Source organism: Mytilus galloprovincialis, chromosome 9, assembly GCF_965363235.1.
Source record: "Mytilus galloprovincialis chromosome 9, xbMytGall1.hap1.1, whole genome shotgun sequence".
Classification (NCBI taxonomy): domain Eukaryota; kingdom Metazoa; phylum Mollusca; class Bivalvia; order Mytilida; family Mytilidae; genus Mytilus; species Mytilus galloprovincialis.
In genome coordinates, this window is record NC_134846.1 from 48,592,338 (window position 1) to 48,664,426 (window position 72,089).

General features: G+C 34.5%; 3 protein-coding genes and 1 long non-coding RNA gene across 7 annotated transcripts in view; 2 read left to right on the plus strand and 2 right to left on the minus strand.

The window, feature by feature from the left end:
• The first annotated feature begins 9,402 nt into the window (after window positions 1–9,402).
• LOC143045182 (uncharacterized) lies at window positions 9,403–20,787 on the plus strand. The gene is made up of 10 exons (XM_076217524.1): window positions 9,403–9,471; window positions 13,020–13,052; window positions 15,945–15,989; window positions 16,348–16,430; window positions 17,110–17,181; window positions 17,605–17,725; window positions 18,116–18,207; window positions 18,588–18,656; window positions 19,177–19,321; window positions 20,677–20,787. The coding sequence occupies exons 2-10, from the start codon at window positions 13,025–13,027 to the stop codon at window positions 20,709–20,711; spliced, it is 690 nt and encodes a 229-aa protein (XP_076073639.1). The 5' UTR covers window positions 9,403–9,471; window positions 13,020–13,024; the 3' UTR covers window positions 20,712–20,787.
• On the minus strand, window positions 13,247–26,934 carry LOC143045183 (uncharacterized). Of its 2 annotated transcripts, XR_012968901.1 has the most exons (6): window positions 26,806–26,934; window positions 21,007–21,092; window positions 17,400–17,475; window positions 15,999–16,043; window positions 14,248–14,345; window positions 13,247–13,691 (listed from the first exon to the last, which is right to left on the minus strand). It is a non-coding gene; the product is annotated as an uncharacterized LOC143045183 (long non-coding RNA). The 2 variants fall into 2 exon arrangements; XR_012968902.1 differs by lacking the exon at window positions 14,248–14,345.
• Window positions 26,935–28,014: 1,080 nt separating this feature from the next.
• Window positions 28,015–45,956, plus strand: LOC143045181 (uncharacterized). Of its 2 annotated transcripts, none has more exons than XM_076217523.1 (10): window positions 28,015–28,077; window positions 28,673–28,705; window positions 29,918–29,962; window positions 30,809–30,891; window positions 31,585–31,656; window positions 32,918–33,041; window positions 34,146–34,237; window positions 37,024–37,092; window positions 43,973–44,120; window positions 45,850–45,956. In XM_076217523.1, exons 2-10 carry the CDS (start codon window positions 28,678–28,680, stop codon window positions 45,882–45,884), a joined length of 696 nt encoding a protein of 231 aa, XP_076073638.1. In that variant the 5' UTR covers window positions 28,015–28,077; window positions 28,673–28,677; the 3' UTR covers window positions 45,885–45,956. The 2 variants fall into 2 exon arrangements, with proteins under 2 accessions (XP_076073638.1, XP_076073636.1); XM_076217521.1 differs by having other exon boundaries at window positions 28,021–28,096.
• A 25,582-nt stretch (window positions 45,957–71,538) lies between these two features.
• Window positions 71,539–72,089, minus strand: part of LOC143045184 (uncharacterized) — a 4,973-nt gene continuing 4,422 nt past the window's right edge. For both annotated transcript variants that reach the window (XM_076217526.1, XM_076217525.1), the window contains exon 2: window positions 71,539–72,089. This exon is cut by the window's right edge and continues 83 nt beyond it. In XM_076217526.1, coding sequence (XP_076073641.1) covers window positions 71,570–72,089 — 520 coding nt within the window. In that variant the 3' untranslated portion in view covers window positions 71,539–71,569.

A 72,089-nucleotide genomic window follows, 5' to 3' on the forward strand; every position in this document is an offset into this window, starting at 1 on the left:
TTTTTGTGGAATATGTAACCCTACTTTTAAAGATATTCCGGATAATTGGAACAGTTTACAGGCATAATAGGAGTGAATACGGAAAACATCGTTTGTTTGTGTTTGAACTTGTGCTCACGTAGAACCAAATTGTTAATTGACAAATAGAGTGATACTCAGTACTTTCTGTTACCTTTTATGATAAAATTGCAAATGAACAATATCCAAAGTTCCTTACATGTATATAAGTAGTACATTTAATTTTTTTTCTGTGTTTATTCATATAAGATCTTGAAATATTTTTTAACTAGATTATTAAAGGATTGTGTACGAAATTCGTGTACCTGCCCTACATTGGCTCCTTTTTAAGGGCATGTAAAAGTAGTTGATGGAACCCCTTATTTTTTTTACAAAACACCACTATCACAAATATTGAAAGTGTATGTTTGATTTTTTCGAAGAGATTCCAATTAGTTTTTTTTTAAATGAAGCATGGTCTTATTAATAAGATCGGGATCACATAATATTTTTTGATATATCTGCAGATTCGGATACGTCAACGTATACGATACGGTTGATACGTTTGTAAATGACCGACCTCTACCACACACTAAAATAAATGTATGGCATACTATACTAAAAGATGTAAGTATACTTTAAAAATAATATGTATTTAAAAGTATATAGGGAATGTTGAGATTATGGTTTTGAAATTGGGTTTATTTATTGTTTACAAGTTGATTTTAACTCTGGTCTGAATGAGAAAAAATGAAAGTTATAATTTTAATTTCGATTTCATTTAAACAAGATTATATTTAGTGTTATTTTTAAGTTGTATGCTCTTATACAATGAAGTTTGTCCTTGCAAATAGTTGATCATTTTAAATTGATTCTTGACATGCTTGAGTGGTTTCAATATTTTGGATTTTTTTAACTTGCTTCTAATTCAAATCTCTGTTTTTACTTGTTGTCCATTTTAATGACAGACTGTCAAATTTCAACATTGATGTTATCAGACCATGCAGGAACAAAACATCTTGGTTTGAAGATAACGTCATCACATTATGTCATTATCAACAAGATCCAATAACAAATCTGAATGCCACATGCCTTGACGAGACAGTTGGGCAATATGTTCGCATACAGCTCATCAATCGGGATATTTTATTACTATGTGAAGTTGAAATACATGGCAAATTCGTCGGATATTTAAATTCAAGTAAAGTTTTAATGCCCCACCTAAGATAGTAGAGGGGCATTGTGTTTTCTGGTATGTGCGTCCGTTCGTCCGTCCGTCCGTCCGTCTGTCCCGCTTCATGATGCAGTTTTTGGTCGAGATAGTTTTTTTTTACTTAGATGCACATTTTAAGAATTGTTTGAAAATGTACAGCATCATATTTTCTATTTTTATCCCTTTCACAAACTTCATACACGATTTGAAACAAAGTACAATATTTGAAATTTGTTACAAAAAGTTCTGATGGAAAGCATGAATTATTTTCCCATAAAATAAGGATTGTTTCCTCTTCAAACGTTTAAAACAATCTCAATCTTAAAATGTTGAGACTACAGTATGTTATTACTTCATAAATCTCAAACTATTATGCTATAATGATACCATTTCTGATTTGATATAGATAAAAAAAAAAGTGATATGCTTATAGCACTTATGGTATGAAAAACTGTTATATACAAATATATATATATATATAAAACACTGCCAATGTTACACATTTATCGATCGTTATCCCCGGCTTAGTTTATTTATAGGAGTTTGATGGTTAGCTCACTTCGTTACAAAACCCATAGCACCGAGTGTTACTAACTCATATACAAGGCTGTAGCTTCGCAACATACAGGGGAACTGCACTCGCTTTTTCTTTTTTTCCATGATTGTGCATTGTGAAATAACGAATTCTGGGCTGTAGATTATCTATGATGTCTGTATTTAAATATTTGTAGCACTAGCGATTTTATCCATTTATGCTGACCATTTTAGTAAATACATCACTTGGTTGCAACATTATCAATGAATGAGAATACTGCAAATGACCCACGTTGACGTAACACCGTCTATGACGGTGACCACCAGAATTTGTCCATTAAAGTCTGTCTGAATCTAGATTTTAAACGTCATATATTTGATTACCTGCAGTGATCTACCAACGATAATACCCTACTTCCCGTTAGAAATATGCAAAATTCCTAAATTTATATAACAAAAATTAGATAAAGAAAAAAACGTTGCTTTCACTTTACACATTGTGGTTTAATTTCTCTAACAATCGACAGATTTGTACTCATGTCGAGGATAAATTCGTTTTTTGCGTTCAAAGCCGTATAGATGAATATCTAAACACCCTTCAGTACCCTGAAAATTATTCGGCTTCGCCGCAGGGTGTACCTGTATACTTCAGGGTAGTGAATATCCATATCTATGAATTTGAACGTAGGTAACTTGTAATATCTCATAGACACCGTCATATATAACGTATAAGCATTATTGTTGTTATACATTGCTATAATTTTAACAAATACATATATTTCGTTTTACTGTTTGCTAAAAAAAGCACTCAACTAATACCCAAAGTATGTTCAGGAGGTTTTATTCACAAACATATATTTATATAGAAAAAAAACCAGCAATAAATTATTAGCTTTTTTGTTTTTCAAACAAATACCTTTCCCTACATTAATTTTGCGGATTTCCAGGTCACAGTTACGGCGACCATGATGTAAGTCTTGGTAGTGTCCTGGTCTACAGTGACATTCAGTGTACCTACATCTGTGCTTTCAGAAACGATTGCCACGCAGCTGACTTCAACAAAAAGACTTAAACATGTTCCTTGGTGAATACAACATCTAGATCTAATGTTCTTATGATTAATCCAGACCATGGTGCTTTCTCGTCAACTAAACTTTACTTGTTTATGTTCGTAAATAAACAACATTCCATAAGTCATGTGCGTCTAAAGCTGTTTTTTTAATACTTTCATGGCAAACTCTCAAACAAACAAAAATAAAAAAAATATCTGGTCGTTTACAATGATTTAGACGTCGTTCGGAAAGCACAAAAGTATAAAACAAACACTTGTGTAATTTAAAATTGTTATTTCTAGATATATATTCCGTTTGAATAAACGAAAATTGATTAATTTTGCAGTTCGTTTTGTATAGTTGTTTTTAGGGTCAAACGATTACTTTTAAAGAAATGTGTTTTAACCTTTAATATTTCATCTGTATTAATTCGTCATAAATATTAAACAAACATTTATTTTTATATATTTTATTTTTGGAAGCTACAAAAATAAAACCAAGACAAATTGTATGCATAGTATGTATAGCCTGTAGTACAAGTTTTCAAAAATCCTTATATAACCCTAAATAAGGATATAATCTGGATTTGTATACCTAACCTATTTATGAGGCCTGAAAAACTTATGCTACATGTCACGTGTTAATTAAATTCAAAATCAAATACTTTTTAAGGTCCACATGCAAACGTCAAATTGTAAAAAACAGTGTTTTTTTTTTCTCGATAAAAAAAAAAAAAAAAAAAATGATACTTATTTATTTATTCCGAAGGTCAGTTTTTTTCTCATATATATAAAATTGAGAAGGGAAATGGGGAATGTGTCAAAGCGACAACCATATGTGTGTTCTACTGATATTCTTACAGTCATTATAATTTCAATCGATTGATTCGTCCTTAAGGGTGCGGATTTTGGATTCTAGATATACCAAACTTTCGTTATTATTTAATCTTATTATTTCTCTGCATATTGCGTCTCTGTGAACATGATATTTGTTGTTTTGTTTATAAATGAAACCACTGTTTAAAAATGTATGAATGCCACTTTGTTCTTCACCGATACGCTGAACCTGTTTTTGTACGTGCTATCACACAAGGTTACACTCTGCATGAACTCGTATCACCTTTCCAAGAAAAAAATCTGATTCTAAGCCAAACAGTCTTAGATCTTTCTTCTTAATGGCGTGTGGGTAACGACGTAACAGACAATATCAATGTTAAATTTTTTGTTTTGGAATAATTTTGCCAATATATGATATTTATATATGATAAGATTGTTACTGAAATGTCTTTTCGCCAAATACTATGATAAAATGGTGCATTATGGTGCAATGACGACTTTTTAATGACGTTATCACCACATCATTACAAACACTAATGATATTATTCAACAGTGAATAACTTTTCTATGTTCGTATACAATTTTCACAAAAAAGATGAAAAATACAGAATTCATGCAGTTTTTTTATCGTCATTTTCTTCATGGAAGCATCGTGCGCAGCCAAGAAAACATAAAAAAAACATAAGATAAGCTTAATTATATCTATTGACATAATTTCATCAAGTATAAAGTTGTTTTTTAGTGCGCACATTCTTTTCCAATCTAAATTGAAATACAAGTTTGTCGACAAACAATGAAAATTAAGAAAGATTACAAAATCTGATGCGGACCTTTTACCTTCAAACATCAACGTCTGAATTTCATTACTTGTTGAGTAAAGGAACATAATTGATTAAACCACTCACGTGTGTTCAATTGCAATGTTTGGAACATCGTTGACCGAGTGGTATAAAAGGTCCATCTACTTTATCAACATGATCAATGAGGTTATGAGTTCGAATTCTGCACTTTGCAAGTGCGTTCGACTCCAATTTTATTTGATTGAGATTGTCAATTTTTCCAGCCGAAGGTCGCTGTACTCGTTTTTTTAACAGACGTTTCGCATTTGCATTTGAACCATATTTTCACTTACTTTATCCGAATTCTGTATTTATTGGACTCTATTTCGTTAATTAGGACCTCCTGAAAATCTGTAAATTCCATCTGCATATGACAGCAATGTCAAGGTTTTTCATCAAAATATATAAGAAGATGAAGTTCTCAAAATATATATGATTATTTTTCTGTATTAGTTTCACTCAAACGGTGTGAATCTTGAATTTAATGAAACCAACATTGTTAAAAGAATATACTTATATTACCTAAACTATCTTGGACAATTTAACGCCTTCTGTTGAGATAATCCTTTTCCTTGATCATTTTTTGTTGTTGTTTTGATTGGTATATTCGTATTGGATTTTTTTTGGATTTTAGAATGAGAAAACTGTCTAGCTTCTGCAACCATTGTTTTATTTCTGCATAAATGTGTACCGTTTAATGGTAGTCCTCCAGAATTATACGAGCTCAACCTTAACAACATGCTGAATAGAAAAATCGGTTCCAATATTCTAGATGAAAATTTAACTAGGACCAGAGGATGACATAGGCGTAAAATAAATCTTGAAAATAACCGTTGTTCAGTTTTCAGAATTATCTATGTATTTTAAAATCCTCAGTAAAGGTTTTCTATTACTGCTATTGTATTATTTCAAATAAAAACGAAAATGGTTTAGAAATACGATTTCATGATAGCATAATTTCTATTGATTTCAGATAACATAATTCGTTTTGCTATGTCAACCATGTTTATTTGATGCACGAAGTGCACTAGAGATAGTAGCATTACGCTATCGCCCAATAGCAAATTTTTCGTTGACAAGGACACAGCCTATCTGGAATACGAATTTATTAAATGACAGGTACTTGTTCATATAATAAAGATGTTTTGATATACATGGTCACTAGGATCATACACTTACTGCTTTGGGTTGCTTCTTTGTGGGCTTATCTTTTCTTATTGTTGAGGGCCAAATACAAATCGACAACATGATTAATCAACGTTTCTACATTAGGAATAACAAAGCTGATATCCATTATTTTGATGTGTTTGAGCGTTTGATTTCGGCATTTGATTTTGGACATCCATTTGAATTTTCGTATTGGTTTTTTGTTATTTAACTTTTTTCGAATGCTTATGATCACGACAGCAATACATATTTCTTTCACAAACTTTGAGCAGCTTGACATTTTCTTGTTTTTATGAAAAATCAGGATCATATAAATTAATCATTGTTTTTTGCTGTTGCTCTTCACTAGGCAAACTAAAACAAAAAAGTATTCAACCATCAAGTATATAAAAATAAAAAAAAGTAATTCAGTACAGAATTTATAAAGGATACTGGTATTACATGCGGACAGTTAAAATGAACAAATGCATTAGCAGATACTCTGTTTCACGGTAGGTTTTAACCAGGCTTTTTATTGGAAATATAATAAGTTGTAGGTGTTGAGTTATTCCTCTTTCGAAAGTTATGAAATGATGTAACAAGTTGTTACAGTGTAATTATTTGTGCTTTCTTCAAGAACAAGACATGACGTAATATTTACATAAGCCAATAGCTTGTTTATCTTGCCACAAAGTTTGTTGAGTGTATTTTCGTGATCACTTATTATAAAACTTTAAATACTTTACAATGCATTAGTTTTAATAAGGTTACGCACTGAGATATATTAGGTAAGATCGTGCTAGTTCCCGAATGTCATGTATGTGTCTGTCTTATCAACACCGACCTTTGTATTATGAAACCAGATACATGTCTACGACGGTTCGAAAATCAGGTTATTTTGTTATCGTAGAATTATATAAACATCCAAATATTCATGTTGTTGTACATGAAGTTCCTTTACTTTTTGAAACATACATTTCAATCCAGATACTTTTTTATCTTTAAATAATTGACATATTTGTACGGTGCTTCAAAGTAATTGATTTTTTTCTGTACACTGATAAAAACTACTGATTCTGAAGCTTGGTATATGATAAACTATTTAACAGATTATATCACGTATCTAAGATTAATTTCCGTTAGATAGTTTGAAATTCATAACAAAAATGATAACAACAGAGTGTTGTTTCGAATTAAGACTTCTTACCTTTATTTGGGACATTTTTACCTATTGTGTCTGTTTGTTTTGTTCACGCATCATTATCATTATTGTAAAATTTGATGCGACTGTTGTACAAGTGAGAGGTGTAGCGCTATAAAACCAGGTTCAATCCACCATTTTCTACATTTGAAAATGCCTGTACCAACATGACCAAGTCAGGAATATGACAGTTCTTGTCCATTCGTTTTTGATGTGTTTTGTCATTTGACTGTGCCATGTGATTATGGACTTTCCGCTGAGCTCAGTATTTTTGTGATTTTACTTTTTTCTATAATTGCTTACAAGAAATTTATGTATACGTAAAGGCATGCCGTTTTACAAATCATTTAGGGTTCATATTAAGGTCAAGTAACAGTAAAATTTTGTACAAACATTTGGCTAGTCGAACTGTATCTAAAAATCGAAATAAATAAGACTTTATCTCTTCCCCCCCCCCCCACCCTTGAATATTACTGTTTGAATTTTTTTCAAAAATGTGCCCATTTGTATAGAAAGCACATAAAATCGGCGAAAACAATCTCAAGTTTGTCTTTAAATAATCAAATTTCCTATATTACTCCAAAGATTTTTCTTAAAAACTATATGCTGTTGATATACAAATTTCCGTTTTTCCGTGAATAATGAGTTTAGTGGTCTCTTCTGCTGTATTGACATGATTCTTATATGTTTTAAATTTTTAGATTATAAATTGTGAAATTTTATGATCCTAAGATTTCAACTCCATCAATCCAGATTGACTTTAGATGGATTTGGTTATAACTTATCTATAGTTTTTGTTATCCCTTTCAACTACACACCTTTTAAAAGAGTGGCGAAATATATCAAAGGCACATTCAAACTCTTTAATCGAAAATAAACTGACAACGCAATTACCTAAAAAATGATAAATACAAAGAGACAATCAAAACTACACAGAACACAAAATAGAAAAATAAAGACTAAGAAACACGAACCACACTAAACATTTGACGTCTTAATGCATTCCTGACTCTTAAACTATTATACTGATAGTACGTATGGCACATTATAACAACTGTGAATTAAGCAAGTTCAATATCAAACAGCATTTTATAAACTTTTTCTGTCCTCTACAGCCAGTTAAAAATGGAGGAAAGGAGTAGTCATTTGATTTATAATATAACATATAAACATACAACAAACGACATAGATGGTCTGTTATATTAAGTTAATTATTGCAAAAATGTAAAAAGTAATAAGCGAAGCTCATAAATTAAAAATCGATTTAGAATAACCGCTATATTTTTGTCAAGTAATATTTGACGGAAACAAAAACTCTAATTAATCTCTTGCTTTAAAAGTACTTTTCTCGATGGTTCTTCTTTGGAACAGCCAAATATATATGTGAACAAATTGAGAGTCAGGGCTATATAAAAACTGGTTATCAAACGGTACTTCATGGCAATTGATAAATGATAGTCAAACTCATCTAAGGTCAAGTTGGACCAGTTTTTAGTGTTAGTGGGGTTCGTGTTGTTTATTCAGTTTTCTGTGTTGTGTCATATGTACTATTGTTTGTCTGTTTTTCTTTTTCAATTTTAGCCATGGCGTTGTCAGTTCATTGCATCGTTGACAATGTAATGGAATTCGATGCGACTGTCATACAAGTGAGAGGTTTAGCTAGCTATAAAACCAGGTTCAATCCACCATTTTCTACATTAGAAAATGCCTGTACCAAGTCAGGAATATGACAGTTGTTATCCATTCGTTTGATGTGTTTGGACTTTTGATTTTGCCTTTTGATTTTTGATTTTCCTTTTTGAATTTTCCTCGGAGTTCAGTATTTTTGTGTTTTTACTTTTTTCCATATATGAGTTTGACTGTCCCTCTGGTATCTTTCGCCCCTCTTTTGGAAAAGTAGTTCTTATTTTTTTCACTTTATCGTTTAGAACTCTTACGGTATTGTACGATTGTCATTTTTAATAGAAAGACATTTTTTCTGAATTCAAAATATTTAGTACTCTTTTGTAATTGAGCTTTAGTTCCTGTCTGCAGTGCTCGAAGTGTTATATTTTACAATATGAATGTTTTGATTATCTTTTTTTGTCTTTCTGTGTTAACTTTTCGCTTTTTTGTCGTTGCTTTGTGTTGCTTTTGTTTTTGTTTTGTTGCTTTGTGTTGCTTTTGTTTTGTTTTTGTATGTGTGGAAAACAGTAGCATATGTAAAATATTTGCAGGTTGTGTCTTACAATGGGCCACTTACGGACGCATCAGAGAGGAAGTCTTAACGTGAGCGCATTACCTACACAAAATATTGGATTTGAAGTTCTCAATCTGACCTAGAATGGCTGCATATTTATACATACCGCACAGAGAAACGAACGCCTTACTTCAAAAGCGTCTTACTGATTGTCGGGAGAAGTCAAAGGAGAGTATACTTCCATACACCAATCAACCCTTACTGTTTACTAACATATTTCACAGGTCAATTGATGTATGTACTTAATAACCTTATGCACTTCAACCTCAGCCTTACATAGTTTGATTGTTTATTTTTCATATTGCTGACGCATTTAACAATCATCGATAAGCAATAGTACATAGAAAAGCAGTAGCAGTGCTCACTTCAATTTATTCATTCATATCAAGATCAAAAGATTGATTCAGCTGGGAAGTACGTATTCATTTCTTTTTGTAGATATATTACACACTTCAGTGTTCTGTTGTTTGGTAATTTTCTCCTTATAGTTGGTGTGGTTCCCTCGGTTTTAGTTTGTAACTCAGATTTGTTTTCTCTCAATTGATTTATGACTGTTGAACACCGGTATAATATTTTTGCCACTATAAACTAGTTTTATTGTTCGTATCAAACTTTATGTCGCAACTTATTCTAATTTTAAAAATCTTATAACCTTTTGGTAACTTTATATGACGTTTTTCTGAAAAAAATTACCGAAGATTTGCTTCATTTGTCACACAAGACACAATCAAGAAGACACATTTACCTCATCATAAGTAGGTAGGATAGACAAGATCATGATAGTCAAAAGAAAAATTAACAAACATTGCGAAATTAGCACCTAAAAAAACCCCCACAAATTTCAGTGGTCCTGAAGGGTATGCGTAGATATCCGGGTAGAGGCAATGCTATACGTTCTACCCTTAAATACCATACTCGTGTTACCGTTTTTGCTATCAGGATATTCTTAAATCAGAGCAACAGAATACAAGTAAATGTTTATCTGGTAATTGAAAGTACCGTTGGAAAATGCATGTCAGCGGATACGAAGCTGATCCGTTTGGATATAGAAATATAAAGCTACCGAAATAAAACGCGAATATCAAATGGGGTGTCTGTACAAATGAATAACCTCGTTCTATCATTATTTGTAATAATTAACTAGCCTTTTACATGTGATTTCTTGTGTTATATTTCTTACTTTTATGTTTAAAGGGAAAAGCTGTATTCTCTGAGTGTTTTTGATGCATTCAGTTAAAACAAAACAGAAGATAACGAGAGTTTTACAAATGTTTCCAAGTAATAACCTCTCTTACTTTTTTTCTTTTTGTCTTTTCGTTGCACATGCCGATGTGTACTGAGTAAAGTTTATGTATTTTGTCAGAACATCTTTCTAAATGACTATAGCACCAGTTGCATTTATAATTTGTAAAGGAATACTTGGAATCTTAATACATAAATCTCTTTGGAAATTGTCTCCCACTGCTTTTAGACTCTATGCTTAAAACAATATTATATATGTAGGACTCAAATCTATGGAGGGTTACAAATCTATGGCAGATTCCTAATCTATGCCAAAAGTGACGTTACAAACTTACAACAAATCAAAACTATGGTAGATTTTTGTTTCTCCAAATCTATGGCAGATCTTTTTTCAGAACGTCACAATTGAAAAACGCCCCACTACATCGTCTCCGTCGCTTACGATTGCGGAACCCATAGATTTGAACACCATTCCAGATGAATTCTAATGTGTTTCTCTCGACACCAATTTGCGAGTGGTTTAAAGGAAAATATTTACGATTGGAAAGTTTAAAAATTGAAATATCAAATAACCAGATACCAATTTCATTTAAATTACAATAAATAAAAAAAGCATTAACAATGAAGTAACATTATGTGAAAGTTCAAACTGCTCAGTTTACGCTATCTTTTTTTGATTTTAAATAGTTATCAAAGGTACCAGGATTATAATTTAGTACGCCAGACCTGCGTTTCGTCTACATAAGACTCATCAGTGACGCTCATATCAAAATATTTATAAAGCCAAACAAGTACAAAGTGGAAGAGCATTGATGATCCAAATTTCCAAAAAGTTGTGCAAATACGGCTAAGGTAACCTATGCCTGGGATAAGAAAATCCTAAGTTTTTCGAAAAATTTAAAGTTTTGTAAACAGGAAATTTATAAAATGACCACATTATTGATATTCATGTCAACATCGAAATGTTGACTACTGGGCTGGTAATACCCTCGGGGACGAAACGTCCACCTCCAGGTTTGCTAAGATACCCACTTGTTGGTTTAATGAATGGGTTAATGTACTATGCATAGATTAAAATGTTTATTTTTACGGGCGCATCATTTCAATATTTAAGTTTGTATTAAGTTATATGAATTCATTATATGAAAACGAAATGTTTTTGTTGATCATTATGAAATGTTTATTCACAAATGTTTGTAGACATGCTCCTGTTGTCGTATATTTCCACTTGTTAAAGATAAGTCATTGGTCATATATGTTCTGCATTGTTTTTTTTTCCTATTTGCACAAACCTTTCCATATATTACGAAACAACAAAAATCCGCAAAGATTAGGAAATTACAAAACTTGCCACTGATTAGGATTGTTAAAAATCTGCCAAAGATTAGGCTTTTAAAAAATCTGCCATAGATTTATGATGGCATGACGTCACATTTGCCATAGATTAGGAATCTGCCATATATTTTGAACCCACCATAGATTTGAGTCCTACATATATGACTCGACTTTTTGTCATATTGTGCAGTTTGCCACCCTGAGAGTGATTTTTAAAGGACAATTTTTGTAGGAGATATCCATTTGGGCGATTGTTTGGACTGGTGAACAAAACTACACAATATAAATGTAAACCATATTCGTGTTGAAATTTAAACTGAAACACAGAAACATCTACATGTAACTTTTGATAAACGTATATTGGAACGTGTTTCTGTGTCAAGTTTCCTCCTTTTATAACAAATTTGGACGGATACATGACGCAACTGGAGTAAGATAAGGCTAATATAAGACAAAGTCTGATAAGAAGTTCACAATTCACCATTCAACCTTAAGGTTAGTAATACATATAACTTTACGCATTTGTTTTCTGTTATATGTAACGATTCAAGGGTTTGCTAATTTGTTAATAACTGGATTTGGTAAAAGATGAAATGTATCGTTATTCGTTCTTTTCATTTCTAGCTGAAATGTTCTTCCTCTTAATGTTCTTTATATTACCATACGTTTGTTTAGATAAATAAAATAAACTCGATCTAAATCTGTACCAGGATTAAAACAAAAGACTCTTCTATCCAAAATAAAAAAGGCCAAGTGAGACTATAGCATTTCGAAATGTTTTGTTAAATGTAGCTCAGGTATTCTTTTTCCTAGGGTAAACCAGTGTTAGGTTTAGTAAATTCAAAGTGTTTTAACGATTAATTTATATGTATGACTATCCGAAACACCTTTATCAATGGTATCGACTAAAAATGAATAAAAATCACCATCGAAACTAGGATCAGCTTAGAAATTTACAATAAAGTGTCCACAAATTAATTTCATCTTTTTTTAAAACTTTTTTTTAACTTGATTAGCATGAGTAAATTTTTTATTTCATGTAAGAATAAAGAACATTTTCAGTGGGGCCAAGTGCTGCATTGAAGACCCATTGGTGGCCTTCGGCGATTATCTGCTCTTTGGTCGGATTTTTGTCTCATTTTCTTTCTCTGTTTTACAATATCCAATTTATTTATTTGTTTCCCTGTATTTCAATTAGTTGCATACTAACAATTTAAGTGTTTTAAAACAAGAAGTGTTTAACCTTTTATTTCTTTTTACTAAAGTGTATATATGACTACACTTATTATTGTGTATTGAATCTGAGAGCAACTTGAAATGCAAGAATGACAATATATTTGATACAAATTCAAAAATGAGTTATGCAGAACTTCTTTTTTTTACAGTAAACATGGCCGGACGACACGCATTAGTTACTGGTAAGTTTTACACGTCATCACCATTTTCAATAAAATAAAATGCCATATGTAATTTATGATGATGCTCGTGCTAATGATGAAAGTAAACGTAATTAGAAGATTAATTTTTGAATGCTGTAGATGTTGAATTGAATATCTCAAATGACTAGGTATACTGTTACTTCTTAGTGGTATCAGAAGCTGAATAGTCAGTGTTAGGGTTCTGACATGATTTATTATTAATGTACTGATCTTAAATATCCCGTTGATACTTTCGGTTATCACGAAACAAATGTTTAAGTGTCACAGGCGTTCTTGGATCTAAGCTCTGTGTTCAAGCTCACACGATTCATAAAGTGCTATTTTTATAATCCCTTTCAAGAGTTCACATTTGTTTTTGTTTTGACTATATCATCTCTGGGATACGTTTTATAAGGTGCGCTTTTTATGAAAGAAAGAATAGAGCATATACTCCAATTCCCAGAATTACAGAAAGGATGTGTCCAGCAACACTGCGTGAAGATATGTTTTTAAATATATCGGTTGACATTTTAGGATACTCTTAATCTTAGGATTGATCACTAATTGTCCGGAAATTACTATCGAAACAAATCCAACAACTATGACCAGGGTGTTCTTTTCACTGTAATGGATTGTAGCCTATATGTAAATAGAAAAAAATAAATCAAATTGAAATTAAACAATAATATACAAATGAATAAAATAACAATACATATCATATATCTGAAATAAAAAAAATACTATCCATTGCAATGTTATAAACAACATAACATAATGACTAAGCTGAACGTTTTATATCAGATAAAGGGTAAAACATTAACAATTAAGTATTTCATTGCCAGTAAAACAAATGTCATAAATCGTCGTTGTTAATATGATGGAATCTTAAGCGACTGTCATAAATCTTAGATCTATTGCTACTTTAGAAGAAATTTATCCAATTTCTTCATAAATGTCTTTACTAAGTCAGGAATATAACAGTTGCTTTCACTTTGTTTATTGTATTTTAGCATTTGGCTTTGCAATTTGATTAGGGACTTTTCGTTTTAAATTTCCCCTGAGTTTAATTTTTTTGTTATTTTACTTGATGCATACAAGTATTTATTTTATTAATTGATTATTATATGTTAAAATAGTACCACCTAAAGGTAATCATATATGACTTATTCTTTGATGTTATCAATTTAAAACTTACTTTTTTCACCGTTTATATACTAATATACCAAACCAAGGATATATTTCCTTATACTTGAGTCAATCTAATCTGTACTGATTTCTGATAGACGCTAGAACCTAAAACAACATGTATATATTGTACACCAAAGGATAGGCATGCATTTTGAAATATATAGAAGTATGATATCAGTTATGACAAATCAAACTTTTCGGATTCTTTTTCAGATTACAATTGCTTGTTTTGACACTAAATCTGAAAATATCTCCATTCGCCAAAAAATGCCATTTTCTGACACCCTGTTGTTCAATATTTTTTTAAACAGGAAAACGTAAAATAACTCGATTTTCGTCATAACCAACACAGAAACAGTCGACAATACACGTCTCTCTTTGTCGCAAATTTTCAAACCTCCATTTTTTCAGTCTAAAAGTTGCCATATGACAACTAAATAAAGCAAATTCAAAACAATCACTTAAAGCCAACAACAATTTACAATAGGTTTTATTTGATTAACTTGTTTAAAAATTAAATAAGTTCTCAATGAGTTCCGCCTATAACCCCGTGCGGGAGAAGATCAATGTATTACCCTCATCAATTCATCATTTCGTTCATACAACAGTCTTTGCATTATCATGATTACTGTATCAACCGAATCATCTGATAAAAGAATCAAAACATTTTTTTTTTGTATCTAAAAGTTTAAAGGTTAAACAATCATTTAAGATTGTTGAATGTGACATTAAACTAAAACAGAGTAGAATTTGTTATCACTGCAGAAATCCATTATGATTAATATTATCATTATTGCAAAAAATATCATTTGGTTTTTGAGATAAGTTATCGTATTTCGATACTTGTTCTTTTCGTTTTTTCAGTTTTCATTTATTGTCTAAAAGAAAGTAACTACGAAATAACTGAATTTTGGATCATTGTTGTTGCTTTTAGATTTAATCCAATAAATTATCGCAGAATTTATTGAAAACTTATTGAATCATAATTTACTTTTGTAACTATCAATTCATACAATGATTTCAATTATTATATGTATGTTAGTTTTAAAGGACATATGATACAATTACAAAAAAGGGGGTGAGGGTGTGATGACGTTACAAACGTACAATGTTATTCTTACGATGTCAAACTGGGACATATCGGGAAAAGATAAATTTTCGAAGATATTTATCATTTAGATTGATTTTACTTGAAAACGAGTCCATGGATCCGACCCCTTTTTTGAAAAAAAATACATTTGGAATTATTGTGTATGAAACTTATTTAGGCCAATTTTTTTGAATAGATCACAGATGATTTTGTTTTAAATGAGATAATACACAGCCAAAAATGTCATTCTCTGTCTAAAATTATGAAAATGTGAAAAAATAATAATTTGCAAAGAAGTATTTTCAAAAATTGCACATTGACAAAGAGATGATATCATAGATGCTTTTTCAAACATACACATTGTCCTAAAGTATAGAAAATTCCAAGCAACCGTAATTTTCAGTGAATGTCTAAAATTTCGACCAAATTTATCTCTAAATGTATCTCATTGAGGTATTTATTTATATTACATAGCTAAAGTTACTAGTTTTCAATATCTCACCAAAAACTAACCTTGGAATCAAAAATGTAGCTGATGCGCATAAATGTGCTTTAACGCTATTCATAATGACATTCTTACGCATAAACATAACATCCAACATTCTACATTACAGGGTTAGTAGCCATTATTGGTTTATTCTATCTTACAAGTGTTAATGGTGAGTTACCTTTAATGTTATTCTAACTGTAGTGCATCTTACAGATTCATATTTCTGAAAGAAAAAAATAATGTGATATATATATATATATATATATTAATATAATGTTTTGTTCTAGCCACTGTGATGGCTACTGTTATGATAAAGACGTATTACATAACTTGGACACTTGAAGCTTTGTCTAATTACTTCAGAAACGACAAAACAAACAATACACATATGCAGCTAAACATAAGAAGTATCATATTATAAAAGTCGTATTATCTGAGCATCACTGATGAGGCTTATGTAGACGAAACGTGTATTACATTATAAGCCTGGTACCTAAAATAACGATCATTATATGTTTATTATTCAGGATTATCCTGTTTGTTTTGCGATAGAGCTGTTAATATCACCGACTGTCTAACACAAAAAGCTGCATGTAAAGACGTGGACGAGGTAATTGATTGGTCTTGGTAATTTCAGACAATACAAAAACATATACTTCATTTGTACCATCTTAACATTAACATCAAGATTTTTAGAAAAAAAGCATTTAGAGAAACACTGTTGAAAAAGAATTAAAATCATACAATACAATTAAACTTTATATTGAAATGTGTATGATTCTTCGGTTTTATTGAATGTTTTTTATGGTTCAATTATAGTATAATGTTTTAATGATTATTTGCATTCCTTTTTGTTTTATTCCACAATATCACTAGTCTGCTTAGATATACTTTTATATTTTTTGTACATGTAAAGCCAAAGACAATGAACAATTTATAGCGGTGCATTCATATTTTTTTACTTACGCAATATGACATATTAGTTTGCATACGATTTTTTAAATCCTCTTAGTTTTATCACTTAACACAATATACGCATTTCTGTACCGATCAAAAATCAGTTATCTAATCTATGACAAGTTTTTTTTTGTTTTATTTTACGATTGAAATAATTTTGAACACGAGAATGACTATACTGCTGCTATTTTCATACATCCTTCAATAATGAGTGAAACATAATTATTTGAGTTATTAAAATATTGAAGACCAGGCTCGCTACATTCTATATACATAATTTAATTACGTCTTATAAGTAACAGCACGAAGTAATACTAAATGCAATTTTTCAGCAATGTTTCCTTGACAAGACTATTCTTCCTGATCTTACATCTGTATTTTCAGCTGGATGCAGATCTAAACAGGTAGGTGCTATCCTATTGATAGTCAAACAGTTCAGCACTCGAAATCTATGACAATAATTATAATCTTTATGACGGCTATCGTAGAATAAAGACTTCAAACGCTTCACTCGTAATATAGGTGGCTCACTGCTTTCAAATAGGATTATGCATCTATTATTGAAATGATAAAGAAATACACTAAGCTCTGGTATATCTTGCATTGTAAATGAAATACTTGCCTTATATTTCCTGTATCAAACGCAATCAGTTGTCATATTTTTATTCCAAGTTGGTAACTCCTGAACATATATCAATCTGGAAAATATATATAAAGCAAACACTGCAATTTAATCTATGAGGAGACAATTGTCATTTGGCCATTGCAAAACAAATGTCTAATTGAACTTTTTTGCAATTTGATTGATTTTTTCTTATTTGTAATAGGTGTGCGCTTTGATTGCCAGTGCAGTTGGAAAGAGAGATTCAGTAGCTTGTGCTCAGTGCTGTGATGATCCAGTAAACAACACAACACTAATCCCATGCAACGGTTACCTTTGCAACCAGAGTAAATATATTTTTAAAAATACCAGCAAACAAAAAAATAATTATTTGTACATATCATGTATACTAGTAGTTGAATTTAGTTAGACTAGATTAGGAACACAGACTTGTGAAAAAGTTTTATGAAATCGAAATGTGCATTGATTGTCGACGAGGCAACTAATCATTAGAGACGAATGTACGCTAAAGATAGCAACTAATCCTCGATTTGAAACTAGCTGGACCTCCCTATCGTTTTACATGTATGAAAATAATTTTTGAAAGAAAAAAATCTTAATTTTAGTTCGTAGTTTATGACCTTTCAATAATGGTCGATTAAAATTTTTCAACGGTACACTCTAAAACAACAACATTTATATTTTAAACATCATGCATTGTTATGCAATATTTATAGATCCCCAACCAGCAGGATCAACCTGTGGAGTGTGTGACAAAGTCAGTGATCCAAAAGATTGCTCTGTTGACCAACAGTGCCAACCAACTGAGGTAGGCTATATTTATGTATTTCATCAAATACGTACATAAACAAAATGTGCTTTAATTTGTTCAAAGAAACGTTTGAATCATTCCTACTTATTTTTTTCAAAGGAGTTCTATTGATTCCTCTTAATTCCCCTTAAGAATTACAAAATAACAAATTTAAAATAAAAATTTAGTCAGTTCAATATTTCAAATTTTTAAACATAAACTACAATTAAGACATAGAATTAATACAAAAAAGGCCGTACAGTATACAGTTATATTTCGAAAGGATTATAAAAATAGTTGGAAAAATAGTGGTAAAAATAGTTTTATCATATGCACATTATTTTCAATTTTATGTTTATATTTTTGAAATTAATTTCCTGATAAATGTATTTTTGTAGGTTTGCAAGGTCAATACTATCTTTTCTGGTGGTGTCTTAAAGTATGAACTTGGATGTGAGAAAAAAACCGTAAGTGTTTGTTTATTAAGTTTGACAACAACAATGAACAAGCTGGAATTTGATTTTTAAAACGTTGAGAAATGTATCACACCGTATCATTAACAGTTATCTAGCAAATTACTCAAGAAAAAAGGTAAACTCCTCACAAAATAAGAAGATTTAAAGTTTACGAAAGTGTCGTCTCTTATTATTGTCTTATTTCAGTAAAAACATGTCAGGCAAAAAATCATATATGTATGTTTTTCTGTTTTTCAAATATCATACCTAGAATATATATGTTTGAGATAAGAAATCCAAAATATTGTTTCTGATTTTAAAAGTAAGATACTGAATTCGAAATTCAATATTCGAATGCCACCAGCAACCAATTGAAAGCAGACAAAACGTACTTTAGCCATTAGTACCGCTATTTTTATGAAATATTCGATAAAAATTACTTGTCTCAAATTATATATATTCATTGTAGTGCTGGCATGCATATACATAATGATTTCATTATTTAATTTATATTTTATTTATAATTTTTCAGGAATGTGATTTACTTTTGAAAGAATATAAAGCTACCCATAATACAGCTGCAGGTAGAAGAGCCGATCACGGAGATCTTGTTCTATGCTCTGCCTGTTGTGATACTTTAAGTTGCAACAAAGATCAATGCTCTGAAGTTATCAAAAGTAAGTTACTAGTCAATAAAAGGAAAAACAACTTTGCACTATATAAAGCAAAAACAAAAGGGCTGACCAAAATATAATAACCACAGGAGAAGCAGTAAAGGGAAAAGTTTGGTAAGACCCAAAATCTAGAGCAAGGTTTAAAGTTATCATACACAATATAATAAAGTGAAATAACTAAAATACCAAACTCCAGGGAAATTTTTTAACGGGAAGTCTCTTAACAAAATTGCAAAATTAATGGCTCAAACACATCAAACGAATGGAACACAATTATACTTGTATAACTATATAAAAAACAGAAACCAGAAACATTTATGAACCACACCAACAAACAGCAACCACTGAAAATCAGGTTCCTGACTTAGGATAGGTGCAGACAATTGCAGTGGGTTTTAATGTTTAATAGGTACCACCCTTAGTTCGTTTCTATGTATATTACATTGTCGTTTGGTTTTTGTTACACTTCACTGTCCTGTTGTTTCGTGTTTTCCTTCGGTTTTAGTTTGTAACCCGGACTTGTTTTGTCTCAATCGATTTATGACTTTTGAACAACGGTATACAACTGCTGCCTTTATTTGAAGCCTTTATTTCTTTGGTATCCTTAAAAAAATATGAAAAGATGTGCGTGCTGTTTTTGTCAGATAGTGTATTCCTCTTTTTACGATATCAAGCTATAACAGACCGGATCAACAAACGCATACAAGGTCAATAGTTGTTTTGAAAATTTCATATTATTATATCGCGTCAACTTGGCAAATGCAGATAAACCAATGTTTATTGAGGGGGTATAAAATATTCTATAATTGACCTTCTAATTTTTGTGAAGCCAAACATGATTGGTAACTGTAGGTGAAAATAGTCGAATGATGAAATGAAAAATTGTAAAATGAAAAAAAATCATAGATTGTAAGGCGTCCTGTAAAAAATGGCAACGGTAGATTCCCTTCGCTCGACGATAACATTGTTCTGAATGATAATTTTCGAAAGCCAAAATTAGAAAACATTGTTTGAAAAATTGAATTAAAAAATGTCTTATTAAAATAGCCACTACTAGTACCTCCTTTTCCTTCAACTAGTTCAACTTTACCATGTATATTATACTAAATTATATTATATTTCGAATACAATTCGAAAAAAAATATAAATATCACGTTAAATAGTTAATTACAGAAGCACTAACTAATTGGAAAAAAATGTTTCTAAAGATTTGATATACATAGTCTATTGGTTGCACATGTATGCTATGATTCCAATAGTTTCAACTCGTGTTTATGAAAAAAAATATTTCATATTAAGTTGAAATCTTTTTTGAAAGTTATTTATCTTAATCGCATTTCATGTGTTTTCTTTTATAGCTCAGACATGCCATAACTCAACCATTTGTGGATAAGAAACACAAGAAAGGATTGCTTACCCAACTATGTACTCCACTTTAACATTGTATAATAAAAGTATTTAGAACTTCATTCTTACATCTTATAGAAATATCTTAATCATTTGGAACCACAGTTTTCAAAATAAAAAGGGTGAACTATGGAAGCAATGAAATAACACAAAATGGCCGTACACCACTATGATCAAAAGAAGATACACATTTAAGGTAAACTATAATGATTAACAAAATTTTAGACTGAGGAATGTCAATTGAATACCCTGCAAATAATCCCCTAAATAATAGATCTTACGTGATTAAAGATGCTGTAAAATCTAGGACGTGCTTCTTGCTATGTGGTGCCACCTTCTCCGTCACCGATGACAAGCATAGCCATTACTGAAAATATAGAACTTTGAATTAAAAAAGTGGAATGAGTCCTTAATCATCTGTGTACAAAATATAGAACAACTGTCAATTAAGTCATAATAATAACAAAGAACCAACTACCCCGCCACATTATTTATGTATGTGCCTGTCCCAAGTCAGGAGCCTGTAATTCAGTGGTTGTCTTTTGTTTATGTGTTACATATTTGTTTTTCGTTCATTTTTTTTACATAAATAAGGCCGTTAGTTTTCTCGTTTGAATTGTTTTACATTGTCTTATCGGGGCCTATTATAGCCGACTATGCGGTATGGGCTTTGCTCATTGTTGAAGGCCGTACGGTGACGTATAGTTGTTAATGTCTGTGTCGTTTTGGTCTTTTGTGGATAGTTGTCTCATTGGCAATCATACCACATCTTCTTTTTTTTATACATGTACTAACTCTGACTCTTGTGCGTTTCTGCACGTATGTTGTCATTTTAGCGATATTTTGTTTTAACATTGTCATAAGGCGGGAGGTTTGGCTAGCTATTAAACCAGGTTCAACCCACCATTAAAATTTCAAGTACAAAGTCAGAAATCTGGCAGTTGTTATCAGATATTTCGGTTCTAAGAATGTTGGCATTTGTTTTTGTTGCACTTCAGTGTTCCTGTTGTTCGTTGGTTCGTTTCCTCTTATAGTTGATGTTCGTCCCTCGGTTTTAGTTTGTAACCCAGATTTGTTTTTTCTCAATCGATTTATGAGTTTTGAACACCGGTATACTACTATTGCCTTTTTTTCTTAATAAGAAGTTTAAATTTCTACTGTATGTCATTAAACTTAACATGTTCTTTGGTCGAATTTCTGGTTGCATATTTTGAAGAAAATAAATCAGAATGTGCAAATGTATTAACAGAATTTGAAGAAATACATTAGGAACATACATTCATCATTACCACACATTCTTTATAACACTGATTGAAAGATTTGTTTACATATCTGAAATATCATAATATCCTTTAACAAGAAAACAACTTTTAATATAAGGTCGTCTTTCTAAATTTATTTATTTGTGTGCTATTAAATTAGCCGACCAACAAAAGTTATTTGTATGTTATAAATTCATATTTTAAGCTTCTCTCTGGATATTAAATGCAAATACAGATATATCAATTGCAAACAAACAGCAAACAAATAACGTTTCTATCTAGATTTCGTCAAATGCGCGTAGACATTTTTGTCATAAATATTACCCATTCTCCGAGAGGTTTGGCCAGATTTCTATTTTCTTCTTAAATCGATATGATATTACATGTAAACAGAGTTTGAGATGAATATGTAATAAGAAATGCGATAATTTGGTTGGTCGATAACGCTATGTGCTAGGAAATAGCGCCATTGTAATTGGGTATTCGTGATGTCAATAGGGACTATTTTAAAATGTTATGACTAGCGCTTTTTTCCTCGACAAAAGAGTTGTTATTTATTCAAGAATAATCGAAATACTCACATGATTTCCGTGAAGATTTCAGTGTAGGACCATGCAGGTCTTAGTGTGGTCTTACAATTGTAATTTTATAATATCTTATTAAAATCTGTGATTATGAAATTTAGATACCTTAATCGGTGCATAGGCACAGCAAATAATTTGAGATCCTGCTTTGTGCAGGTTATATATTATTAGGGTGCCCAGTATCGAAAAAGACGTCTAGTTAACGAGTTTAAGTTAACGGATAACACACGGCTATATTTATATGCAAACTATTGGAAAATCATTATATTTTCCAATCATGAATGTCGTCGTAAGTTACCGTGGTCACGTTTTTTAAAAAAAACCTCCTCATACAGGTTATCGACAACACGAAAAATAAAATTATTGCTTTCTGTGTTATTTGTTCAAATGATACTTAGCTTAAAAATTAAATTTATCATATAACGAAAGCTGAAAAAAATTATATAATTTATGTATAAGTATTTCATAATTTTAGTAAGACTATTTTTTTAGCTAAAATTTACCACATTTTGAATGAAAGAAAATTTATTGCGTGTTACTTTCACGGGATTTTTTACTCTGATTACATTAATAAGACATGGTTCATTTGTGTGCTAAATATCTGTCGTGTAATGTTAATCGGTGAGAAGAAAATAGCAATTTGAAACACAAATTTAGTGATAATTCTGCAATGATTCAAACACGCCTTTTCCCATGCCGTTAATCGTTTTGTAACTTACACTATCAGGTCATTAACTAGGACAATTGTCACTGACTTTATTTCTCTTTTTTGCTTGTTGCATGGTCGATTTGTATGTTTTGAATACTCTAGTTAGTTTGACGATCGTTGTTTTGTTTTAGGAAATATTTTTGTTGTTGGTTTTTATTACTATAATTGTTTTTTTGAATTGGTAGTTTTGTTATAATTGTAATATACAAATCAAATCCTTCGGTCACGTTTCAGACCCGGAATGTGGCACACATTCCCAGTCCTGTTAAACTATTCCCATCAAGCCCTAAACAAAGTAGGAATAAAATACAACGGGATAAGTGTGTTATGTCAGGGTTCTTTTACTGAATGGCTTATGAAGTTCAGAACATGCGAGGAATTAGAACAAACAAAAGCTTTATAGAGGCTTTGGGAGCACGGAAAGATCATGTATATTTCAGTATATTGCATGATGCTCCAATCCTAGACAATCTTCGTACTGATGATTATAAAATATTGTACCACCATGTTTGCTATAAATCTTACACTAGCAGCCACAACTGCAGTTATTTGAAAGCTGAATCAAGTTCTTGTTCGTCTGTTTTCCAGGTCATATATAGAAGGTCGTTAAATTCCTGACTGGAAAAAGTTTCTTTGAGTAAGTGAGAACTAGCAGGCCTTAATCAGATTTCTTGGCGAATCGATTGTTCAGCATCATGGTAGATCAACAGTTACTATGATACATGAGGAAGTCATTTATCTAGCTAGCACTTCCAAAAATCTGCTAAAAAGGATTTTTCAGGTTTTAAAAATTATTTTGTACGCCCAATGAAGTAGATACCCGCATGATTTTACATGCTATTCATGTAGACAAAGAGTTCGGTGTTAAAGGCATCAAGGGTAGGATAATAATAAAGTCACAAGATATAGATGTTCTGATCTTATGGATTTATTACTTCGCCTCCATGCAGCATACGCATGAGGTATGGTTTCAAACAGGCACTTTAACTTGCACACAAAATTTCGCCACTATATACCTGTCCACAAAATATGTAAAAGTTTGTACAACGAAGATGAATGATCGACGTCTTAAGAAAATCGATTTACAAAATTAAGGTACTTTGAGAGTAACAGTTGGCATTTTCTTTTGAATGATTGATTGATTTGTAATTGCTTTACGTCCAGTGGAAACTATTTCATAATCCAGATGGGAACAAATAAACATAATAACAAAAGTTAAGTTGTGAATTATAGTTTGCTGTCTGTGGTGCTCCAAGTCAAATATTTTATAATCTTAATGTGTTGGTTTTCATGTTTTTTCTTTCGTGTTTATTTTGTTTTTTGTCTTTGTTTTCCTTTATTTTTTTGTCACACATGACAAAATTGATAGTCACATCAATATCATAGATCGGACAGACAAAACCATGATGATAAAAGAATAACGTACATACAAACATCTCCCAAAAATATGTAAAGATTGAGAAATAAGCATCCACAAAAACTCCATATGAACTATAATGGTATTGAAGGTTACGCATAGATATCCCAGTAGCGACCATATTATATATTCCTAATAGTCCAGTTATTCTATGGTTATTTATCAAACTAATTGCAACAGAAATGTTTTTTGCGGAATTCGTGAGAAATATAACGTACAAAAAAAAAATCAAGAAAAATCGAAATAAGAGAAAGTCGTCAATTTTGGCCAAACAAAAAATCTAAATTTAACGTCAAATATTATGGAAAGATATGGCGCCCGTAGATTAAAAATGGCGATATGGAACACCATTCGTAATGCTCAATATATAAAAGTTTTATACGTATTTTACATTCTTAAGAGTAAAAGCTATCACGCAAGGTATTTTGGATGTTTTTGAAAGGCGTATATACACGGGAAACGTCAAAAAGCAGTACACGGCAGAAATGAGTTTATTTCGTTTTGCCGAGGTCTCCAAAAACCAAAAACCAGTTGTAAAACAGCTCTGCATTTTATATTTGGACTACATTATATACATTAAATACATTACATAGCCCCGTAAAAAGCATACATATCTCTTATTACATATTATACTCCTCTTGCTATCTTGTTTTTATTTTTTTATATTTTTGATTCGAGCGTCACTAATGAGATTTTCGAAGACTGGTGTAAAAAGTAATATTTCAAAAATACTGAACTCCGAAGAAAGTTCAAAAAGGAAAGTCCCTTATCAAATGACAAAATCAAAAGCTCAAACACATAAAAAAACTTTAAAAACTTTGTGATATTATATATAAAATTTGAATCATAAATAAATGTTTCAAAGTCATACAAGTATGAACCGAAACAGAAAAATGTGTTAGTAGTTGGAGATTAATAAAACTAAGTTGAGACATGTGTTCAAAATGAATAAAGATGACAAATTATTGAGGTAAAATTGGAGAGGGTTACATATTGAAAAGCGGAACTTTTTTGTTGGTTTGTTCACTGTACAATTTGAAACTTAGTACAAATGTATTATATCCATCTTCCGCTGAACATATCAGTGAGGACAGAAAAGCAATTAATCTATACTAAATAAACCTTTCTTTTATAATTTGTCGAACGTCGATTCAAAAGTATATCAAACGGAACAAAACCTGAATGAGATATGGGTTAAACGCAATAAAACAGAAATCAAACGACAAACGACAAAAAATCACTAAAGCACATCTACGGTGACGCATATAGTGTTCAAAGATAGGCTGATGTCTAAAAAATATGGCAAGCTCTAATCGTTTATGTCATGAATATTGTTTTTAAAGCTTGCTCAAAGCCTATGTTGTAGTATATTCTTCTTTAATCAAATTAATTAAAGGAAACAACTTTTGATTTGATCGTCACAAATTTAATATCAAAATTTTTAACAAATTTAACAAAGAATTGCCATTTATCACAATTGCCCAAATGCTGTAACAATTAAGAAGTTAACCTGAATATCCAAAACAGTCTTCAGATTCATGACCCCTTCTGTAGCCACGTGAATTGCAAAATTTCCAAACTGCAATAGTATTAAAACAGCAAAGATGATGAATAAAAGAGATGGGTGATTTTGTATATATACCAAGGGGAAACTTCGTGTTTCATTGCATTTAGTAGATAAAGTGGATTTTGTGGCAATTAAAACCAAGATTTTTGTAGAAAATTGCACAGACTTTAAAAATGAGATTTTTTTTATTCATAGATTATTCACTTTTTTTTCAATTATACGCTAGCATTTATTGTTTACAAAAAGTCCTAAACAAACTTTTGAATTTAAAAAAAAACTCGTGCTTAGTCAAAATAGTCGAGCGCACCTATAAGTTTTACTTGAATTGTTTATTTGTTTTAACTCATATCTAAATTTATAAACTTGTTTAAAAGAAAATCATTGCTAGCACAACAGACAAAAGTTCATTATTTATCAAGCACGGATGGGCCACATATGAAAACAATAGGAAAGGCTGAAGATTTGTTTTTCTGTAAAATTTCCATATGTTTAGCATTGAATCAACAAAAGGGTCATAATCATTATTTAAAAAGTTACCAACCTTTAACTTGTTTAATGAATATGTTCCCATTTCTTTACCCTGCAAGAAAAATTTCACCGGATCCATAGATCAAATATCGTTCGAATATTTCAGGTTTAGGAAAGTTGATAGCATCAAGTGTTGAAACAGTTATCGACCAATCAAATCGGTACATATTGTCTAATCTGTACGGTCGTGATGACCCATTCACCCGAACTCCTACTTTGCTCGTGTCAAGCAGGTCTATCCAATCAGTGCAGAATAAATGGCATATACCGACTTGCTTGGTCAATAATTATATTTTACCTGATCAGGATGTCCTGATATGAGCGTGTTGGAATACAAGGAAATTATACTGAGGTGTTTCCAAATGACTGATCAACTGAAAATCAATGTCAAAAAATCAAACAAAAAAATATTGAGCTCCAAGGTAAATTCAAAAAGCGGATATGGTCGGATATCATGCATCATAAACTGAAAAAATTCAAACACTATCAAACAAAGTTAACCATGCTGATCCGTAATTGTAGTTTCGTCCTGTCATAGTTCCTAATATATAACTCTTTCTTTTTAAATATGATTTCATATGTTATGTATGGTTTTTTTCTCTATTTTTCAAAGGTGGATGCGGTTATATAAGTGTTTTCTGTCCACTTAAAATGTCCCATTGAGGTATAAAGAATGACAGAAGATGACAAAAGTCTGCAATGTAGTAAGTTGAATGGACTCATTTCTGATTTGTGAAAACTTATTTGAATAAAGTGACATTTTAATGAATTACATTTACATAAAGTATCGGGCTCTTTATGCAAGAATCTGATGCGAAAACTTTCCTTTCCCTGTTTCTTTAAGACGGTAATGCAAACAATGTTCATATGTTACATATGTTACATTTGTCTTCTTTTCATTTTTAGCCATGGCGTTGTCAGTTTATTTTTGATCTACGAGTTCGACTTTGGTGTCTCTCGTCACTCCTTTACAGGATCTTTTCCTTATGATGTTCGATTGACCATTAGTCCTCCATCAATGAAAAACCTGCCACCGATATATGATCAGGAGTGCAGGAAGCGGCTTAAAACATCAACAAAATAATCAATCATTTAGCCTATCAATTTCTTATTGAAAGAACAACAAAAACATTGAAATATCTATCTTATACTTAACTCATATACATGTACGAACGTTTTTCTTTAGTAGTGCATTCAAAACGATAAATGACGCAATTGGCGTGAGATAAGGCTAATATAAGACAAAGCATGATAAGTAGTTTAGAATTCACGATCCAACCTTAAGGTTAGAAACACTTATTCACGTAAGAATTTGTTTTCTTTTGATTTTAACTATATAATTTATTTAAATACATATAAAAAAGTATTTTTAAAATTTTATAAATTCTCTGACAGAATACAGGTAAATACTGATGTACAGATGCAATTCAGCTGATACCATTAACGAATTGCAACATTTAGTGATATATGAAATGAATTTTAATTCATTCTCTGCATTTGTAGCTGAAATCAAAATCATCTTTTGTTACTTAATTAGCCAAAAAGCATGAAAAGTAAGTTTGACTAAATATATTGACAATGATGAATATTTTGGACGCCATTTGCGCATTTTGTCTACAAAAGACGCATCAGTGACGCACGATTTTCAAAATTGAAAAAAAGTCAAATGAGGTTAGAAGTTGAAAATTGATCTCGTTGAGATGATTCACTATAATTTATAAATGTTAAAGATACCAACTAAAAATTGAAATAAAAAAGAAATGGACATAATGTAACTTGATCTCTTTTCCGTCAATGAACCCGATTGAACTATTGTTTTTTTTTTATTAGAATATAGGGACATTTCAAATAGAGTGTTATGTTTAACTTTTTGTTCACAGTTAGAATGGCCGGAAAACACGCAATAATTACTGGTAAGTGTTGTAGATTTAACACGTCATCATTCTTTTCGATAAAATGCAAAACCAAGATGACATATTTGATGATGTTGCTACTCATGATGAAAGTAACACACTTATATCTATTCAAATCTGTGAATTAACAAATAATAAATTTTGTAGAGGTTGATGAAAATATCACAAATAACTAGCTTTATATGCATACATTATATAACAGTGCTAGGCTAAATCTAGAAGGTATCATCAGCTTAGTTTTCAGTGTTACGGTTCTGACATCATTTATATCCGCGACAATATGTGTTAAAATATATCGTTCTACTACCAAGAATACTCTAAATCATATGGTTTTGTCACAATTATCGAGGAACAAGTTCCTTCATAGGTTGCATTATGATTATAATTAATCATGTTGAATTATTGTTGTTAAATGAATTAATTATAAACTATACAAAATTATACAAAATTTGATACAAGAAATATGTTTAGAACTAGCATCGAAAGGCTTAAAACCATTTTTTTCTAATTTGACATCGTTTGAAACGTTCATTTTGATTGGATTAAATTAAGTCAAAAATGTTCATGCATCAAATCACAAAACGTACTAGCAAGCGTAAACGACGTGTGACATATTTTAAATTATATTAATATAACTTTGTTTTCCATCAGTTTCATTATAATGGAGATAGCAATACTGTTTGTTAAGCTCCGACGGCATCACTTAGTGATGCATCGCCAGTAAACTTAATTTGCAACCATCCAATAACCAATTGATGCCGTCGGAGCTTCAAGTACATTTCAGTTATCTCCTTAATAATATAAACCAATTATCAATATATACAAAACATGATTTCTTATTAATCAAACATTATTAAATTTTTTTTTAACTGGTCATGTGATGATCTCAATAATGAAAAATGTGTTAGTTCTTTAATGTGCCGAAATATATGTTAGTTCGTTAATGTGCCGAAATATATGTTAGTTCGTTAATGTGCTGAAATATATCTTAGTTCTTAAATGTGCCGAAAAATAAGTTAGTGTTGAAATGTGCCGAAATATATGTTAGTTCTTATATGTGCCTTTAACCAATAATAGTTAACTTTAAGATATTTTGATTTGGATGGATAGTTGTCTAATTGGCACTCTTCCAACATCTACGTATATTCACTTTATGTCATTCATGATGATATTCGTATGCAGTAGTATAACATTCACTATTCTACATTACAGTGTTAGTAGCCATTATTGGTTTATTCTATCTTACAAGTGTTAATGGTGAGTTACCTGTAAAGTTATTATAACTGTCGCGCACCTTACAGATGCATATTTCAAAAGAGAATTGCTAAATAAATGCAGATATAAATAGTTCGTTTTAACAATTGACAAATCCTGCTTATCAAGAAAGCCATCAAATGCAAAACAATTCTTTCGAACAGACATTTTAAAGATACTAGAATTGTTTACATATTTGTTTTGCCTTTTTAAAATGAACATTCATTCTCTTCGTATCAACGTAGTTTCAAGAAAATAAAAATAACCTGGAACTAACTCATTCCTCGATATATATGATGTCATTCAATCAAATAATTTAAAGTTTGGTGACAATTTTTATGAAATTTATTACATAGAACATAAAATACAAGATAAACCAGATACAAATACTTGTAACACCCCTTACATCAAGGAATCTAGAAGAAGGAGACTACAAAAGTTTTTGCGAAAATATATTATTTAGATCTTTCAATTGCGTACCCTTCTGTATTGCTACTCGCTAGTGTCCTTTTATATATAATACTATCGCGCTGTTGGTATGATATTCCGGAGTCTACATTTTCTATCATGAATTCCTTTAAATATGGTTACAAGACGGTTCAAAACCAAGGATTCGAAATTTTAAAACTAAATGAAAATACATCATCCAAAGTTACAAAGAGGATATACAATCGTTAATGATTAACTGCCAGATAAAACAATTACTTACATACTCTGAAAAAAACCCAGTTTTCTTTAGACATTTAGATGTCGAGAAAATCAAGACGTGTTACACAACTTGTAAACTTGAAGATCTGTCTAAAGTATGCAACGTTTTATAAGAAAATCTGATTATTTTATCTTTCTCAGGATTATCGTGTTTGTTTTGTGATAGCGTGGTAAACATCACAGATTGTCTAACAACAAAAGCTTTATGCACAGACAACGACGAGGTAATTCATTAGTTTTAGCTTTTTAATTAGCTTCTTTTTTTTTTAAATGTATTTGATAAAATATGATTTAAAAAAACCAACAACCTGTAATTACGATTTTATATTCAAGTTGTGTTGGTTCTTCGGTTCAATGGCATTGTTGTCTGGTATGAGGTTGATGATACTTTTTTGAATGATGGTTTTATTTTTATTTATCTATTTTTATTTTTATATTTGAACACTGCTTAGATATACAGCAATGTACTTTAACAGAAAAACAAATCTGAATAATTTTATTTTGTTTACTTACTAAAAATGAAATACTAATTGCCATTTTTCAAATCAACTTGCTTTTTTAATAAACACGACAAAAGCAGTACTGTGTTTGATCTCTGAAAGTTGTTTTTGTGTTTACGGTAGAAATAATTTTAAGCTTGAAACGGACCTGACCAAATTGTCGCTGTTTTCACACAGCCTTAAAAAATGAGTTAAACCCTTACCACAAAGTTAGCTATAAAATACCTAAACATAACAAAATTTGAAACATTTATAAATTTGGCTTGTTTCGCACTGCATTATGCAAGAAGTCTAGTATAGTAATTTAAAATATGTAAAATATATAGTAGCATTGGAGACAAAGTTCTTTAAATTCTATATACATAATGTAGTAATTAGTTGAGGCAGTAATCATACTTAAATCGTGCATTTTTTCAGCAATGTTTCCTTGACAAGGTTATTCTACCTGATCTATCGACTGTTTTTTCAGCGGGTTGCAGATCCACACAGGTAAGTTATATCTTTTTTGTATTCAAACAGTTTAACTCTCGAAATGACTTGAAACCGTTAGGATTTCGTCGTCATTGTAAAGCACATATTGTCTTGTATTAATGTATGAATTTCTAAAAGTTTATTTCATAACTGATAAAACCATGAATGTTTTTTAGTTTAAAAACTTATTTTACAAATTAACAGAGCTAGACAACAGTAATTGTGAATGTTGGTCTTACATTGTCATTTGGAGCTTACTTACCTCCGACAAGTCTAGTCAATATGATACTAGGTTATGTGTTCTGTCAATTGTCAGAATTATCCATTGCAGTAAATTCATTACCATTCAGAAAATTTGCCTTTTCAGAATCTAAAGGACTACGGGTAATCTCATTGTTTGTACACCAAAATCAAAAATAACGTTAAGTCATTGGTTGAATTTCTATTGTTTATCACGTTTTAAAACAATCACAACGTTTTGGTGTACGATTTTCGGTATATTACCCACAATGCATTATATTCTGAAACGGCGAATTCGACGGATGCCAGTGCAGTAATGAAGAGACACTCCAAACACATGTCTCGTACTTCCGGTATATTTCGCACAACTTTTTTGAAGTTTGGATCCTAAACGCTGTTTAGTTTTGTACTTGTTTGGCTTGATAACTATTTTGATATGAGCGTGACTGATGAGTCTAAAGTAGACGAAACGCGCGTCTGGCGTACTATTATTATAATATATTATAATATGGTACCTTAGATAAATATACGCAGCTAGCTGATTTAAAATAGGATGATGAAAATGCCAATAATTATACCATGCTCTGACATATATTGCATTTTACCCGACAATATGTTTTTGTTTGCTTGTATTAAACGTAATCAGTTGGCACGTATAAAGTCGAAATTGGTTTACCTTTAAATAAGTGTTTCTTTGGAAAATATATATAAATCATCTAGTGTAGTGTTATTTTTAATTTAGTTTCGTGTGTACAATTTGGAGTTTAGTATGGCGTTCATTATCACTGAACTAGTATATATATTTTTTGAGGAGTCAGCTGAAGGACGCCTCCGGGTGCGGGAATTTCTCGCTGCATTGAAGACCTGTTGGTGACCTTCTGCTGTTGTCTGTTCTATGGCCGGGTTGTTGTCTCTTTGACACATTCCCCATTTCCTTTCTCAATTTTACTTAAATTTCAGCTATGAAGAAACTATTAATATGTTTCCATCACAAAACAAATATCCTATGAAATTGATAATAGAAAGTTTTTTTGAACAGGTTTGCAATTTAATGCTTAGTGCAGCTGGGAGAAAAAGAGCTACAGTGGCTTGTGCACAGTGCTGTAATAAACCGGTTAGAAACTCAACGCAAATCCCATGCAACGGTTACCTATGCGAACAGGGTAAATATATTTTAAAAAAGACACAAGAAAAAACCGTTCGATGTATCGTTGAATTCTCGACAAGTTAAATATAAAATTAAGAAAATAGAATTTAAGGATGTACTTAGGTGAAATTCGAAAAATCAAGAATTTAAAATTGATACTTTAAGTTTTAAGAGCATTAGTTAAACATAAAATAAATACAAATATTGAATGGCCACGGAGCTCCTTTTCAAAACATTTATTTTTTTAAATATGGCGGGAAAAGGCTGACTCAGACTTTTACCTTGTATTTACATTGGTATTATTTGGGTCTCAAATCAATAAACAGAAAATTAAGAATCTGCTTAAATTTTTGCAAATGACCTTTTTTAAGCAATTGAAAAGTCTTATTTAAAAAGACTAACGGGTGTTATGGGACAAAATATTTCCCCGGCATACAAACATACGAAATGATTCAACGAGAACCCAAACAACTTAATTTATTATTTACCAATAACATCAAATTAAGGAGGCAACCAAACGACAATATCTTATGTACAGACTCCTGTCTTCCGACAGACACATACAGGGTCTTGGGTGGAACACATGTCTGTATGCGTTCAACCCTAGCTCATTTTTCTCAGTGGTTCTTGGTATTGATAAAATCATTTCAAGTGATAAAAAGAAACAGTAATTAATGATTAATAAAATTAATTTCAAAGTGTTAAATTAAAAAAAAACTATATTCATACAAGAAAGTATAATAACACGTATTTTGAAAGATATTGCATCATGTACATAAAGTTAAGATGGTGTCAGCGGGATATTCAAACTCACTATTCGAACATCAACTGGCAACGCCATGTTAAAAAAAAAGTTTTAATTCATGTAAATTCTAAATTAATTGAAAACGAAACAGGTATGAAAAGAAACAGTGCGTCTCAGAGATTTATCTGTATGTAACTTCCAAATATGCAGACATTCGAAAAGTAATTTGGCGCTGCAGCTTAAGTCACATGATAGAATTACGTTTTAACTTAATTTTAAAAGGAAAACAAAGAAGATGAAACAAACGATATCATTTGTATACCATGAATAAATTTCCACTTTAAAACATCTAGCATTACTTTACCATATTTATAGATCCTAAACCGGCAGGATCAACCTGTGGAGTGTGTGACCAAGTAGGTGATCCAAAAGATTGTCCTGTGGACCAACAGTGCCAACCAACTGAGGTAACGTACACAATCATATGTCCTTTTTTGAAGAAACACTTTAAATCGTTTATACTATACAGTTTATCTTCAAATAAGTTGTAATTGTAAGTGTACCCCTTAAAATCAAACAACAACTAAGTTACAATAATAATTTTTCAATTTCAGCCAATTTAAGTTGGTAAGCCTTGGTACCACCAAAGTTTCCCTCTCGTTTATTCTTTGTTACATGTATATTAACAGCATTAAAAAAGGTAGAGTCTATGCATCATCTGCCGAACTCTTTGGTGAAATTTTTAATGTCTAGGGTAAATTGAATATATAAAAAAGAAGATGTGGTACAATTGCAAATGAGACAACTGTCCACAAGAGACCAAAATGACACATACATTAACAACTATAGGCCACCATACGGCCTTCAACAATGAGCAAAGCCCATACCGCATAGTCAGCTATAAAAGGCCCGATAAGACAATGTAAAACAATTCAAACGAGAAAACTAACGGCCTTATTTATATTAAAAATAAATGAACAAAAAACAAAATGTAACACATAAACAAACGACAACCACTGAATCACAGGCTTCTGACTTGGAACAGGCACATACATAAACATGTTAGAGAGATCCCAACCCTCCCCTAACCTGGGACAGTGGTATAACAGTACAACATAAGAACGAACTATAAAAATCAGTTGAAAAAGGCTTAACTCATCAGATGGACAAACATACAAGTTGACATGGCCGGGTACTTATACATCCCGACACAAAAAATCAGATCTGAAAGGACTCTCAGTTACCCGACAGCTAGTTAAAAGTCACTAACAACTAATAAAAAATCATGCATCTAAGACTAAACTATCAATCCGTACACATCCAACATCCAATGGATTTAGTGTAAAGACGTCATAAACAGCCAGAGAAAAACATGACCTTGTGCATTGCCAAGTTACAGGTATCGACAGATTGTAGATCCATGAATATGTATATGTATATAAAATACTAGTAATATTTAGTGATAACAAAATCAATATTTATACCAATAAAAACAATATTCAAAGATCTTATTACAGTGTTGAATAGGTAACCTTTTAGAATAAGTTTATTTAAAGGAGCGACAAGTATACATGGATCATTTCTAAATTTCCGGGCACGGTTAACAACATTTCCGTGAAAATGAGGATGTGCTATCCCGTTTGAATTGAGCTTTCTACAGGTACAACCAAACTTCAAAACCAAATCTTTATATCTATGGAAAAATTTAGTAAAGGTTTAAGTAGGTTATGGTAACGATATCCCTGGTTTAATAATTTACCAGTAATACATAGATTGCATTCGTTAAAATCAAAAACGTCACAACAGACACGGGAATAGCGAACGAGCTGTGAAATATAAACACCGTAAGATGGTGCCAAAGGAACATCACCATCTAAAAATGGAAAATTAACAATAGGGAACGAAAAATCGTCTCTTTTGTCGTAAATTTGAGTGTGGAGTTTCCCGTTTAAAACCGAAATATCTAAATCCAAGAAAGGACAGTTAGTTTTGGGGTACACTAAAAAACGGTTGAACACACTGATAGGTATATATCATTGTGTGTGTTTGCACGTGTTGTCATTAAAAATACCCATTACTTTTAAAATACATAGAGGAAACATACTTTTCAATACATCTGAAATATCATGGTAATACTAATAGGCTGAGTGTGAATGAAAAAAATATGCTTTATAATTATTAAGAAGGCAAAAATTCTGGCCAGCTCAGATAACACTTTTTTCAAACTTAAATCCTGCAAAAATTGTAAACTTTTGGGGTCAAACCTGCAAGAAATAACTTTTTTTTATTTTAAGTCCGATTTTGATAGTTTTATTCCATTGAATTCTTTATACCAAGAGTGGACACACTGAATGTCTCGCCTGGTCTAGTGTTCATAATATAATTTATATTGAAGTATAACAAAAAAGTTTATACCACAAGCATGACATTTAACTAAAAATATAACATTTAAATGACCAATGTACATGAGATCAAGGTGAGATAATCCCACAAGGTCCTATAATCATTCAATACAACAAATCTAGATAACCTATTGCTAAAAGCATCTACGAAATTAACGTCTTAAAAAATAACCTTGACCAATGAACCATGAAAATAAGGTCAATGTCAACTGACACCTGCTACACAGACATTCACATCATCTTGCACGTATTCCCTATACCAAATATAGTTCTATCCCTAAAGTATCTGAAATAAAAATCTATCTGAGACATTTATATTTTAATTGACCAATGAAGCATGAAAATGAGGTCAAGGTCAGATGTTTATCGCGAGACAGACATGTACACTTGACACACATTGGATGCTTATAGTATTTGAGAAAATTACCAAAACACAAAAAAAAAATGCTTTGTCCAATGAACCATTAAAATGAGGTCCAGGTCAGATGATTATTGCCAGACAGACATGTACACCTTACAAACATTCCATATACCAAATATGATTGAGTGGATGGTTATAGAACATGAGAAAATGACCAAAACACAAAAAATATCTTTGACCACTGAACCATGAAAATGAGGTCAAGGTCAGATGACACCTGCCGGTTGGTAATGTTCACCGCAAACATTCCATACACCAAATATGGAAGACCTATTGAGCAAAATTTAAAAAAAAAGGTTCTAAGGACTTACCTAATATTCAACCTCCAACATGGAATTATTAAGGGCATACATCATATAAGCATAAGCATATGTACAATATTTTCAATCTTATGTTTGAATTTAAATTCCCGATAAATGTATTTTTGTAGGTTTGCAAAGTCAATACTGTCTTTACTGGTGGTGTCATAAAGCATGAACTTGGATGTGAGCAAAAAACCGTAAGTTACTGTTTTTAGGCTAACTACAAGCTGGAATTTTTTTTGAAACCTTAGAAAATACGTATTATCCGCTCTAATGAGGCAATAAAGTTTCTGCTATTCATCATACTAAATGTTTTAAGAAATTGATAAATGCATGTATGATTTGAGGCGGAATGTATAGAGACACAGACACGTTAATTTTTATCTCTATAGATACTGTCGATACATTTATTTCTGGCACTACACAAGTCATGTCTTCTCTGACTGTTCATGACGTTAAAATACTAAATCCCTGGGATGTGTTTTAGTTGATTTTAGTCTCTGATGCATGATTTTTTTATTATTAATTGTTTTTGGCTTTTAACTAGCTGTCAGTAACTGCGATTACTCTCAAATCATATTTTCTTCTGAATTCGACCTGTTGATACTGATTATAATGCTTTTTTGTTATTTTAAATTTATATGGATCTTCTCTATATACCAGCTTTGATTATTTGGAATATTTTCAAAGTTTAACTTCTTCTTACTACATTTGTATAAACTTCAGATTTACCTGTATTTTTTTAAAACCGTTTTTTTTTCTAAAGTGAATATTTTCGAAGGGTTAAATATTTCGCAGTGGTGTCTTGACATGGCATTGTTTGGACTTGTTTGTTTGCTTTTTGGCCTTGAATGTTTGTCCCTAATATTTTATTAACTGTGCATTTGCATTCAGATATCGCAGATCAAATTTATTCGTTCATGGTGTATAAATGTACGTTTTTTGATTGAGTTAAGCCTGCCAATTGATATCTTATCGTGTGTTTTTCTTTGTTGTGATGTTATGCTATTTTTTCAGAAAAAGGGAGAAGGTTTGGATCCATTGAAACGTTTAATCCCGCTGCAAATGTTTGCACCTGTCCTTAGTCAGGAATCTGATGTACAGTAGATGTAGTTTGTTTATGTAATTTATACGTGTTTCTGTTTTTTTAATTTTATATAGATTAGACCGTTGGTTTTCCCGTTTGAATGGTTTTACACTAGTAATTTTGGGGCCCTTTAGAGCTTGTTGTTCGGTGTGAGCCAAGGCTCCGTGTTGAAGGCCGTACATTGACCTCTAATGGTTTACTTTTTTTAAATTGTTATTTGGATGACATCTTCCTATAGCTATTCTTTAGTTTTTTATGTTGTGTCATGTGTACTATGGTTTTTCTGTTTGTCTTTTTCATTTTTAGCCATGGCGTTGTCAGTTTGTTTTAGATTTATGAGTTTGACTGTCCCTTTGGTATCTTTCGTCCCTCTTCTATATAGAGAAATGAGGATTTTGATTTTCAGAAGAAAACGTCATCTAGCAAATTGAAAGTATTGGATCGTCTAAAACTGACGATATTGCACAAATCAGGTATCACTAATATAACTCTATGGATTGTTGGAGTGATATTGATACAAGACAGATATGTTGAAGCAAACTAAAATTATATCATAATGAAAAATCCGTTGACACAACAAATCGCATCTATAAGCGCCATCCTTGAACTTTTTTTTGAAAAAAAAAGATAATATATATTTGAGAGAGGGGTGCTTGTATACAGGTGGTGACTGGTTATTGTCGTTTTTTTTCATTCACATATTTCAGGCCCTTCAAATCATATATGCATTTTTATTTATTTTTTCAAGTCATTACATAATGTAGATGTCGTACCATTTTATGTCTCGTTTCAAAGGTACTTTGTACTTGTTTGGCTTTATAAATATTTCGATATGAGCGTCACTGGTGAGTCTTATGTAGACGAAACGCGTGTCTGGCGTACTAAATTATAATCCATGTACCTTTGATAACTGTTATCACCACTGGGTCGATGCCACTGCTGGTGGACGTTTCGTCCCCGAGGGTATCACCAGCCCAGTAGTCAACACTTAAGCGTTTAAGTGTTGACATGAATACATGTATCTATAATGTGGTCATTTTTATAAATTTCCTGTTACAAAATTTTGAATTTTTCGAAAAACTAAGGATTTTCTTATCCCAGGCATAGATAACCTTAGCCGTATTTGGCACCTTTTTTTTGGAATTTTGAATCCTCAATGCTCTTCAACTTTGTACTTTTTTGGCTTTATAAATATTTTGATATGAGCGTCACTGATGAGTCTTATGTAGATGAAACGCGCGCCTGGCGTACTAAATTATAATCCTGGTACCGTTGGTAACTATTTACACCACTGGGTCGATGCCACTGCTTGTGTCCGTTTCGTCCCCGAGGGTATCACCAGCCGAGTAGTCAACACTTAAGCGTTTAAGTGTTGACATGAGTATCAATAATGTGGTCATTTTTATAAATTTCCTGTTATAAAACTTTGAATTTTTCAAAAACTAAGGATTTCTTATCTCAGGCATAGACAACCTTAGTCGTATTTGGCACAACTTTTTGGAATTTTGGATCCTCAATGCTCTTCAACTTTGTTCTTGTTTGGCTTTATAAATATTTTGATATGAACGTCACTGATGAGTCTTATGTAGACGAAACGCGCGTCTGGCGTACTAAATTACAATCCTGGTACCTTTGATAACTATTCAAAGGGTTTCCTCCTCGAGTATTTTTCATAAGATTTAATAAATGTTAGAATTAACATTTGTAATATTGAATTTCTAATCAAATACTCAAACTAATTAGATTTGAGATAAGAAATTTGATATTTAAGAAATAAGTGATGCAAGCTATACTTGTAGTTTTAACATGGATAGGCAATAATCGTGATTATCTTTTCCCGAGCGATAGTGAGGCCTAAAGGGGGGAGTTTTGAACAGCCAGCATGAACGGTTGTCGTATTTAGGTCAAATATGTCAATTTCGAAATGCAACACATTACAGTCATAATAAATGAATTAGAAACAACATGTGCATCATTTAAGAGTTTGGAAGTGTTTAAATTAAATGAAATATATCAAATGCATGCCAATTTGATAAAATTCATTATTCTGCAGTAGTCAATATACGCACGTGCAAACAGATTTTATTGGATTTAGAGCATGGGTTTATTCAAAAAGAAGCACGTTATATAAGAACCAATTACAATTAAGATACTAATTTCAAAATTTAATTCTCCATTGGCAACTGATTGAAGTTCATTTCAACATTCTGCTGTCAACAGTGTGACATAGTCGATAATTTTTTATTGTTTCAAATTATATACGCATCATTGTCGTACTGATACGCATATATACATAATCATGATAAAGCTAACATTATTTTTTTTAATGAATATTCTATTAATTACTATTGCATTTAATGTGCTACCTAACACTACAGGGAGATAACTCTGTAAAATAGGCTAAACGTTTTAATCACGTTGTATCGTTGAGAAAATATTAAGCTGCTCTATGATCAAAAATAGTGTTTGTCAAGCTGCTATATAGCCAATGGACATTTTCTGAGAGAATGATTGGTACAGGTTTTTTGAAATTTTATATAATTTTGTCAAAGGGTCAAAGTAAATGTCTTATCAAGATATTATGAAAATTAAACAAGCCAAATTTATTTTAGTCAAGGTGTTAGGTAACATCTTAAAAGTTATATTTATCTTAAAATGTCCTGCACCAAGTCAAGAATATTGCAGTTATTGTCTAATAGTTCGATTCTACATATGATGCATGTTTTATTGCTTCGTTGTTTTCCTCTCATAGTTGATGTGTTTCCCCTGGTTTTAGTTTGTAAGCCGGATTTGTTTTCTCTCAATAGATTTATGACTTTTGAACATCGGTATCCTACACGGCCGTCACTCGGGTAACCGAGAGATTGGTCGGTTAATCTAAATTGAGTATTCGTCTAAATGTGCGGTTTGTTTGTTTATCGAGGCGGTTATACGTCTGTTAAGAGTAAAACGCACAATTTAATGTTAAACTCTGTTAAACATACAGATTTTTGGCATATTATAAGAACCAAGTCAAAAAAAGAAAAGTGTCTAAGAAAATGTTATCTATCATAGTTAATGTGTTGGACAATTTGAATTGTGTGAGTTAAGAGTTATTTAGCAACGGCAATAATTTTGCTGCCTTAGATTTTCCATTGAAAAAGTTAAGAAGGGGATGCACTTGTGTAGAAAAAATGACAAGACTGTGCAATAGTATCCTTCTAGTATCAACTTTTTTATTTTTTACCTTCTTTGCATTTTATCGAAGGGTGTGTGACTTCAATATAGCGTGACATGGATTGGCCGCTAAATATGTATGAATTTATTATTTACTTAATCAATCAGCCTTATTTTGTGTGTCTGTTTAAAGTGTGAAATAGCTACGAATCTGTCATGTGTAGCAATGCAGCTGGTAAAATGCCATGTGTTTTCCGATACGGATTGTATTTCTATCTAGTCACCATTGACTTTGTCATATTCTGCCTAAGGCTATGTCTGTACCAAGTAAGGAATATGAACGGTTTTCTAAGACATGGCTTTAAACAATAAATTACCTTGAGTCAGGTTTTTTTTTAATCTATATTTGTGTTAGCTGCTGATTAACTTCAATGTGTAACAAAAATAATGTTTTATTTTCCTGGAAATCACAAAAAATGCATAATATTAATTTAATTTTTCGAGTAATAATGTATTTCCATTGTTTTTTAATCGAGTAACCTTCAAGTTGATAAAGAGAAAGGCTGATGTTGAAAGATTTGTTTATACTTGTATGCAATTACAGTGAAACCTGTCCAAACCGAACACCCACGGGACTTTGCGTTTTGTTCGGTTTTCACAGGTGTTCGGATTGTAGAGGTAGACGGAAGTCGACACCAAAATAATTTTGGCAGCAATAATAGGTGACACAACAGCCGACAGTTTATTTTTGTGTTGATTTAGATGTAAATGTAAAAAAAGATAAAAGATAGACGTTTTGCTACATTTTTGTTTATAAATCAAACGCCACTCCGTCAATCACGGTCGTCGTTGGGAGATGTCCGACGTGGAGCGATTTTGCTTTTTATAATTATTTTCTCATCCGTTAATTCACTGACCAATTCAGATTCACAGTCACTGTCATATGACGATTCCGTAGTTGAATCGGGAATGTCATTGTACACACGAGTTCTCGGACTAAACTGGTCACCCGCTGATTGATACTTCGGCAAACGATAACAGTGAAACAACAGCAGGGGTTCAGTTTATTCTCGCACTTTATCGTTGCTAAATAGCTAACGGAAGTCTTCGGGAGAATTCGAATCAAATATATAGGGCCTTTAAAGGGAATCCAGCAATCGAAATACATTGACCTTGTTGTGTTGCACGACTTATTAATCCGGTGAAAGGCTTTAAAACTATTATTTGATTAAACAGTTTAGCTACAGAATGGCAGTTTCGATTTTGTGGCCGTAATTATTTGAGTAAGGTGCATTTAATTGATCTGAGGGAAAGTTCCTTTCTTGTCATTATCGGCGATGGGGGTAGCTGACCAGTTTAACGTTTCTTTACAAAAAAATAACTTTATACATGGACACAGACATGCTAATTAGTTTGTAATAACAACTCACAAGTTCATTAAACCTCAAATACCTTCGGGAATACTCTGCCATCCTGTGTTTGTTTAATTAAATCATGCAAATAATTAATTATATTTTATTGTTTTGATTGGTATTGATCGATTTTGACAGGTAATTTTTAGATACAAATTTTCTAACGAGCCTTCAAAAAGCGTTCGGAATTCGGTGTTGACAGGGTTCGGTTTTTTCAGGTTAAATTAACGTTAATTGATAGGGAAATTTTGTGGGACTTTGAAAATTGTTCGGTTTAAACTGAAATTCGGTTTTATCAGGGTTCGGTTTACCCAGGTTTCACTGTATAAACATATTTCACTCAATTTGATAAAAAAAAATGTTTAAAATTGAAGACTAAATTTTGTATATGTTACACATGGTATAATAATTATAAATGTTTAATTTGAATTATCCGCGCTGTTTAATCACAACAAAGACTTAAGTAACTACCACTTTTTTCTCTTCATGCTAAAATTAAAAAAAAAAACATTTTGCTTACTGATGTTTAGTTATATTACGAAGTTTATCTCTGATTTATATACTGTTTAGTTTAAACTGTTTACCAATGTAAATATCTTGATATTATTTATGACTATAAAACCGAATCCACATGATATATACGACCATTCTTGGATGAAATTAATTTACTTTAATATAACACTTTATGAACCTATTTTTATCAATTTTCAATTTCCATTGTCTAAATTTGTGTTTCATTGTTGATGTGATGTTTCCGTATATATTAACCACTCGTCTTGAGCCTACACATTTTTTTCTGATAACTCCCTATATATAGCAATCAAATTACACTTCAATTGCCATTTATAACTCTTAAAAGAACAATTAACAGACCGAGTTTTTTTTACATCCGACCCATTAACGGACCAGGTTTTTAATATAAATTGAATTATGTCACCAAAATACAGACTTTCATGTAGATTTTTCACATAATAATATTAATATGGTTAACAAATATAATGCCTGTCTTTTTTCGATGTTTAAAATTGCATGTAAGTAAATTGAACCAACTTGTCATTTTGTGCACATTTTGTGTGTGTAAAATGTGTATAAAGTTGATGAGTAACAAGCTTAGTCATTTTATAGATCGTTTATCGAAGATAGAAAAAAATTACACCTCCCGCAGGACAGTTACTGTACATTGAATGGTTTTGCCAGACATGCATAGTTTTTATGCTAAACATTTATTTAAAAACTTATACAATAAAACATATCTCATTAACAGACTGTAGCCAACTCGATTTTAACAGATCAACCGCCCATTTAGCCGCATACGCACTATAGATTAACCGACCAATCTCTCGATAAGCCAAGTGACGACCGTGTACTACTGTTGCCTTTATTTATCCTCCGTTTCAACAAGATTTTTCTATGACTTTTCAGGTGTGTGATGTACTTTTGAAAAATTATAAATCTACTCATACTACACCAGCTACAGGTAGAAGAGCCGACCACGGAGATCTTGTGCTATGCTCTGCCTGTTGTGATACGTTAAGTTGCAACAAAAAAGAATGCAAGGAAGTTATTAAAAGTAAGTTGCTATAAAGGGCAAAGAGTTTTGAAATATTAACAAAAAAGATAGGGGTATAAAAAATGGAATAAATCAGGAAGAGAACTTATAAATGGGGTAGCATTATAACACCCACACTCGGAGAAAACTTTTTAATTACCATACACTTATTATAAAGTAATAAACAATAACTTTAAAAGCGATCATCGGAGGATTTTTTAAACGGATTGTTCCTTATAAAATTTCAAAAAATAAACTTCAAAAAAATAGAAAACGACTGTTATATTCCGTCCTTGTAACATGTATTTCCTTATTTAGAGAATGGTGGGATAAGCCTGCTTTTATAACTAGCTTAATAACCATTCATTTATATGACATTTGCATGAAATTCCTTGATATTGACGACAATGTGTGAGCGAAACAAACAGACGAAATACGTAAAATATCATCGATTGGGGTACAGCAGTCAACATTGTGTTATAATTTCAACCACTATGAAAAAAACTAAAAGCTTTGTCAACAAAATAAAATAAAAAAAAAAAAAAACGCCATGTAGTCTCTTTATAGACAAATCACATAATCAAACATGAAAGACTAGTATCCAAAAAGTTACCATTATTATGATAGTACACGAAATCATCCTCTAAATGACAGAAAATAAATCAATTTCGAAAACAGCAAACAATGGCAAAATGAGTTTAGTGTACAATGTCTTTTCTTTAGGCTTTAAAGTATATTTTGAATTGAAAATGCATTGGTGCTTAACACTGTTTTGTATTTTGGTTGACATGAACTGTCAAAAACTAAAAATGAACTGTGGTAGAAAAGATTATTCAGTAACTTAAATGAAGAAAATTAAAAAAGGTATATGATTGTCTTCTGAAAATCCTTGTACCTAGTCAGAAATATGGCATTTTTTAAAGTTGTTCGGTTGATTGATCGCGTTTGTTTTTGTAAGTTTTGATGGATGATGGATATCGTCTTCTTGTTTTTGCCATGTGTTATTGCGTAAAATTAATCAACATGGGAATATGATTTTAAAATCATTTAATTCGTAAATCGAGTCGTACATGCATGATTTTTTTATCGGTTGTTATTGGCTTTGAACTAGCTGTCAGTAACTGCGAGTACTCTCACATCTGTACTTAGTGTCTTTTTATTGTTGGGAAGTGCAAATACCCAGCCACGTCTACTTGTATGTTTATCCATATGATAAATTAAGCCTTTTCAGCTTATTTTTGTAGTTCGTTCTTATGTTCTACTGTTACACCACTGTCCAAGGTTAGGGGAAGGGTTTTGGTCCCGCTAACTCCGCCACATTCTGTATGTATGTGCCTGTCCCAAGTCAGGATCCTGTAATTCAGTGGTTGTCGTTTGTTTATGTGTTACATATTTGTTTTTCGTTTTTTTGTACATAAATTAGGCCGTTAGTTTTATCGTTTGAATAATTTTACATTGCCATTCCGAAGCCTATTATAGCAGACTATGCGGTATAGCCTTTGTTCATTGTTGAAGGCCGTACGGTGACCTCTAGTTGTTAATTTCTGTGTCATTTTGGTCTCTTGTGGCGAGTTTTCTGATTGGCAATCATAACACGCATCTTTTTTTTATATATATAGTATAAACCCAATCAAAGACACCTTTCTCTTCAGGTGTTCACAAGAAATTATTGTCTTATTCTACTTTTCTATTTACATTTCAATTGAGAGTAACACATTTTTAATCATATTGCATGTGTTTTCTTTTATAGCTCAAAAATGTTATGATACAAGTGTTTGTGGTTGAGAAGGACAAGAAAGGATTACTTGCGCACGCATTCTGCTTCAGTTCAACATTGTATAATAAAAGTGTTTTGAATTTCATGCTTACATTTTTTGCCTCTAAACCAATTGGAACCACACTTTTAAAAATATTGAAAAGGAAAATGACGAAAACAATCAAATAACTCAAAACAGACGTATTACACTATTGTCAAAAGATGAAACAAATCTAATTTAAGACAAACTAAAGATTGACAAAACGGTACAGAGAGGAGTGATATTTGCATACCCTGAAAAATAGCCCATGATACCTCAAAAATCTTACACTATTCAAGATGCTGTAAAAAGCTTAGAGGTTCTTCCTGCTTACTTGTGCCACCTAATGTATTGCAAATGACAAGTATAAAAGTTAACAAAACATACTGGCACACGAATAAATAATGGGATATGTCCTTTCACATCTATGTATCATATAAAGTGTAAAGGTTAACCAAGTCATTATAACTTACAAAGAATTAATTATTTTTGACTTTAATTTCACCTTATGTAATAATGCTGTATTTTGATTATATGAGAGGAGTGGTATTTTTTCTGAAATGTTCTATTATAATTATATATTAAGATGTTTTTTCTCTGTCTGTGTATTTGTCATTTGGGAATTCCATGTCTCGGAATATTTGCTAGGAAATAGCACGACAGTTGAATTTGTAAATACAATGCATGTCTGTAAATAAAGCGACTTCCGAAGACCTCTGAATTTTCGTTTAGAAAAAGATAAGTACAAATACCGAAGATGGTTGAGAACGCAGGCGACGCGTCCTACATATAGCAGGTCGAAAATCGATTTGCTGATGCTTCTGATGTTGAAGTGAATGATCCTTTAACAGACATTCACAATAAAATATTGCAAGGTCTGTAAATTGTCACGGAACTACTTTTAAGCAATGAACGTGCTATTGAATTAGAAAATGAAAAAAATATATATACAGTTGTTTGAACTGATGAAGTGGCATTTGTGGTTCGACTTTTTCAACAGGCTGTGTTATTTGATTTGTCACAAATTAACAACTATAACAGGTCACAATACGGCCTTCAACATTGAACAAAGTCCAAGCCACATAGTCATACATGTACATTCATACAACAAAAAGTTACTAAGTACATATTTGAGAGTACTCGCAGTTACAGACCGCTAGTTCGAATCCAATATCAAATAATAAAAAAATCATGTATTTAAGACTAACAAGCACATGTGCATTTATGTAATGCAAACATCGTGTTGAATTTTAAAACATCTCTTCTTTAAATATGATAAGTCAATGAAAAAATATTTTAATCCAGGATACAAGGAATTCATACTAGTGTGGATCTAGCCGTCGATAGCAGCCGGCGTTAATATTCATGAGGCCAGCCTTCAATAATATTCATGAGCCGGCAATAATATTCATGAGATGACTTGCGTTCGAAGAAGTGTTGTAAGAAACTATGAACGATAACTATGATTAAATAACGTTCCTATTTATATGTGATATTACTTCAAACAGGCATGTAAATGGGTGTCTTCTTCGAGGTCCGCGTTTACTAAATTAACTTTTGGTCTTCTTCAAGGACTTCTAGGTCTGCGTCTTTAAATAACATTGTAAATGTAATAAAAACAATGCAAATGCTTCCATAAATATAAAACAAAGTAATGGTCTTTTAACATTCTGTGATAAGAGAAATAATGTAAACTGAAGCAATAACAAGTTGAAATAAATATAATTAAATATAGAAATTTAATGGGACATTACAACAAACAAATAAAGTAAAGAACAGTTCTTATTAAAATTTTGTGATTATTGAATTAATGTAAGCTACAATAAATAAAAAAAATGATTGAATACTAGTATAGAAATTTAGGAATTACAGAGAATTGCTGGTCATATAGGCATTCCATAATTTGTTCGTTGTTCGTTGTCTACAAATATAGTCCAATCATGAAACTAAAACATACAATACAGACAGTATTTTCTATTTAAACAGATCAGAAAAAATAGAAACATAGTTAATTGCAGAAATAAAAACAACAGAAAAATAAAAACTGTCAAGTACTATTTCAATGACATATAATTCTTCAAAATTACGGAGACCAATCTCAGTCATTAATCTTAACATTAACAATTTATATCTTTGCCTTTAAAATGGCCCATAGCACTTATGCCCTAAACCCGTACGAGTTAGTCAGGAAAGGATAGGGGGGTACCCTGGTATATCACAAATTCTAAAAATGAACTATTGCCGGCTGGCCAAACGAAGAGATTCTCCACGTGGGCAATAATACCAGCGGAAGAGGTACTTATTGCCTTTAAAATGGCTCTTAGCACTTGTACCCTAGACCCGTACGAGTTTGTCAGTAGAGGGTTAAAAGGGGGGATATGGTATTCCGGTTTACAACGAATTCGAACTGAACTATTGCCGGCTGGCCAAACTAAGAGATTCTCCACATCGACCATCATACCAGAGGTAGAGGTTGGTATTGCCTATAAAATGGCACAGAGCACTTATGCCCTAGACCCGTACGAGTTAGTCTGGAAATGATAAGGGGGGGGGGTACCCTGGTATATCACAAATTCTAAAATGAACTATTGCCGGCTGGCCAAATAAAGAGATTCTCCACGTGGGCAATGATACCAGAGGAAGAGGTACTTATTGCCTTTAAAATGGCCTATAGCACTTGTACCCTAGACCCGTACGAGTTTGTCAGTAGAGGGTTAAAAGGGGGATATGGTATTCCGGTTTACAACGAATTCGAACTGAACTATTGCCGGCTGGCCAAAATAAGAGATTCACCACATCGACCATCATACCACAGGTAGAGGTTGGTATGGCCTATAAAATGGCCCATAGCACTTATGCCCTAGACCCGTACGAGTTAGTCTTGAAAGGATAAGGGGGGTACCCTGGTATATCACAAATTCTAAAATGAACTATTGCCGGCTGGCCAAATGAAGAGATTCTCCACGCGGGCAATGATACCAGAGGAAGAGGTACTTATTGTCTTTAAAATGGCTCTTAGCACTTGTACCCTAGACCCGTACGAGTTTGTCAGTAGAGGGTTAAAAGGGGGGATATGGTATTCCGGTTTACAACGAATTCGAACTGAACTATTGCCGGCTGGCCAAACTAAGAGATTCACCACATCGCCATCATACCAGAGGTAGAAGTTGGTATTGCCTATAAAATGGCCCAGAGCACTTATGCCCTAGACCCGTACGAGTTAGTCTGGAAAGGATAAGGGAGGTACCCTGGTATATCACAAATTGTAAAATGAACTATTGCCGGCTGGCCAAACGAAGAGATTCTCCACGTGGGCAATGATACCAGAGGAAGACGTACTTATTGCCTTTAAAATGGCCCATAGCACTTGTACCCTAGACCTGTACGAGTTTGTCAGTAGAGGGTTAAATAGGGGGATATGGTATTCCGGTTTACAACGAATTCGAACTGAACTATTGCCGGCTGGCCAAACTAAGAGATTCTCCACATCAACCATCATACCAGAGGTAAAAGTTGGTATTGCCTATAAAATGGCTCATAGCGCTTATGCCCTAGACCCGTACGAGTTAGTCAGGAAAGGATAAGGGGGTACCCTGGTATATCACTTAATCGAAAATGAACTATTGCCGGCTGGCCAAACGAAGAGATTCTCCACATGGGCAATGATACCAGAGGAAGAGGTACTTATTGCCTTTAAAATGGCCCATAGCACTTGTACCCTAGACCCGTATGAGTTGTCAGTGGAAGGTTAAAAGGGGGGATATGGTATTCCGGTTTACAACGAATTCGAACTGAACTATTGCCGGCTGGCCAAACTAAGAGATTCTCCACATCGACCATCATACCAGAGGTAGAGGTTGGTATTGCCTATAAAATGACCCAGAGCATTTATGCCCTAGACCCGTACGAGTTAGTCTGGAAAGGATAAGGGGGTACCCTGGTATATCACAAATTCTGAAATGAACTATTGCCGGCTGGCCAAACGAAGAGATTCTCCACGTGGGCAATGATACCAAAGGAAGAGGTACTTATTGCCTTTAAAATGGCCCATAGCACTTGTACCCTAGACCCGTACGAGTTTGTCAGTAGAGGGTTAAAAGGGGGGATATGGTATTCCGGTTTACAACGAATTCGAACTGAACTATTGCCGGCTGGCCAAACTAAGAGATTCTCCACATCAACCATCATACCAGAGGTAAAAGTTGGTATGCCTATAAAATGGCTCATAGCACTTATGCCCTAGACCCGTACGAGTTAGTCAGGAAGGATAAGGGGGTACCCTGGTATATCACAAATTCGAAAATGAACTATTGCCGGCTGGCCAAACGAAGAGATTCTCCACGTGGGCAATGATACCAGAGGAAGAGGTACTTATTGCCTTTAAAATGGCCCATATCACTTGTACCCTAGACCTGTACGAGTTTGTCAGTAGAAGGTTAAAAGGGGGGATATGGTATTCTGGTTTACAACGAATTCGAACTGAACTATTGCCGGCTGGCCAAACTAAGAGATTCTCCACATTGACCATCATACCAGAGGTAGAGGTTGGTATTGCCTATAAAATGGCCCAGAGCACTTATGCCCTAGACCCGTACGAGTTAGTCTGGAAAGGATAACGGGGGTACCCTGGTATATCACAAATTCTAAAATGAACTATTGCCGGCTGACCAAACTAAGATATTCTCCACATCGACCATCATACCAGAGTTAGAGGTTGGTATTGCCTATAAAATGGCTCAGAGCACTTATGCCCTAGACCCGTACGAGTAAGTCTGGAAAGGATAAGGGGGGTACCCTGGTTTATCTCAAATTCTAAAATGAACTATTGCCGGCTGGCCAAACAAAGAGATTCTCCACGTGGGCAATGATACCAGAGGAATAGGTACTTATTGCCTTTAAAATGGCACATAGCACTTGTACTCTGGACCCGTACGAGTTTGTCAGTAGAGGGTTAAAAGGGGGGATATGGTATTCCGGTTTACAACGAATTCGAACTGAACTATTGCCGGCTGGCCAAACTAAGAGATTCTCCACATCAAACATCATACCAGAGGTAGAGGTTGGTATGGCCTATAAAATGGCCCATAGCACTTATGCCCTAGACCCGTACGAGTTAGTCTTGAAAGGATAAGGGGGGTACCCTGGTATATCACAAATTCTAAAATGAACTATTGCCGGCTGGCCAAATGAAGAGATTCTCCACGTGGGCAATGATACCAGAGGAAGAGGTACTTATTGCCTTAAAAATGGCTCTGAGCACTTGTACCCTAGACCCGTACGAGTTTGTCAGTAGAGGGTTAAAAGGGGGGATATGGTATTCCGGTTTACAACGAATTCGAACTGAACTATTGCCGGCTGGCCAAACTAAGAGATTCTCCACATCGACCATCATACCAGAGGTAGAGGTTGGTACTGCCTATAAAATGGCCCAGAGCACTTATGCCCTAGACCCGTACGAGTTAGTCTGGAAAGGATAAGGGAGGTACCCTGGTATATCACAAATTCTAAAATGAACTATTGCCGGCTGGCCAAACGAAGAGATTCTCCACGTGGGCAATGATACCAGAGGAAGAGGTACTTATTGCCTTTAAAATGGCCCAGAGCACTTGTACCCTAGACCCGTACGAGTTTGTCAGTAGAGGGTTAAAAGGGGGGATATGGTATTCCGGTTTACAACGAATTCGAACTGAACTATTGCCGGCTGGCCAAACTAAGAGATTCTCCACATCAACCATCATACCAGAGGTAAAAGTTGGTATTGCCTATAAAATGGCTCATAGCACTTATGCCCTAGACCCGTACGAGTTAGTCAGGAAAGGATAAGGGGGGTACCCTGGTATATTACATATTCGAAAATGAACTATTGCCGGCTGGCCAAACGAAGAGATTCTCCACATGGGCAATGATACCAGAGGAAGAAGTACTTATTGCCTTTAAAATGGCCCATAGCACTTGTACCCTAGACCCGTACGAGTTTGTCAGTGGAAGGTTAAAAGGGGGGATATGGTATTCCGGTTTACAACGAATTCGAACTGAACTATTGCCGGCTGGCCAAACTAAGAGATTCTCCACATCGACCATCATATCAGAGGTAGAGGTTGGTATTGACTATAAAATGGCCCAGAGCATTTATGCCCTAGACCCGTACGAGTTAGTCTGGAAAGGATAAGGGGGTACCCTGGTATATCACAAATTCAAAAATGAACTATTGCCGGCTGGCCAAACGAAGAGATTCTCCACGTGGGCAATGATACCAAAGGAAGAGGTACTTATTGCCTTTAAAATGGCCCATAGCACTTGTACCCTAGACCCGTACGAGTTTGTCAGTAGAGGGTTAAAAGGGGGGATATGGTATTCCGGTTTACAACGAATTCGAACTGAACTATTGCCGGCTGGCCAAACTAAGAGATTCTCCACATCAACCATCATACCAGAGGTAGAGGTTGGTATTGCCTATAAAATGGTTCATAGCACTTATGCCCTAGACCCGTACGAGTTAGTCAGGAAGGATAAGGGGGTACCCTGGTATATCACAAATTCGAAAATGAACTATTGCCGGCTGGCCAAACGAAGAGATTCTCCACGTGGGCAATGATACCAGAGGAAGAGGTACTTATTGCCTTTAAAACGGCCCATAGCACTTATGCCCTAGACCCGTACGAGTTAGTCAGGAAAGGATAAGGGGGTACCCTGGTATATCACAAATTCGAAAATGAACTATTGCCGGCTGGCCAAACGAAGAGATTCTCTACGTGGGCAATGATACCAGAGGAAGAGGTACTTATTGCCTTTAAAATTGCCTATTGCACTTGTACCTTAGACCCGTACGAGTTTGTTAGTAGAAGGTTAAAAGGGGGGGTATGGTATTCCGGTTAACAACGAATTCGAACTGAACTATTGCCGGCTGGCCAAACTAAAAGATTCTCCACATCGACCATTATACCAGAGGTAGAGGTTGGTACTGCCTCTAAAATGGCCGATAACACTTATGCCCTAGACCAGTACGAGTTAGTCAGGAAAGGATAAGGAGGGGTACCCAAGTATATCACAAATTCGAAATGAATTATTGCCGGCTGGCCAAACGAAGAGATTGTCCCCGTAGGCAATGATACCAGAGGAAGAGATACTTATTGACTTTAAAATGACCCATAGCACTTATACCCTAGACCCATATGAGTAAGTAAGTAGAGGGTTAAAAGTGGGGATATGGGATACCGGTTTACAACAAATTCGAACTGAACTATTGCCGGCTGGCCAAGCTAAGAGATTCTCCACATCGACAATTATACCAGAGGTAGAAGTTGATATTGACTCTAAAATGACCCATAGTACTTATGCCCTAGACCCGTACGAGTCAGTCAGCAAAGGGAAAGGGGTTTATTGAACTGTTGCCGACTAGCAAAACTAAAAGATTCTCCACTAGGGCCACGATAACAGGGACAAAGGTAGTTATTACCTTTAAAATGGATAAAAGCACTGATGCCTTAGACCCGTAAGATTTTTCAGAAGAGGGTTAAAAATGGAAATTAACTATTGTTGACTGGCCATACTAAGAGATTCTCCACGTTAGCCATTATTGGTTAACCTATCGCGGGAGCATAACGTCCGATTGATTGTACTTGTCCATTGTCGACGTCGTACTGTCAGTGACTTCGCCTTGGAATACGAATATGTATATTTAATGTACTGGCTGAACAGTTGTTGTAGTACATATTGCCTTAACTATCATCTTTATTTATGATACCGTGACCCGGATCTCGAAAAAATGAAATCAGTCAGATCGGAGAACAGAAGACAAAAGCGCTGTTACCAGACTATTCCGAAATAGAATTACCGGAGAAATAATATCTCGGAAATACGTTGTGTGTCGCTTTCTCAAAGTCGCTTGCTACAGTAATCCTTAGAGTTTTCCGAAACGTGTTTATCCCAATTCAATCCACTTTTCCATAGATCCTGTATGAGCTTCTTTGTTCGTATTGTGACCGGGCTAAGTATTCTAAGTAGATCGTATTTTTTCGAAGAATTTTCAAAATCTCACTTTTTGTTACAATGTCTAGTATTGGAATATCACATTTAGTCCGGCGGCCACAAGTATATTTCAGACGAGTTGTGCACATCCTGATATAAGCATGAACATTGGCATAGACCTTCCTGAAATATTAATATTACTCTTTTATTTCAGATAAGAAGGCATTTGAAAAAAATGTCTCACTGCCGGTTAAATAAAAAATGGCGGACATCATACTTTAATCGGCCCAATATAGAAGGCTAGTACTGTGGATTCATTTATTTTCGTGGGTACCAATTTTCGTGGATTCAGGGAAACTTACATATTCGTGGATATTTAATTTCGTGGTTTTATCGAAGTCTGAATACTAGTACAAGCCTTTGTAAAATTTGTCATTCGTTGAACATCAAATTTCGTGGTTTGCCTGTACCAACGAAATCCACGAAAAATTGGTATCCCACGAATAATAATGAATCCACAGTATGTGAAAAGGATCTATCAGCATGCTGCTATAATAATATTTGGTACAAACCTTTGTTATGTAACACTTTTGGATATATTATATAGATAAAATGTCTCTAAAAACCCTACTTTCGGTAGAATCCAATATGGCGGACATTGACTAAAATAAGCTTATTTTTTAGGGAGGGGGATTGAAATGTGTTTTAACGTATTGTTACTATCATTAAATTGTACAGGAACATTCTTTGATGCTTCCAAGGGATACAATGTATAAGATATATGTCTTAAAAATCCTTTCTTCCGGTAATATTCAAAATGGAGGACATAAATATGTCATTTTTTTATTTTGATATTTATCTTTTTTTCAAAATGTGAAGAAATTAGGTTTTTTTTGTGGTGGTCATCAACTTTAGGCTTTAATTTATCCTCTAAACCACTTATCATATTCTGTAGTTAATATTTAAATACAAAGTTAAAACTTCCGATAAAAAAAACCCAATATGGCGTAAATGTCAAAGATGAGTCCTCACTCCATATGTTCGATGTAGAGCTTTGGATAGATTGATTTAATCAAAATAAAATCACTTAAGTACTAAACCTTTTAAAAATTACCACTATTTGGCAAAAAAATATTGTAAATTCCCAGTTACCACCACATGCACTCGACGCAGGGCACGGGAGACTTGATTTTCCTCATAAAAACAACCGCGACAACCTTTCTTACATCCACAATGTGCAAGCTTCTGACAACATGATGAGCCCTCAGAAAGAGTTTTTTAAAAGTGATCCTCTTGTCCCGTCGTCATCCATTAGCACCTGGACTTGGTAGCATACGAGCCAATTTCAGGCTCGTCCCCTAAACACGTGTCTTAGTATATTGTACATTTTGCATGCTGGAAAAGACTAGACTAAGTTGATAACCTCAATTAACCTACTCTTTTGCGTAAATAGATATTTCTTGCTTTGTTAACCATGCTTACCCCATATGATTATTTTTTGCTATCTTACAGTAAACACCGGTGATTTAGGCGGATCAATTATCATTCTTTAAGTTAAAGTCACATCTTCAAATGCTATCAATGTCTCCCAAACAGTCTTTTCCCCCTTTTCAAGAAAACAGAGAACCATATCACAACCGGAAAATGGATCACAATATTTGTGTGTGATCCCTAATCGCGAGTGCATTTGGAAGGTCATTTATATATATTTATCCAAAGCTTTTCCTCCTCTTAAACACAATCCATAGTTCGTCTACCCCTATGTCACGGAATAGCGAAACAATAATGACAGCATCATTAGTAACGACTGTTCGAATAATGACTTGTTTAATTTCGTGTTTCACTGCATCAGACACATGCACTATGATTCTAGTGTCAGCCTTTTAATACATATGTATTAATATGGTGCTTAACTTGAAACGCATCACGGCGGTAAAGATAGAATATCCTGAACATGTGTTGCTACAACTGTCATATGCATCCAAGACTTTATCATAATAGTTTCATGCTTTTTAAGATAAGGGCATAATACCCTATCAGCATACTCGTTATGAAACAACTTGAAACTGTAACAGTGGATGAATGCATATATAGACAATACCGGTAGTTTGAATGCTGCCACAAGAAAAAAGAAATACACTTAGGGGTAAGAGAATACAAAGACGAATCCAGAGTCGAAACAAATCTCAAAATTGGTAAAGTTTTCTGAGAGATGACGACATTAAGAAAGAACTTTTTAGTTTTTATTCACAGGCGCTTGCTCAATAGATTTTGAGGAAAAGTTAGTTGTAGCAACAAATGCTCAGGATGTTTTGTGTTATTCACCACATGATGGTGTTTCAAGTTTAGCTTTGTATTTAATCATTATCTATAGAATACAATAGGTGGTTTAGAAGATAACTTAAAGCCAAAACCAAATGGTAACTGACCAGCACAAAAAAAACCAGTTTCTTTACATTTTGAAATAAAGTTGAATATTGAAGTAAAATAATGATGTTTCATGTCCGCCAGTTTGACTATAACCGGAAGTAATGCTTTTAAAGACATATGTCTTATGTATTGTATCCATTAGCAGCATCAAAGAAAGGTTCCTGAACAATTTAATGATAGTAGCAATACCCTCCTTTAAAAATAAGCTTATTTTAGTACAATGTCCGCCATGTCGGATTTTACCGAAAGTAGGGTTTTAAAAGACATCTAATCTATATAAAATATCCAAAAGTAGTACATAACAAAGGTTTGTTCCAAATATTATTATATCAGCATGATAAAACCCGCTTTTCACACACTTACACTAGCCTCTGATATTTGGATGATTTAAGTATGATGTCGGCCATTTAAGATTTTTACCGGATGTGAGACATTTTTTTCAAATGCCTCCTTATCTTGAATAAAAGAGTAACAGCTGAGCTGAGTCTATGCCAAATTTTATTCCTGTAGCATGATTTGCACAATTTTTCACAAAGCGGTCGTATTAATTTCTGGTACATCAGATCATCGAATCAGCTATTCCATAACATACCAAGTACTTTTGTGTTTTGTCCGCAGATAGTAGTACTTTTTCCGTTTTAGCTAGCTTACGTATATCCACACGGTTTGACGTCCAGGATCGTAGATAGAATCCAGTTTCCTCCATCATTGATCTCCCTTCCTTATAGTCAGCCCACCCTCGTTCTGTAAACTTAACAGAATGTTGTCCACATACAAATCAGTCATTCAAACTTTGCGAATTATGCGATGTCGACAAATGCAGTCGTAAACAATGTTGATAGGCATAGTGCTTGATTCCTTCTGTACAGGATGATAAGGAATGTAGTGATACTTTTCTTAAGTTCATCTGTTTCATCTACCTTCTCTATGAATCCTGTTCGTTCCTGTTCTTGTATAATGTTCCCGTACTTCTTTAACATATCTGAGTTTTGAGTAAGTCTTTGAAGGACGTTTTCTGTCCTTCTGTTCGTGACTGCTTAATTTATAGGCAATTCATCACGTTTTCAAGGTAACATAGCGGAATATTTGTTTTCTCAGAACTCAATTGATCTGTCCTGATAGACTTAAATATATGCATTGTCGTCTTCGTCTACCTCCCTACTATTTATTCCTATTGAATCTAAATTCCCAAATCTCTCCAGATTGAATTCTTTAACTTTGTGTGATACTAGAACATTACACATACTAGTCTTCGACGTGTTTGTTTTCTTACCGTATGTAAGTACCGAAAGCATTTATCCGATATTGGATTCCACGGCGGTCGGATCGTTTACACGGACTATATAATCTTTAACAATGTCCCCGTAGTGATATGCGCCTACCAGCAACGATATCTCGAATGAATCGTGCTTTGTCACCGTGTGCGCTATCTTTAAACCACGCAAATAACCGTTCTGTCTATCAATATTACGTATGTGATTCTGTATAGGCATGCCGATCATCTGTACTATCAGTACTTTGATTGACAATACGTGTCCTACATCGGTTTTCAGATAGATTGTTGACTTTTCTATGTGTCTCACGTTTTTCTCTGCACCTCCAAATGCCGATTAATATATTATTTATGTTCCCGCTATCTGTAAATTTAGTTAAGTTTTGCGTTTCAAAAGATGTTTGCCCTCCTTCGTCAAAAAGAATATCCGTATCGATAAAGAACTGATTTGAGCCTACTTGTGCCACGGCAGTTTTCAAAAGTACATTCGATTGCAATTCTGTCCGTTGAGAATACAAAATAGTAGTATTATGTTCCGTATCATCAATGTCATTCACGAGTTGAACGTTGGGCGAATTCGAAGATAGTGGGTTTAACGTGCATTACATTAGTTTGTGTGGTGTTTCTCATTACAATGTGCGTTTAGATTTACATTCGTTTAGTCTGTGTATACCAAGGTAGTTAAAGATAACAAATTTGTTCATACGGCATTATGTGTCGGCTGTTTTACTGCAATGAGTTGGTGGATGTATTTCGTGACATTAAACGCTAGGTCTAGTCTCAATATTCTTGTAAGATTTAGATTTCACCAATTTCGGATGTCGACTCTTTTGTCCTGTGTCCGGTATAACGATATCGTCTAATATGCTTTCAGGGAGGTCCGTTATACCAACTTTTTTGTTCTATGTCCTCGTGCGAGATATTTTCTGACTTCAACGGGTAATTTGTAGACAATAATGGGAAGAAGTAGTGTGCCGTATGTTTCATGTGTCTTACCCAAAGTTTCTAGACCTTGACGCTACCTCCAATTTGATCGTAAAAAACTTCGTAAGCTTGTTTACTGATTTATAGGCGAAGGAATTTCTAAATCTAGTGCTTCGTGTTCTACTTCATGAGCTTTCAAGCAGTTACACTTTTGTATATTTGTAAGTAACTAGTTAAGATGTACGGACGACTCACATGAGTCCCAAAAGGTTTGCCATTCTGAAATCGTGCCTTCGAAAGTTGGAAGCGTAAGTTTTGGTACGTTACTCTGATTAAAAGTTGCAGGAAATGTACTTTATTGCGTGTTGATTGTGAGAATGGCTTGGGCAAACTGGTTTTCAAACGACAGTGCGTTGTGTAGGTTTGCTATGTTTTCCGTTGAAACAAACGGTATAGTTTTTGGATTTAAAGTGTGCGTTCTAGTACTTTAGTATTTGATTCAATGTGACGGGACTGCAGGATTTTGGACATTTGTATGAACTTACGTACGTGTCAAATCAAGGTTATCATATTAACCGAAAATTCATCTGAATGAAATAATCTAATTTACCACATCTTCCGGTTCCGTTAACTTTATAATTTGTTCATTCAAGTCCTAAAACAATGTTTGTGTTTGCACAAGTTTTCCTAGTGTTGTAATGACTTCTACTTGATCGAATTTTGTATTCTCCTTTGTTTCATCTAATCTTCGGTATACCTTGAACTACACGTATTTTGCGACTGACTATCTGAACAACGGAACCGAAATTACGTTAGTGATTGCGAAAAGCAGATTAGCGCAAGTGAAAACCCTTACATAACCGCAACTAGAACTTATGGCCGCAGTTATTGGAACTAGACTAGCTTTTCATGTAAAATCGACCTTCTAATGTAAAAACGTGGCTTTCTGGTCGGATAGCTGTATAGTATTGCACTGGTTAAATCATCGAAACTGTTTAAACGATTTATTGTGAATCGAGCGCGAGGAATAACAAAATCTACAAAATCAACATTAATGGAGATATTGCCCAAAAGAATGCAACCCAACCAATCTCTTAACACGAGGAATTGACGTCGATCAATACATCGATAGTGTCCTTTAAAAAAAGACAGAATTAGTTAACGGTATTGACAATTACAAAAAAAAAACGAAGACGAGGAATTTCTAAACAATGAAGTTCATACTGATCACTATGATATCAGTAACGTTATAGACAATTGGAAATATTGAAATTTTCAGGAAAGTGATTTGAGTAACTGCTTACGTTCAGCGGTTCATATTTAACTACCAATATACCGATATACCAAACATCTGAGATAAAAACACAAGGCAATATCCTAGCACTAGACAATTGTGACTCTTCATAGATGACGGTAGCTTTTTGAGATGCAATGGAAGGATTCACAGCGGAATCATTTTAGAGAATACCAAATTTCCGTATTTATTACCTGCGAATCATTTACTTACCAAACTGATAGTGACAGACGTACACGAGCGTTCACTTAATTCGGACTCAATGCTACGCTTACTTACGTATTACAATCGTATTGGGTACCGATACTTAGACAATATGTTAAGGAGTAATTGATCAAGTTTTCGCTGTTGTTAATCATTGTAATGTTACGTAAGTGTCACGTGTTGACATTATAGTCAAAATAGATATACATACATTCTATTCGCTTTTGTTATTGTTAGCTATATAGTTGTCCGATGTAACCTCTTAACGATATTGGTGTCAAGTGAACCTCTTAACGATATTGGTGTCAAGTGACCAGGATGAATTTACAGCTGAAATCGATACTAGCAGGACATAGTAGTGCCGTCTCCGGAATATTCCAGAAATTCGACGAAAAATGGGGAGAGCGGCACAAAACTTGTTGATTCCAATAACCTTCGAAACAGAAATCGTTAACTCTGATGATTATTTATTTAATTTAGAAAAAAATACAGCCAATAGCAAAATTTATCTAAGTACAAACATCAACGATAAACACAAATGCCACAAGTTCGCAACATCACGCAAACGTACATGAATGCATAATTTTACATACCTTCATACAAGAGCTTACGTTATTTTTTACGACAAAATTGAAACATATGTACGTGGTTTAGAATCCCTTGGTCAGACAGAGAATACATATGACCCATTATTGGTCCCTATCATATTGAAAAAGTTACCGGGGACGTACGCATAAATCTTACAAGACACCATGAATCAAATAGTTGGCAATTAAATGAACTACTACATATACTATCTCAAGAACTCAACATTATGGAGAGAGGCAATTCCTCTGATCATACGGAAACTTAAACCACTACAGCAGCATTTCACACCAATGCAAAGGTACGTACAAAATAAATCAACACAAATAAACGTAAAATCATGTGTACTTTTGTAACGAATCACATGTTCCCGTTAATTGCACTAAGATAATTGATCAAACAGCAAATATTTCTGTTGTTAAACAGCATCGTTTATGTTTTAACTGTCTTTGACCCCCAATATAGCTGATTGCAAATCACACAAAAGTTGCAGGAAATGTAAAATAAAGCAGCATACTAGTTTATGCAAAGACGAGGTTAAAAAGATGAAAAACAGAGTAACACTAATGAATATATTACTAGTAACACAATTCAGTAAACAACACAACGCGAAGAAAACGGGTACAGTTCTTCACTCACAAACACAGACTAAAAACTGTCGTAGCGCAAGTAAGTTCGGGCATTCAATGTACTTACACAAACACATTACTTGACAAGGGCGCACAGATGCCCTCATCACAGAAAAATAAGCTACAGAGCTTGATTTGACAATTACCAGACAGAAGACCATAAACTTGTCAGGATTTTGTGACACAAATGATGGCACAGACAACGGCAAATTACCTATCAACGTTTTGATTGTACCAGAAATAGCTGTACCAATGAAGACTTATGTACGTAATATAACAAATTTAAAGTATTTGTTTGGCTTGAAATTAGACCATCCGGTCTCACATGACCCAATGGTTGAAGATTCTCTATTGAATTATATCTAATTCGATTATTACTGGTCAATTGTCGATGATAGAATAGTATGAGGAACAGGACCTACTACCGTCAAGTCGGAAATCCGTAACCTTCTGTACGGCACAATCAATTGAATACCTGCAAATCCAGATCACACACTTAAGTCAATGATGAACATATAAGTAGGTCACAAAGTTGAAGAGTAGAACTTTTATAATGGAGAAATTTATGGAAGTTGAAGCTGCTAGTATAAATAATAGTGACAACAAATCTGAAAACAGACAATTCCAAGATTTATATAAATCAAATGGTAGAGGTTACCATATGGAAACATAAAGATATGTTGATAAGTTACCTTGTAAGGAGGAACACCACACCTTACTAGAAAACAGAAGTATTGAATAACGGAGAACAGAAAATGTCATTAAGCGTCTTAATCGTGAACTTACACTTTTACAGAAAAACGGAAAAATTATTAATGAACAAGAAAAACATAGATTTATCGAGAGAGTTGATGAACGATCAGCCAAAACAATTGTTCATTCCATACCGCACCATCATTTCCGTAAAAAGTCGTCAACCACGCCAATCAGATTTGTATTTGACTGTAGCTGCAAACCTTCACCTATTAATCTAAGCTTTAATGATTGTTTGATGGATCTTTGGCCAAACTTTAATGATTTAACCGGAATTTTTCTCCGATTTAGAATGCACAAATACGCCGTCTCGACAGGTATAGAAAAAAGCCTTGCTTATTATGGGCTGGAGGAAGAGGATCGTGATGTTACCAGATTCTCTTATGCGTAGTAACCCGGATGACCCAAATAGTCAACTAACCGCAAACAGATTCAAGTCAGTATAATTTGGAGCAACTTTCTCTCCGTTTATCCTAAATGCTGTTATACGTAAACATTTGACTGCAATTCAACAGACTGGACAGCAATGTTAAAGAAATACTTTTATGTTGACAATATTATATCGAGCTTTAATTAACAAAGAGAGCTTTGTTAGACTTCTTCCATGCATCACGTTTATTATTTGTATGATGCGAGAGCATAAGAAATTGAACATTTATCAAAATCATCATGTAACCGAGAAGCTTAATCCTTATGGAACAATTTTGTTCGGTGGATGGTGGGAGAAATTGAGAGGAATAACGAAAAACTGCATTAAACGAGCACATATGGACAATAAAACATTCAACACGATAATGACTGAAGTAGAACGTTTACTCAGTGATCGCCCACTAACATACGTTTCATCGGATCAAACGCGGACGACGAACCCCTTACTCCGTCACATTTATTATATTGAAAACGGACCAAGACGCTACCGTATAACGGCCTTAAAGACTGTAGTTTACAACCAGGAACCAAAGACACTACGCATGAACCAGTAACTGGCTAGACAATCGAAGTTTCTTTCATTAATTCTTAAAAACTACATAAAAAGATGGAAGCAGGAATACATAAATTCGCTTAGGAAATATTACCGATACACAGATCGAAACACATAGAACATTAACGTCGGAAATATGTAGTTCAGATTCAGGACTATGTATCTAGAGTAAATTGGACTTTGGCGATCATTGACAAATTATTTTACGGCAAAGATGGACTTACACGATCAGCCATAATTCGAACAAAAACTGGTTTGATATCTAGACCAATCATCAAACTTGAATTCTTTGGAACTTGAAAATATAGCAGCTCAGAGTGAGGAAAAGACGAAAATAAAAACATAGACTAACATGTGTTAAATATAAATCGTGAAAAGTAAAATGATAACGTGTGATTAGCATATGGACATTAAAATGAATTTAAACCGTGGGCTGTTAAATATTTTACATATAAACTTTAAAATTTTACTAGTAATTTATTTTATTAGAACTTTAATAATTAATGTTGTGATCACTTTCATTTATTTTAAAGTAATTCATGTGCGGCCCAAGTATGTTAAGAGCAAAATCACAAACGCAACGTTCTCGCTGCCCATATTCATTGTAACATGTGTGACATGTTGACATTAGAGCTTGAATAGAAAGAATTATTCACACGAGTCATTATATCAGAGGGAGAGGTACCCATTGCCTCAAAAATGACAAAAATCTTTAATGCCCTAGACTCGTACGACTTAGCCAGGAAAGGATAAGGTTGGTACCTTTATATATCACAAAGTCGAAATGAACTATTGCCAGCTGGCCAAACCAAGACATTTTCCACATGGGTCATGACACAAGAGGTATATGTAGTAGTTGTATAATGGCCCATAGTACTTATGTCCTAGACCCGTACGAGTTTGTCAGGAGGGGATAACAAGGGTTGTGGTACTCCGATTTATCACGAAGTCGAAAAAAACTATTGCCGGATGGCCAAATTAAGAAATTCTCCACGTGGGTCATTATATCAGAGGAAGAAATAGGAATTGCCTCTAAAATGACCCATACTACTATACCCTAGACCGTACGACCTAGTCAGCAAAGAGAAAGATGGGCACTTTTATATATCTCAAAGTCGAATTGAACTATTGACGACTTGTCAAACTAAAAGATTCTCCCCGTGGACCATGATACAGAGGTTAAGGTACTAATTACCTTTAAAATGACCAGCAAGTAAAAGTATGTTTGAATATTTTGATATACAAGAGTACTTCCCTTACCCTTTTCCTACCAATACGTACGGATCTATGATATACGATACATGGGCCTTTTTAGAGAAAACACCTACGCTAATCTTTTTGTTAGCCCACAAGGAGAAACTCTTAGTTTGGTCTTTGTGATATACAAGAGTACTTCCCTTTGCTGTTCAACAGGTACGGGTCTAGGACATAAGAACCATGGGTAATTTTCGAGGCAACATTATTCCATACATCTGATATGTTTGACAACGCAATCAGGGTTAGTGCTATGGCCCATCTTAAAGGCAATGGCTACCTCTACCTCTGCTAATATGGTCCACGTTTAGATTATCTTAGTCGGTCAGCTGGCAATATTTCATTTTGACTTCGTTGTACACCGGGATACTATATCCCCCTTTAAACCGTCTGCTGACAAATTTGCACAGGTCTAGGGCATGATTGTTATGGGCCATTTTAGAGGAAATGTCTACCTCTACCACTGGTATAATGGCCCACGTGGAGAATCTCATAGTTTGGACAGCCGGCAATAATTCAGATCGAATTCGTTGTATACCGTGACACCATATCCCTCCTATTAACCCTTTACTGACAAAATCGTACGGGTATAGGGTATAAATGCTATGGGCCATTTTAAAGGCAATAAGTACATCTTCCTCTGGTATCATTGCCCACGTGGAGAATCTCTTCGCTTGGCCAGCCGGCAATAGTTCATTTTCGAATTTGTGATATACCAGGGTACCCCCCCCTTATCCTTTTCTGACTAACTCGTACGGGTCTAGGGCATAAGTGCTATGGGCCATTTTAGAGGCAATACCAACCTCTACCTCTGGTATAATGGTCGATGTGGAGAATCTCTTAGTTTGGCCAGCCGCCAATAGTTCAGTTCGAATTCGTTGTATCCGGGATACCATATCCCCCCTTTGAACCCTCTACTGACAAACTCGTACGGGTCTAGGGTATAAGTGCTATGGACCATTTTAAAGGCAATAAGTACCTCTTCCTCTGGTATCATTGCCCACGTGGAGAATCTGTTCGTTTGGCCAGCCGGCAATAGTTCATTTTCGAATTTGTGATATACCAGGGTACCCCCCCCCTTATCCTTTTCTGACTAACTCGTACGGGTCTAGGGCATAAGTGCTATGGGCCATTTTAGAGGCAATACCAACCTCTACCTCTGGTATAATGATCGATGTGGAGAATCTCTTAGTTTGGCCAGCCGGCAATAGTTCAGTTCGAATTCGTTGTATCCGGGATACCATATCCCCCCTTTGAACCCTCTACTGACAAACTCGTACGGGTCTAGGGTATAAGTGCTATGGGCCATTTTAAAGGCAATAAGTACCTCTTCCTCTGGTATCATTGCCCACGTGGAGAATCTCTTCGTTTGGCCAGCCGGCAATAGTTCATTTTCGAATTTGTGATATACCAGGGTACCCCCCCCCCCCCCCTTATCCTTTTCTGACTAACTCGTACGGGTCTAGGGCATAAGTGCTATGGGCCATTTTAGAGGCAATACCAACCTCTACCTCTGGTATAATGGTCGATATAAAGAATCTCTTAGTTTGGCCAGCCGGCAATAGTTCAGTTCGAATTCGTTGTATCCGGGATACCATATCCCCCCTTTGAACCCTCTACTGACAAACTCGTACGGGTCTAGGGTATAAGTGCTATGGACCATTTTAAAGGCAATAAGTACCTCTTCCTCTGGTATCATTGCCCACGTGGAGAATCTCTTCGTTTGGCCAGCCGGCAATAGTTCATTTTCGAATTTGTGATATACCAGGGTACACCCCCTTATCCTTTTCTGACTAACTCGTACGGGTCTAGGGCATAAGTGCTATGGGCCATTTTAGAGGCAATACCAACCTCTACCTCTGGTATAATGGTCGATGTGGAGAATCTCTTAGTTTGGCCAGCCGGCAATAGTTCAGTTCGAATTCGTTGTATCCGGGATACCATATCCCCCCTTTGAACCCTCTACTGACAAACTCGTACGGGTCTAGGGTATAAGTGCTATGGACCATTTTAAAGGCAATAAGTACCTCTTCCTCTCGTATCATTGCCCACGTGGAGAATCTCTTCGTTTGGCCAGCCGGCAATAGTTCATTTTCGAATTTGTGATATACCAGGGTACCCCCCCCCGCCCCCATTATCCTTTTCTGACTAACTCGTACGGGTCTAGGGCATAAGTGCTATGGGCCATTTTAGAGGCAATACCAACCTCTACCTCTGGTATAATGGTCGATGTGGAGAATCTCTTAGTTTGGCCAGCCGGCAATAGTTCAGTTCGAATTCGTTGTATCCGGGATACCATATCCCCCCTTTGAACCCTCTACTGACAAACTCGTACGGGTCTAGGGTATAAGTGCTCTGGACCATTTTAAAGGCAATAAGTACCTCTTCCTCTCGTATCATTGCCCACGTGGAGAATCTCTTCGTTTGGCCAGCCGGCAATAGTTCATTTTCGAATTTGTGATATACCAGGGTACACCCCCTTATCCTTTTCTGACTAACTCGTACGGGTCTAGGGCATAAGTGCTATGGGCCATTTTAGAGGCAATACCAACCTCTACCTCTGGTATAATGGTCGATGTGGAGAATCTCTTAGTTTGGCCAGCCGGCAATAGTTCAGTTCGAATTCGTTGTATCCGGGATACCATATCCCCCCTTTGAACCCTCTACTGACAAACTCGTACGGGTCTAGGGTATAAGTGCTATGGGCCATTTTAAAGGCAATAAGTACCTCTTCCTCTCGTATCATTGCCCACGTGGAGAATCTCTTCGTTTGGCCAGCCGGCAATAGTTCATTTTCGAATTTGTGATATACCAGGGTACACCCCCTTATCCTTTTCTGACTAACTCGTACGGGTCTAGGGCATAAGTGCTATGGGCCATTTTAGAGGCAATACCAACCTCTACCTCTGGTATAATGGTCGATGTGGAGAATCTCTTAGTTTGGCCAGCCGGCAATAGTTCAGTTCGAATTCGTTGTATCCGGGATACCATATCCCCCCTTTGAACCCTCTACTGACAAACTCGTACGGGTCTAGGGTATAAGTGCTATGGACCATTTTAAAGGCAATAAGTACCTCTTCCTCTCGTATCATTACCCACGTGGAGAATCTCTTCGTTTGGCCAGCCGGCAATAGTTCATTTTCGAATTTGTGATATACCAGGGTACCCCCCCCCCCCCGCCCCCATTATCCTTTTCTGACTAACTCGTACGGGTCTAGTACATAAGTGCTATGGGCCATTTTAGAGGCAATACCAACCTCTACCTCTGGTATAATGGTCGATGTAAAGAATCTCTTAGTTTGGCCAGCCGGCAATAGTTCAGTTCGAATTCGTTGTATCCGGGATACCATATCCCCCCTTTGAACCCTCTACTGACAAACTCGTACGGGTCTAGGGTATAAGTGCTATGGACCATTTTAAAGGCAATAAGTACCTCTTCCTCTGGTATCATTGCCCACGTGGAGAATCTCTTCGTTTGGCCAGCCGGCAATAGTTCATTTTCGAATTTGTGATATACCAGGGTACACCCCCTTATCCTTTTCTGACTAACTCGTACGGGTCTAGGGCATAAGTGCTATGGGCCATTTTAGAGGCAATACCAACCTCTACCTCTGGTATAATGGTCGATGTAAAGAATCTCTTATTTTGGCCAGCCGGCAATAGTTCAGTTCGAATTCGTTGTATCCGGGATACCATATCCCCCCTTTGAACCCTCTACTGACAAACTCGTACGGGTCTAGGGTATAAGTGCTCTGGACCATTTTAAAGGCAATAAGTACCTCTTCCTCTGGTATCATTGCCCACGTGGAGAATCTCTTCGTTTGGCCAGCCGGCAATAGTTCATTTTCGAATTTGTGATATACCAGGGTACCCCCCCCCCCCTTATCCTTTTCTGACTAACTCGTACGGGTCTAGGGCATAAGTGCTATGGGCCATTTTAGAGGCAATACCAACCTCTACCTCTGGTATAATGATCGATGTGGAGAATCTCTTAGTTTGGCCAGCCGGCAATAGTTCAGTTCGAATTCGTTGTATCCGGGATACCATATCCCCCCTTTGAACCCTCTACTGACAAACTCGTACGGGTCTAGGGTATAAGTGCTATGGGCCATTTTAAAGGCAATAAGTACCTCTTCCTCTGGTATCATTGCCCACGTGGAGAATCTCTTCGTTTGGCCAGCCGGCAATAGTTCATTTTCGAATTTGTGATATACCAGGGTACCCCCCCCCTTATCCTTTTCTGACTAACTCGTACGGGTCTAGGGCATAAGTGCTATGGGCCATTTTAGAGGCAATACCAACCTCTACCTCTGGTATAATGGTCGATATAAAGAATCTCTTAGTTTGGCCAGCCGGCAATAGTTCAGTTCGAATTCGTTGTATCCGGGATACCATATCCCCCCTTTGAACCCTCTACTGACAAACTCGTACGGGTCTAGGGTATAAGTGCTATGGACCATTTTAAAGGCAATAAGTACCTCTTCCTCTCGTATCATTGCCCACGTGGAGAATCTCTTCGTTTGGCCATCCGGCAATAGTTCATTTTCGAATTTGTGATATACCAGGGTACACCCCCTTATCCTTTTCTGACTAACTCGTACGGGTCTAGGGCATAAGTGCTATGGGCCATTTTAGAGGCAATACCAACCTCTACCTCTGGTATAATGGTCGATGTGGAGAATCTCTTAGTTTGGCCAGCCGGCAATAGTTCAGTTCGAATTCGTTGTATCCGGGATACCATATCCCCCCTTTGAACCCTCTACTGACAAACTCGTACGGGTCTAGGGTATAAGTGCTATGGACCATTTTAAAGGCAATAAGTACCTCTTCCTCTCGTATCATTACCCACGTGGAGAATCTCTTCGTTTGGCCAGCCGGCAATAGTTCATTTTCGAATTTGTGATATACCAGGGTACCCCCCCCCCCCCGCCCCCATTATCCTTTTCTGACTAACTCGTACGGGTCTAGGGCATAAGTGCTATGGGCCATTTTAGAGGCAATACCAACCTCTACCTCTGGTATAATGGTCGATGTAAAGAATCTCTTAGTTTGGCCAGCCGGCAATAGTTCAGTTCGAATTCGTTGTATCCGGGATACCATATCCCCCCTTTGAACCCTCTACTGACAAACTCGTACGGGTCTAGGGTATAAGTGCTATGGACCATTTTAAAGGCAATAAGTACCTCTTCCTCTGGTATCATTGCCCACGTGGAGAATCTCTTCGTTTGGCCAGCCGGCAATAGTTCATTTTCGAATTTGTGATATACCAGGGTACACCCCCTTATCCTTTTCTGACTAACTCGTACGGGTCTAGGGCATAAGTGCTATGGGCCATTTTAGAGGCAATACCAACCTCTACCTCTGGTATAATGGTCGATGTGGAGAATCTCTTAGTTTGGCCAGCCGGCAATAGTTCAGTTCGAATTCGTTGTATCCGGGATACCATATCCCCCCTTTGAACCCTCTACTGACAAACTCGTACGGGTCTAGGGTATAAGTGCTATGGACCATTTTAAAGGCAATAAGTACCTCTTCCTCTCGTATCATTACCCACGTGGAGAATCTCTTCGTTTGGCCAGCCGGCAATAGTTCATTTTCGAATTTGTGATATACCAGGGTACCCCCCCCCCCCCGCCCCCATTATCCTTTTCTGACTAACTCGTACGGGTCTAGGGCATAAGTGCTATGGGCCATTTTAGAGGCAATACCAACCTCTACCTCTGGTATAATGGTCGATGTAAAGAATCTCTTAGTTTGGCCAGCCGGCAATAGTTCAGTTCGAATTCGTTGTATCCGGGATACCATATCCCCCCTTTGAACCCTCTACTGACAAACTCGTACGGGTCTAGGGTATAAGTGCTATGGACCATTTTAAAGGCAATAAGTACCTCTTCCTCTGGTATCATTGCCCACGTGGAGAATCTCTTCGTTTGGCCAGCCGGCAATAGTTCATTTTCGAATTTGTGATATACCAGGGTACACCCCCTTATCCTTTTCTGACTAACTCGTACGGGTCTAGGGCATAAGTGCTATGGGCCATTTTAGAGGCAATACCAACCTCTACCTCTGGTATAATGGTCGATGTGGAGAATCTCTTAGTTTGGCCAGCCGGCAATAGTTCAGTTCGAATTCGTTGTATCCGGGATACCATATCCCCCCTTTGAACCCTCTACTGACAAACTCGTACGGGTCTAGGGTATAAGTGCTATGGACCATTTTAAAGGCAATAAGTACCTCTTCCTCTCGTATCATTACCCACGTGGAGAATCTCTTCGTTTGGCCAGCCGGCAATAGTTCATTTTCGAATTTGTGATATACCAGGGTACCCCCCCCCCCGCCCCCATTATCCTTTTCTGACTAACTCGTACGGGTCTAGGGCATAAGTGCTATGGGCCATTTTAGAGGCAATACCAACCTCTACCTCTGGTATAATGGTCGATGTAAAGAATCTCTTAGTTTGGCCAGCCGGCAATAGTTCAGTTCGAATTCGTTGTATCCGGGATACCATATCCCCCCTTTGAACCCTCTACTGACAAACTCGTACGGGTCTAGGGTATAAGTGCTATGGACCATTTTAAAGGCAATAAGTACCTCTTCCTCTGGTATCATTGCCCACGTGGAGAATCTCTTCGTTTGGCCAGCCGGCAATAGTTCATTTTCGAATTTGTGATATACCAGGGTACACCCCCTTATCCTTTTCTGACTAACTCGTACGGGTCTAGGGCATAAGTGCTATGGGCCATTTTAGAGGCAATTAAATGGACTGGTAATGTTGAGATTAAAGACACTGATTGATCTCCGTAATTTTGAAGAATTATGTCATTGAAATAGTAATTGACAGTTTCTATTTTTCTGTTTATTATATTCCTTCAATAAACTATGTTTCTTGTTTTTCTGATCTTTTTAATTGTGTGATACTATCGTATGTATTGTATATTTTAGTTTTAGAATTGGACTATATTTGTAGACAACGAACAGATTATGGAATGCCCATATGACAATTAATTCCATTTAATTACCCTATATTTAATCATCTTGTTTTAATTACTATAGTTTACATTGATTCAATAATAACAACATTTTAATGTTCATAATTGTTTTGTGTTGTGTGAGGCAATGCAATTAAACTTTTCATTTACTTTCATTTTAAATGACGCGGACCTTGCAGAAGACACCTATTGGCTTACTATTTCCTAATTACTTTATATTGCTAGTATAACCATAATGGATATTAACAGCAAAAGTTATTTTATTGTCACAATCTAATAACTACCCAAAACATTTCATCGAACGCGGTTTTGATCTCATGAATATTATTGACGGCTAGCCTCATGAATATTAACGCCGGCTAGATCCACACTAGTGGAATTCATCAAGGTTATTCAACTTTCAATTTCGTTAACGAAGTTAAGTCATAATAAAATTGAAGAGCGTCTGTCATGCCCCTTCCTTTTAATTTACCAGCATTCGGGACTCTTCCAATTTCGGTAAATCCTAGTTTTCTCCATAATTTAAGCGACGATTCATTAGATACAAATACAAGGTTGAAAAACGACGCAAGGTATCCTAAATCACATGCTATTTGTAAATATGCTTCCGCCATAAACGTTCCTATTCCATAGCCCCTTGACGAAGCTTTAACTATAAACCCAGCGTTGCAGATATGCGAGCATCTTCCCGGAAAGTTTGGCTTTACATAAAACCCTCCAATGACTTCCCCAGTTGATGTGTTTTTACATACAAAAACATCATGGGATAAGTAATATGACCGGAAATCCTCTATAGTAGACATCTCATCTTGAGGGTAACTATCACCCTCTTCATGCACGATGTGTCTCAGAATATCAAATAATTCTCTCTTGTCTGCGTCCTTGTACCAGTCAAGGGTCACATCAGTT

Bases quoted from the DNA above. Each gene is read 5' to 3' on its own strand.
- LOC143045182 (XM_076217524.1), top strand. From the start codon at position 13,025: ATGGCCGGACGACACGCATTAGTTACTG. The intron at 16,431-17,109 runs GTAATTGATTGG...GCAATTTTTCAG, and splicing joins CATGTAAAGACGTGGACGAG to CAATGTTTCCTTGACAAGAC. The intron at 18,208-18,587 runs GTAGGCTATATT...GTATTTTTGTAG, and splicing joins AACAGTGCCAACCAACTGAG to GTTTGCAAGGTCAATACTAT.
- LOC143045181 (XM_076217523.1), top strand. From the start codon at position 28,678: ATGGCCGGAAAACACGCAATAATTACTG. The intron at 28,706-29,917 runs GTAAGTGTTGTA...TCTACATTACAG, and splicing joins AAAACACGCAATAATTACTG to TGTTAGTAGCCATTATTGGT. The intron at 34,238-37,023 runs GTAACGTACACA...GTATTTTTGTAG, and splicing joins AACAGTGCCAACCAACTGAG to GTTTGCAAAGTCAATACTGT.